This window comes from Nicotiana tomentosiformis, chromosome 12 (genome assembly GCF_000390325.3).
Source record: "Nicotiana tomentosiformis chromosome 12, ASM39032v3, whole genome shotgun sequence".
In the NCBI taxonomy this organism is placed as follows: Eukaryota; Viridiplantae; Streptophyta; class Magnoliopsida; order Solanales; family Solanaceae; genus Nicotiana; species Nicotiana tomentosiformis.
Window position 1 is genome coordinate 63,651,941 of NC_090823.1, and position 72,089 is coordinate 63,724,029.

Here is a 72,089-nt window from a genome sequence, read left to right on the forward strand (position 1 = left end):
GGCCCCAAATCATACATAACAACATCAAAATGATGAATCGCATCTCAAATCAAACTTATTGAACTTTGAGCTTCAAACTTCCACAACTGATGCCGAAACCTATCAAATTACGTCCGATTGACCTCAAATTTTGCATACAAGTACCAAATGACATAACAAAGCTATTTATATTCCCAGAATGACAATCCGAATCTGATATAAAAAAGCCCACTCCCGATTAAACTTTCCAAAAATTCAACTTCTGCCATTTCAAGCCAAATTCCACTACGGACCTCCAAATCACAATTCGGACGCGCTCCTAAATCCAAAATCACCCAACGGACCTACCGGAACCATCAAAACTCCGTTCCAGGTTCAAATTCACAAAAAGTCAAACTTGGTCAACTCTCCCAATTTAAAGCTTCACCAATGAAATCCATTCTTCCAATTCGATTCCGAATAACCTAAAAACTAAAACCGACGATTCACATAAGTCGTAATACATCATACGGAGCTACTCATGCCCATAAACTACTTAGCGAAGTGTAAATGCTCAAAACGACTGGTTGGGTCGTTACATTCTCCCCCACTTAAACATATGTTCATCCTCGAACGTGTCCACAATTGCTCTAAAATTCATCAAACCCCCGTGTAACCTTACCATACACATACCCGGGGGTGATCCCACGTCACCCTATCCCATACTAGTCCGATAACACAACATAACTGAAATTTCTCAATTCAACCTAGCCCACAAGCCTTAGAATCTAATTTCCAGTATCCGAAACTTTCTATAAGATCAGAATCTCGCATCAACACTCTGTATAAATCTGAACAAGCTGTATCAAGCCATATCCATAACCCAAGATGTAATCACATGATATATCACATAACACAGATACTCATAGCAATGATTTCTAATCACAATAGCTGCTCAAGACAACCTAATGCCGGTAATAAACCTCATATCAAAGAAGACTCCATTCTAAAACCTTCGTACTCTACTGATGATGAAAGAAACACGCAGAAACGCGTAACCATTCATAAGATCTACCAGTCATGGAACTCCCTCTCCTTCGACAAGAACTATAGCAATTTTCTAAGTTGACTTTCGATATCATCCTTCCAACCATGTTGTAATTTATTTCGATAGTATCCATTCTAGGTCCAATGACCTCATCTCATCCAACACGATCACTCTAGTGACATGACACACCCATACAATCTAAAGCCACAACTTGTGCAATCCGTGCACCAATAAACAACATTCCAAATGTACTTAATCATGGAAAATGACTTAGGCGAGAGAATTGTCCCTCAATCTCAACAAGTACCACCACAACGCAATGCTAAGAACCTATCACACACCGTAGAACCAAAACACACGAATCTAACACAAGGGATCAAATCTCAACATAACTCCGCTGCAATGCGTGACCCCCATCCAAACACTGATCCATATGAAATACCTCAGCCACCATGCTCAAAATCAATAATCACGCGCAATCCGACATCAAGTACTCAATGTCAATTACCATAACCATAGAGAAGAAGATGACACAATGCCACACAAAACCCGAAAGAACATAACCCATACGCCATCAAGCATGCAATACCCAATTACTCATCTCGCTCAAATTTCGCTATAAAGCCCAAATAGAACCGCACCAGGTGTGCTTATAGCCAACGAATCACAACTCCTCGTAGCATAGAAGAGTAACTTACATATCCTTTCAGAACACGAATAAGATCAATACCAACCGAATGGCACATCCCACAACAATAGTAGTATGGAGCCAACCAATCCGGCTCGGTGTAGAATACACATCTTAATTGGGTCTACTAATGGACCCCCAAATCAACTCCGGGCACCCACAACTAGATAAATAACCCTCCGAAATCCCACAATGACTGAATCATAACACATACAATCATCTGGCTAGCTTCGTCCATGACTTCACAGTCCACAACCATGAAACAATTTGCCCTTGAGAACTCCCAGTCTCCGAATCCATAGAACACACGAATCATCATATCTGATCCCAACTCCACCGCCAGAATGTCTAACACATATCTCATACACGATCATCCCACAAGGAATACTTCTAAAATTCTTTCGTGCCACATAGCAAAATTTGAGTATCAGTAGTCGATCAACCAGGAGAGTGCCGCAATACCAGTAAAGTATCCATAAATCAAAACACATTGCCTCTTCTGAAATGTATACTCTCATCAAGCCATACCGATTAGTAATATCATTTACCTAGTCATCTGAAACTGTCCATGCTGCCTACGAATTTATGCCCTTCCCTTCCAAACTAACCCGTGACCTTGCACATGTAAATCTCAATCCCACATAACACACCTCATCTACCATGCCATACTGTGAAGAGCACAAGAATCTCATAATCAACTCTGAGTCACAAGAAGAATACATACCCGTTCTGTCAGAAACCTTCCATTTGATCTCATCCAGGAGAAAATCACTATACAACACATGCTCCTCACGCAGTACAAAATATACTCCTCGAACCGTGGTGGAAACCATTGAGAACTCTTCGAAGTCCATTTGCACAAAACCAAGCTATCAGAACCGAATCTCTCTAACTCAACCCAGCCACGCACGTCGCCATAACCCAAGAGCATTGCCACGAAACAATTGTGGAGACTAGCCATATCATAAGTACCCAAAGAACCAATTATATCCATTACTGTGCTGATCCAACCTACTACCACACTATCTTATTTCTCCAAGTCCCTTTCAAATTACCTTCAAATTTATACTTCTCCTTGCTGGAACACCACGATCCTTAACCAAAATTCACCACACAAGAAACCCCTAGTATAAAACCACAATGCCCTAAGGCCCATAAGCACTGACTTCTCTTTTAAGCACCCCAAAGCACCACAACCGCGACACCCACTCTAAAGAGACCTTATGTGAACCTAAAAATGTTTCCTTCACCTTCTTGATGCTGAAATGCATAATCCACAATGGTATAAAAATGCCATAAGTCCTGACACCATCCAATGTAACTCTCAGTTTCTAGCCATATACAAATCTTGAAAATTCCAAATTGCTATATATAAATCTTGAATCCATTAGAACGATTCTCGAGAGTCATCCACTCTACTCAAATCTCAATTAAACCAACCAACGGACATAACGACTAGTGCCCCATTAGCACACCAACACCCAAGGGAGTAACCCACACTCTTAAGCAACTGAACAAATTCCTACTCTATGTACACTACATTCTTTACGAATAACCACTCAATTATTTTATGATTCCCATATACCCATAGAGTGTAATACAACCTGTATCCAGAAATTCCTTTACCCGAGTCATCCTCAATCTCGACCTCTGCAAGTCATAACTGATTCACCAGTATACCCCGAACCAAAAACAATACAACACATAACCGTGCAATCAACTCGTCGATAGTAGACTCCCCTACTTTCCTCAAATCCATGGAATAAAACATTTGATTACTTATAATAACCATACCCCATTACTACTATAATACCATAGTGAGATTCCACTAAATCCTTCATCCGCTTATGCAACACAAACCATCTAGTACCTTAAATCATCTGTAAATCTTGCGTTCATCCTCGTGATGGTTAAGCCAACTTCCACAAGTGATCCAAATCAAATTGCAGCATATATCAATCACTGGTAAAAGAGAACTCTCTACCAAACATCATAGGGGTCACACAACCTCAGGACACCTCGCAAGAGATAACCCACCTGCTTTGCCTCAAACTAACATCTCTCTATACCCTTCCGCAGTCACGACTACTACGCAATCACTTAATCTCCTGAGTCTGATCTCTACAATAAGACATGAGAACCTATTTCGTTCCAGCATTAAGCAACAGAAAGGATCCTTCAATGCACTCATACTAAAGACTGTACGTCATATCAAAATGAAAATCAAGCACCCAATGGACCCTCCTTTACATTTCAAGGAAACACTTCTTGTCGTATCCAAATCATCTTAACACATCCCGTAGTCATATCATACTCATCACAAAGCCATTCTACCGCTCATCGAGCCACAAATTCCACTCGTAGGGACATTATCGGACATATGAGTCCAAACATAAAAGTTACAACTGAAGCTACCGAGCTTAAGCTACGGTCTAACCATGGCCTCAAGTCCTCCAGACTGGCCCATCACCAAAATACAGAATAAACATCTCGAACCTCGTTCATAGAATCACAAGCCAGTGATGCACATCTGATACCGAGTGCTCACATAAGCATAAGAATGCGTGGAAGGAATTCAAAGAGTTATGCTTCAAGATGAATCAATGTCGCACGATAAGGAAAGAAAGATGGGAAGTACATCCTAAATGTCTTATAGCCTCTCGAAGATAGGTATGGACGTCATCATACCAATCCGCAAGACTTTAGTAGACACTTGCTCCTGACTTGTGGAACCTATGAACCTAGGGCTCTGATACCAACTTGTTACGACCCAAAATCTACCTAGTCGTGATGGCACCTAACCCAACCCGTCAGGTAAGCCAGTTAACCACTAACCAATTCTAATAACAATTAATAAAACAATTAAGTAAAGAAATATTTGAATATGATACATTCCCCAAAGACTAGTAGTACAAATCATGAGCTTCTAAGAATAGAGTTTACAAAGCTGAAATGAAGTAAATACATCATCTTTTTGAAGAGTACATAAATAGGGTTTTATAGATCTAAAGCTATCATGAACAAGAGGCAGCAACGTCAACAGTCAATATTTACACGCAAGGTGCAGAAGTGTAGTATGAGTACAACCGACCCCATGTACTCAATAAGTAACAAAGCTAACCTTAGGTTGAAAGTAGTGACGAGCTTGTACCAAGGTCAGAGTCCAACTCCAATAACCAACAACAATTCATAACAACATAAAGCAAGTAATAAAAGAAGTATCTCAAAGAATAAATGCTCAGCTAAATCATGATTTCTGAAAATAGTTTTGACTTTCAAGTGTATCAGTGAAAATCCCAAGTCATTTACCGAACTTGAGTAAATTTGAAAATAGTAATTCTTCCCAAAAAAAAAATCCTTTCAACAATAAATAAGATGTTTCATTTTTTTTCTAGATAGCCAGTGGAAAAATGCATCACTATGCCCGTAGGCCAATATGTGTGAGAAGTCATGAATGACATGATACCGTACAATATGAGGAAAATACATCTCTATGCCTGTATGTCATGTGTGCATGTCAATGCAATTTATCTCAGAGATGAACTCATGTACTCGCACTCTCGGAGTACTCAATCTCACTGTCTCACACATTTCACTCATCATGCTTAATCACTCGGTACTGTATATGGCCAATCCGGCCCAGGGAAGATCCATCCCGAAATATACACATCAACTAATCATCAGTCACTCAGTACCGAGTAGGGCCAATCCAGCCCGTGGAGAAGATCCATCTCCAGGTATAAAATGCTTCGGACAAGATTCATGCCCAGGGAAGATACATCCCTCAATAATATCAACCGCGCTCACTGGGGGCATATGCAGACTCCATTGGGGCTCCTTCAGCCCAAGCGCTATCATAAATCAGCATAACCATTGCGGCGTGCAGCCCGATCCCATAAATATCACTCATAATCATGCTCATAAGCTCACTCAGTCATCAATCTCTCTAGTCTCTCTCTCTCACGGGCTCACTGTGTCATGAAACTAGCCCAAAAATGATGATATGATGTATCAATAAATAACAACAGAGATTGAGATATGATATGCAATGAATGACTATGACTGAGTATGACATTGCAATGTAAACAAATAACTCAACAGCAGTAATGACCTCAATGGATCCCAACAGAATAAGCATGTAGCCTAGACATGGCTTCTAATATGAATCACAACTCGATAACTCTAGTATGTAGAGATTTCATGATTACAGATAAGTTCAGGTAACTACACAGTACCATAGAAATAACGGAGTCACTGTTCACACGGTGCACGGCCACACGCCCGTCACCTAACATGTGTGTCACCTGAACACCAAACACATAACATGTATAGTTAGGGTTCATACCCTCAGCTCCAACAAGATGAATCCAAATACCGAGCAAGCTAGGCGATGCTCCAAAAATGCCATCCCAAGCATTTTGACCTCCGAACGGCTCGAAACTAGCCAAAAACAACTCAAGTACATCAAGGATCGCCTCAATCCGAGCTCCATAGCTCCAAAAATGCAAAAATGGATGAAACCCCCGAAATAGAGTACTTTATACTTCTGCCCAGGCATCCTCTTACGCGAATGCGGGAATTTCATTGCGTTCGCGATGAACAAAAATACACTTCCACCAAAAGCACTACGCGTTCACGATACACCCCACGCGAATGCGATGACCACTGATGCAAAGCTTCGCGAATACGACTCACCTTTCGTGATCGCATTGAAGAATTCTCCAACTCCCAGCTGCCAAACCTCAACACTACGCGAACGCATAGCAATGGACGCGGATGTGAAGATAAAAATCTTCAACCCAGTGCGAACGCGACCTCAGAAGTGTGAACGTGAAGAACAAATAGCTCCACTGACCAAACACCTTTCGCGATCGCGGCTACACCTTCGCGATCGCGAAGACCGCCAGAAGCAACAGGTAACAGCAGAAAAACTAGCAAGTCCCATAATACAACACGGACCTACTCTTGTCCTCAAATCACACATAACAATATCAAAACGACAAATCGCACCTCAAATCGAACTTGATGAATTTTGAGCTTCAAACATGCACAACCGATGCCGAAACCTATCAAATCACGTCCGATTGACCTCAAATTTTGCACACAAGTCCCAAATGACATAACAAAACTATTCCAATTCCCGGAATCACAATCCGAATCAAATATCAAAAAGTCCACTCCCGGTCAAACTTTCCAAAAATCCAACTTCCGCCATTTCAATCCAAATTCCATTACAGACCTCCAAATCACAATCCGGATGCGCTCCTAAGTCCAAATTCACCCAACGGATCTACTGGAACCATCAAAATTCCATTCCGGGTTCAAGTTCACAAAAGTCAAATTTGGTCAACTCTCCCAATTTAAAGCTTCAACAGTGAAATCCATTTTTCCAATTCGATTCTAAATAACCTAAAATCCAAAACTGACGATTCACATAAGTCATAATACATTACATGAAGCTACTCATACCCGTAAACTACCGTGGGAAGTGCAAATGCTCAAAATGACCGGTTGGGTCATTTCATGCGCAGAGTCAGAAAGATAATAGTGATTATGACAACAATGCTAATGAGTCTGGAGATGATACACCCTTCCCTGATGAGTGTGATGACAAGGAGGAAGAGAATGCTGAACCTGATTTGACAAGGGAGAATGCTCCACCTCCCGTTAGACCAAGAGTGTACAAGTCCCACGTGTCGTTTCATTCAAGAGAGATTCCCTACCTTGATTATTTCCCAAGTATACAGGTTGTGGATGCCCTCACAAGGGATCTTGACGAAATTCAGAGAGCAATGTGGGATGAATCTTGAGAAACGGTGCTATCAAAGGGCATGCTTTTTGCTGATAAAGCGCGCCTAAGTAGGGCGCTGCGAATGTACAATACAAAAGAGTGTCATGAAATTGTGGTTCATCGTGTACGCACCCTTTTGGGATCGAGGGCATCATAATCTAGGCCCCAATTGACACACATTTCTTGTATTTTATCGCTATCATCAATAAGACCACTTGCTTGATTTCTACAACAATATGGCACTCCGACGTCCAACGTTTGTGGTAGAAACTTAGGTAGTCCCTCCCACTCAAAAACTATTGGGAAAATAGGATAATCATTGTTTCTATGCAATTTTTCATTGTCGAATAAATCCCAGTACTCATCCTCCGTTCCTCCTATGTAGTTAAGATCATCCATTACATGGTGAACAACTAGTGCCTTTTCCAACTCTAGAATCTCCTTCATCAAATGTCGAATAACTTCTGGTTCATCTTTGTGTGTGTTAGTTAGTAAGGTTACAGACAATGCTTGTGGCACAACAAGCCCATGCCAATGACATCGTTTTGAATAAAGGGGAACCCATTGTAGTTTTTCGCCCCAAATTCGCATACCTTCAGGCTTTGTAGAATGCGCTTCGTCCTCAATAATGTGCCTTGCAACTTTGAGATCCGTGTGCATATTAATAGGCTTATTTTCCAAGGGACGCAGAACACCATACCACTTGCATCAACCAAGTCAGTATAGCAACCTAACATATTTTTTTCAAGGTAGGGATCGATAGTGTTAATATGTGTTCCATGGGGATCTAATGAACTACCTTCTTCCTTCTGCCTCTTTTTGAACCACTTATTAAATTTTAGTGGAATTTTTTAAATAGATGTTGTAATGTTTCTTCAAATGGTCTTTGAATACAGATGTCTTGGTTCTATTTAAGAAGTTGTCTTATACCCCAAAGAATCATTATCACGCGAAACATAGCGCGCCATCAAAGGGCGTTATGTGTATTGTCTTGTTGACCTGAAAAACCTGATGTTCTGCAAAAGCTATCTTGTACCCTAAAGAATTATTATCATGCCAAACATAGCACGCCATCAAAGGGCGGTATGTGTATTATCTTGTCGACCTGAAAAGATGTATTGTACCCTAAAAAATCATTATCACGTGAAACATAGCGCGCCACCAAAAGGCGCTATGTGTATTTTCTTGTCGAACTGAAAAGCTGCCGTTCTAGAAAAGTTGTATTGTACCATAAAGAATCATTATCATGCCATACATAGCGTGCCACCAAAGGGCGTTATGTGTATTGTCTTGTCGACTTGAAAAAGCTGATGTTCTACAAAATTTGTCTTGTACCCTGAAGAATCATTATCACATGCTTCATAGCGCGCCACCAAAGGGCATTATGTGTATTGTTTTGTCGACCTGAAAAAGATGATGTTCTGCAAAAGTTGTCTTGTACCCTAAAGAATCATTATCACGCCAAGCATAGCGCACCTCCAAAGGTCATTATGTGTATTGTATTGTCGACCTGAAAAGCTGCCGTTCTGGAAAAGCTGTATTGTACCCTAAAGAATCATTATCACGCGAAACATAGCGTGCCACCAGAGGGCATTATGTGTATTTTCTTGTCGACCTGAAAAGATGCCATTCTGGAAAAGTTGTATTGTACCATAAAAAATCATTATCACGCGATACATAGCGCGCCACCAAAGGGCGTTATGTGTATTGTCTTATCGACCTGAAAAAGTTGATGTTCTGCAAAAGCTGTCTTGTACCTAAAGAATCATTATCACGTGCTTCATAGCGCGCCACCAAAGGGCGTTATGTGTATTGTCTTGTCGACCTGAAAAAGCTGATGTTCTGCAAAAGCTATCTTGTACCCTAAAGAATCATTATCGCGCGAAACATAGAGTGCCACCAAAGGGCGTTATGTGTAGTATTTTGCCTATAAAAGCCTAGCACATTTTAGTTATTATTTGCGCTTAACCAAAACAAATAGAAAAATATTCCATAAAATTTTCATTGTTCTTGCATTAAGAAATGTCTGGATGCAATGACGTACCAAGGTGTTATTGTGGCAAACGTGCGATTTTGAAGCCATGTTGGTTATATAGTAATGTGGGGCGTAGACGCTGGATATGTCAACAACTTGTAAGTTATTATTTTGGAAAAAATGTTTGTTAATATTTTTTATATAACATGTTGACTAATAGTGTTGTGTTATAATCCGCATTGGTAGGACGGAAATCAATGTAGATTTGAAGAATGGTATGATGAACCCATTAACCAGGAATACTACAAATCATGTTTGCAGCATGTTTGGAATATGACCGGTGAATACGAACTCCAAATCTTTAAACTACAACAATAACTTGCGGCAGTGCATGAGAAACTAAAAGAGACAGACGAAGAAAAAATAGGTTGGAAGAGCAATTTAAGTGGTTAAAGCACAGAATAATGGGCGATAGTGACTAAACAAACACATGGATGTGTTGAGTGTAGTATTTTATCTTTATGTTTTACGTATCATGTATTTTCATTAATTGTACCGAATTTAAATTATGTTAAGTTGTTGTTTTTGTTTTTATGTTGTAGTATTTAACTAATAAATAACCCGAGAAATAAAAACACATGCGCAAATAATTTAAAACATAAATAATGTTGCTAATATATAATGAATGTCATATGTACAGATAATTAAAAATGTCAATGTGTCCCATAACATGTATGCTTTAATGCATTGGCTGGCCTGAGGCGCATCCCATCCCGCCCGGCTACACTAACAAGATCATTCTTATTATGTCGCCTCTTTAACGGAAGATGCGCTGCAACGTGATCGTTAGTAAGGCTGGCATGCTCGGTAGAAGGGGTCGTCGGTCCAGCAGTCACCTACAGAATAATAAGATATTTTAGTATATGAAATATATATTACTAATGTATGTGTTAGCTAAATAAATTTTAATGGTCTTACCATGGTCTCGGCGGGCTTCTCAATATAATTATCCATCTCAGCCATGTCAGTATTCACAAAGTGGCCTTTGTGACGGGCGAGGATGATGTCTTTAAAAAAAATAAAAAATGCTTTAGATATTGATGACTAATTAATGAGATAAAAATAAATATAAAAAATAGTAATACAAACAAACCTGCTCCTATGAAAGATCCTCAGCATCCCTCGATGATGACCCATAACTCAGTCAGCGCCCACTATGCACATTTCGTATCGGACAATCATCAGCAACCGTCGATGGCTATGGGGGACCAAGAAAATATTTATCCCACTCCTGTCGCGTATTGGCCGTACCCGCGATCAACAATGGAGCTGACGAGGTCACCTGCGAAGTCCCTGGCATCAGCTAAAGGCTGAATGACTGCATATCATGAGGAGCATCGTCTGGCTCAGGGTGGTCACCCGGCTGATCAACTCCAAAATCCTCAACAGGTGGCTTAATGCCCCCTTGCTGGGGACCACATCCCTGCCAACTACCACGACCTTGTGGGACACCTCTTCCTCTCAGGGCACGCCTGCCACGTCGACTACGTTCAGGATCCACTGCTGGCCCACGGTGGTACTGCTCTGGCGGCTGATAATCAGCCTCGTGTCCTAAGCGCTTGTCATATCGGGCTCGCCTCAATGTCCGGGAAGCCAGATCTGTAACCTAGTGGCTATACTCGTGTAAAGCGGCCGCTCCCTTACCGGTATGCTGCTGTATCTGCAGCCCCAATTGGTAGAACTGATGTAAGCCAATAGCCTCCACAACATGTAAAATATTAATTACGGAATGATTGGTTAACGTTATAAGTAAGTATAACAGATAACATACCAGTGCATCATGCCTCCCGGCGTATATAATGTACGGACCACCGACGCGATGAACGGGATTCCCGACGAAAAGTCGGGTAACTCTGCGGTACCAGCCCATATACTCATGCTCACCATCCGTATGCTCTGGTGGAGGGGTGGTAGAATTAGGTCATGTCAACGGTCCCAAATATCAATATGTGCCTCTAGCCAGGCCATGTATGTCTGGTCAACCTTGGAATGATCATCCCGCTGGTAATGTGTCCTAAGCCAAGTGGGCGGAGTAGGTACAAGCTGAGGTCGACCAAACTGGAGAAGGACTCGCTCAGTGGCATGATGCTCGACAATATCGAGACACATCATCGGGACGTAAGAGCTCCACATAAGTCGGCCGGTCGAACAATAATCGAGCAAACTAGCTATTAGCTCATCGCTATATGGCCTCCAAATGAACTATTAAGTAAAAACAGAAATCATGAGTATACGCAACACAAATAAAGCCAGGCCAAGTAAACTTAAGTATACATGTACCTGCGCACCCGCCAGCAAATGCAATAAATCCCTGCAATAGGGGAGATTATGTCGAGCCTCGACCTCGCGTCCGTAGCCTCGCCTATCAACCCACCTCCTAGCTAAAAGGAGAAACGGTGGAGGTGGTGCATCCGGAGTGATGGGTGGTAGAGGTGGCTGCAATAGCAGAAACCGCTCCCAGGCCCAAACCTAATATATAATTATAATGACCTGACTGATCGTTTTGAGCATTTGATCTTTTTCTCGATAATTTCAGGGCTCGAGTATCTGCGCATGATGTATTATGATTTGCATAAATCGTCGGTGTTGGTTTCCAAGTTATCCAGAATCGATTTGGAAGAATGAACTTCAACATTTAAGCTCTAAGTTGGAAGCGTTGACCAAGTTTGACCTTTTAGCATTGGATCTCGGAATGGAGTTTTGATAGTTCTGTTAGCTCTATTGGGTGATTTGGGACTTAGGAGCGTGTCCGGATAATAATTTCGAGGTCCGTAGTCGAATTAGTCTTGAAATGGCGGAAGTTGGATTTTTTTGAGAAGTTTCACCGGGAGTAGACTTTTTGATATCGGGGTCGGATTCCGATTCTGGAAGTTGGAGTAGGTCCGTAATATCAAATGGGACGTGTGTGCAAAATTTGAGGTCAATTGGACGTGTTTTGATAGGTCATCGGTTGTAGAAGTTGAAGTTTCAAAGTTCATTAATTTTTACTTGAGGTGCAACTCGTCGTTTCAAGATTTTTATGTGTGATTTGAATCCTTGTGTAGGTTTGTTTAGTCATATAGAACTTGTCTGCAAAATTTGGCGCCATTTGGTGTTGATTTAATATGGTTCGGATGCTCGGTTGCGATTCTAGAGGTTCTTGAAGTTTACTTTGATCTTCATGCGTTTTGGCATCCGATTCATGATTCTAGAGGTTATTTTGATGTTTTGATCGCTCGAGCGAGTTTGTGTTATGTTTTTAGACTTGTGTGTGTTTGGTTTGGAGCCTCGGGGGCTCGGGTGAGTTTCGGATTAGCTTCAGAGTGTTTTGGTAAGAACCTTGAGTGCTGTTTTGGTTTCATCGCATTTGCGATGTTTTGGTCGCAAATGCAACTACCAAATTTGCGAGGTAGTGTTCGCATTTGCTAACCTGGGTTGCTGGGGACTAAATCGCATTTGCAATGAAGTTATCGCTTTTGCGAAGCCTGAAGAGTTTCACATTTGCGAACTCTGTATCGCATTTGCGAACTCTGTATCGCATTTAGGATGAAGGCGTGGTCTGTCAGGGGTCGCATTTGCGATGTTTTGTCCGCGAACCCCTTTTCACAAATGCGACATCTGCAGCCTGCTAAATGCTGAGAATTTCGAGACTTAGTTTAATTTTGTTATATTTTGAACCCTAGCTTCGATGGGAGGCGATTTTGTGAAGGGCTTTTCATACCAAATCATTGGGTAAGTACCTCTTATCAATTCCCAAATACATTTCATGATTTTACATTAGATTTAATATCAAATTCATAAGAATCTAGGGAAACATTTGGGGATTTTGTCAAAACTTTGAAAAATGAAAATTTAGTATTTGAGAGTCGAATACGACTCAGATTTGGAAACATCGTATATGGACTCGTGAGGCTATGGGTAGTCAAGACCTACCCTTGGACCCGGGTTTTGACCGGGCAGGCCTGGGGGTTGATTTTTATTGACGTTTTAGAAATTGTATAAAAATCACAGCTTTATTAATTGAAATTGTTTTCCCTTACGTTGTGTGATGTATTTAAGTTGTCTTTGGCTAGATTGAGCCGTGTGGAGGTGAATTTATTAAGGAAAAGCTAATTTGAGTATTGAGTTAGCCGATTTGAGGTAAGTGTCTTGCCTAACTTTGTTGAAAATATTTTTCCTACGATGTGAAATTGTTTGCTACATGCGGGGGTGATACATATATGAGGTGACGAGCATATATGCATGTTCCAGGGGTAACCATGCTCGGAGGTAAATTATGTTATATATTGTGTCTTTTAGAATCACGTAACCTTCTTGCCTCATGCCTTACTTGACTCCTAGATACTAAGAACATAGTATTAAATATTAGAAACTAAGACTTGGCTTATTATAACTTGATCCAATTTTATGGAATTCTTATAATACATTGGTGTGTTTAATTCGGTCATCAATATGCTTAATCATTAATACATTGCTACGACCGATATTCTAGAGATATAGATTCTATACTTGTGTTGTAGATCATTTGTGAGATTTGTTGGAATAGTTGAATATTAAGGTTCTTGCGGGTTTTTTGAACTATTGTTGGCTTGGAAATTTGTGGTTGGGATTCATTTGGAATATTCATTTAAACACTCTCCTTGATGTTACTTATGCTTCCTGCCTTGTTTGTCATTGATATACATATGCTTGGTAAGGACGAGTGTAAAGCATGCAGGGTGATGTCGTGTCTTTGTTTATACATTATCATCTGAGGGAGAGTGTAAAGCACGAAGGGTGATGTTGTGCCATATTATTGAGAGTAAAACCACGAAGGATGATGTCATGCCATATTATTGAGAGTAAAGCACAAAGGGTGATGTCGTGCCATATTATTGAGAGTAAAAGAACGAATGGTGATGTCGTGCCATATTATTGAGAGTAAAAGCACGAAGGGTGATGCCGTGCCATATCATTTGTGAGTAAACGCACAAAGGGTGATGTCGTGCCATGTTATGTGACTGTAAAGCATGAAGGGTGATGTCATGCCATTTTATTTATATTATCATGCTTTAAATTATCATGAGTTCATATCACGATGGGTGTTTCCATGCAGGTGAGGACGAGGGACATGCATTATGTTGTGATATCTTTCCTTTGTGTGTACGTTCATGCCGTTACATTGAGCTGTTATTATTGTATTTATGGTTCTTATGTGACTTGCCGTTAATGCCCTGTTCTTGTTCTTTATCTTATTTGTTATTGTGTCACTCATGCCTTCTACTTGCTAAACTTGCAAATACCATGCCTACTTCCTACTGCCATAATTGTATCTTTGTCGTATCTATTTTGGTTGCACTTAGTACATTCCTTCTACCGTGTTAGTTAATCATGCTTCTACTTGTTAACGCATAAAGATCATGTGTTCCCCTCTTATTCGTTATATTTGTATTTATGCCTCCACCATGCTAGTTAGTTGAAGTTACATTCCTTTTCCTGATTGTTGTCATCACCTCTATGTTTTCTGCCTACTCTATTACTGATGCCCTTATGTACATTCTCGTTCATTATTGCTACTTGCGTATTTCCTACTTTGTCATTACTGTTATCGGCATTTCTGCCATCTGGTTGGTACTGTTGTATGCATTTTTGGTGAGGATGAGATAATTGCACGAAGGTGTTGCCGTGCAATTGACTTAATATTAGAGTATATTCCTCACGTTATGAAAGTTATGGGGTGACTATTGTGGTATATTGGTTTCGCTCTAAGGAAAAGATTGGTTGAGATATTGGAAACTGTTGAATTGTGATCTCTTCTAGTACTCTGTTATTGTTTTGTACACTCGTTTCGTGTACTCTATCCTGTTATACTATAGTATAGTTCTATCGCTATATTTCAGTACAGATTTTACTAGTGAGCATATGTTTACTAAAAATCCTTGTCAATACTTCGACGAGGTTAGACAGTACATGGGGTCGGTTGTACTCATACTACACTTCTGCACCTTGCATGCAGGCATTTGGAGCGGAGCTACTGGTGATGTCGGGAGCTGACCCTGAAGATGTTCGTGCATTCCGGATATAGCTTCCACTTGTCCTTGGTGGCTTTAGATTTTGTTAATCTGTTTATGTAGCTTTCAAACATATCGTGTAATTATTTGTATCAGCTTTGTAAATTCTATGTCTTAGAAGCTCATGATTTGTACTACCAGTTCTTGTGTTAATTTGTAAATGTCCATATAATTCTTCACTATTTTTCCTATAATTTCATTTGGATTGTATTGTCTGTCAGTTGTCTTACCTAGCGTGTCGAGTTAGGTGCCATCATGACTAGTGATTTTGGTCGTGACAAGTTGGTATCAAAGCACTAGGTTCATAGGTTCTACGAGTCATAAGCAAGTGTCTAGTAGAGTCTTGCAGATCGGTATGATGACGTCAATACCTATCTTTGAGAGGCTGTAGGACATTTAGGATAAACTTCCCATCTTTCTTTCCTTATTGTGCGACATTGATTCAGCTTAAAGTATAACTCTTTGAATTCCCTCCACGCATTTGTATGCGCATGTGAGCGCTCGGTATCGACTGTGCATCGACGACTTATGACTTCATGGATAAGGTGGAAGATGTGATTTCTGTGTGCTGATGATGGGTCAGTCTGGAGAACTTGAGGCCGGGTTTTGACTACAGCTTGATCACGGGAATTTCAGTTATATGTGCATGTGTCTTTGGGCTTATACGTTCGGTAGTGTCCCCATGAGTGGAATTTGTGGTCGGCGAGTGGTTGGATGACTAAATGATGAGTAGGATCTGACTGCGAGCTGTGTTCAGATGACCTGAATGTGAAGAGAAGAGTTTGCTTTAGGCATAAAAAGGATTGATAGGTGCTTGGTTTCTATCTTGATGTGGGTGTAGTCCCGAGTTATGAGTGTGTTGGAAGGTTTTCCATGTTTTTTAATTGTGGGGAGAATTTGATTCTCATGCCTTATTGATGAGTTCAGACTCAGGAAGATTAAGTGGTGGCATAGTAGTTGTGGCTAGAATATAAGATTTACATTGGATGGTGTCGAGGCTCACGGTATTTCTTTATCATTGTGGATTATGCATTTAAGTATCAGGAAGACTAAGTGGTGGAGGAAACGGCTTTAGATTCACAGAAGGTCTCTTCAGAGTGGGTGTCTCGGTTATGGTACTTTGGGCTGGTAAGAGGGAATACAGCAGCTTATGGGCCTTAGGGCAGTGTGGTTTTTATGCTAGAATCTCTTAAGGCTAGCTTTGGGTAAGGATCATGGTGTTCTCGTAAGGAGGGGTATTAATATGAGAGTAATATGGAAGGAACTCAAAGGAAACAGGGCAGTTTGATAGTAAATTGGATCAACACGGTAAGGGTATGATCGGTTCTTTGGGTACTTATGATGTGGTGGGTCTCCACAGGTGTTTTGTGGCAATGCTCATAGATTTTGGACAACTGCATGGCTTGATTGAGTTGGAGGGATTCGGTTCTGATAGCTTGATTATGTGAAAATGGATTCCAAGGAGTTCTCAGTGATTTCTATCACGGCTCGAGGTGGATGTTTCCTACTGGTGTGAGGAACATGTTGCATATTGGGATTTCCTCCTGGATGAGATCAAATAGAAGGTTTCTGACCGATCGGGATTGAGTTTTACACATGCAAGGCCACGATTCAGTTTTGAAGGGAAGGTCATGAATTCTTAAACAACACGGATGGTTTCAGATGTCTAGATAGATGCTATTACTACTTGATATTGCATGAGAAGGGTATGCATTTCAGAAGACTTATTGTGTTTTGACTTACGGATGCATCATTGTATTGCGGTGCTCGCCTGGTTAGTCGACTGCTGCGATTTAGATTTTGTTATGTGACACGGAAGAATTATAGAAGTATTCCTCGTGGAGTGATCATATTCGAGAGATGTGTTAGACATTTGGGTGGTGGAGTTAGGATCATGTATGGTGATTCCTGTGTTTTATAAATTTGGAGACTGGGAGTTCTCATAAACAGATTGTTTCGTGGTTGGGGACTGTGAAATACGGCCAAAGCTAGCTAGATGATAGTGTGTATTATGGTTATGTCATTTTGGACTTTTAGAGGGCTATTTGTCCATTCGGGGATGATCAGAATTGATTTGGGGGCCCATTGGTAGGCCCAATGAGGATGTGTATTCTGTATCGGATAAGATTTTCTTTCTCCTACGCAGCTGTTACCATAGGTGTATCGTAGGGCGAAATAGATGCTATTCGCGCCTTGTTCTATATTATGTGTTCCTCTCTTATGCTATGGCAGTTTGTGAGGGTTACATGGTTGTTCTCACGCATATTGTAATTCAATTTAGGCCTCATGGCACTATGGGTGAGATGGCCTTTGTGATGTTGATTTACTTATTGCACCATTGATGTGCTTGTCCTTCTCAGTATTGTTTGTTCCTAATAATTTTCCCACATTTATATTTTGTGCACTCTATTGTGCTTGATGTTGATGCACATGTGATCAATGATCCCGAGTATTATGGCTCGATGGGTACCCTGCGTGGATTGATATGAGGGATCGGTTTGCATGCCGCAGCGGTACTGTGATGAAGTGTAACTCCTGATGCTTACTTCGTGTAGTTTTGCTTTCACCTTGTTAAAAATAGTTAATAGGAAAATGCTAAAATTTCCCTTCCTACTTAACTTGTTTAGTAGTCTTCTTATTTAGCTCTCTTACTGTTACCTGTCATGTCTGAATTATTATTTGTTAGTGTTCGGGACCGTGTTGTGTGGGGCTCCATATATTATTGTTGATACTTATCGGTGGGGCTGCTTGTATTGGCTGAGATGAGGTTTCTAGACTTGAGAATGGCACTATTGTATTGGGATGAGAGAGGTTTGGAAGAATAATACTAAATACTGCTGAGTATTTGGGCAATGGCCCTGGTCGGACAAGTGAGTTTCTTAGCTTATTAATCAAATGAGTAGTTAAGAGGTTATGCATGTTTCTTTCATCATTGGCAGGGTATGAAGGTTTTGAATGAGGCTCAAATCGATATGAGGTTTGCTACCTGTACCAGATTTGTTTTTGGACAGTAATAGTGGTCAACAATTCCTGGTGTGAGTGTCTGAGTGATGGGGTGTACCGTGTGATTTCATCTTGGGGTTATGGTTATGACCCAATACAACTTGTTCAAATTTATACAGTGTGTAGATGTGAGATTCGGGTCTTATAATGAATTCGGGATGTTAGAGATTGGGTTCTAAGGTTTAAGGACGAAGGTTGAAGTAAGGATCTCTAGTTATGTTGAGTTGGCAGGCTTATATGGAGCAGGGTGGCGTGGGATCACCCCCGGGTATCTGCAGAGTAAGGTTACACCGTGATTTGATAGCTTTGGAACGACTCCTAGCACGTTCGAGGACGATATGTTTAAGTGGTGGAGGATGTAACGACCCGACTGGTCGTTTTGAGCATTTGCACTTTTTCTCGGTAGTTTGAGGGCTCGAGTATCTCCGCATGATATATTATGCTTTACGTAAATCGTCGGTGTTTATTTCCAAGTTATCCGGAATCGATTTGGAAGAATGAACTTCAAGATTTAAGCTCTAAGTTGGAAGAGTTAACCAAGTTTGACCTTTTAGCATTGGATCTCGGAATGGAGTTTCATTAGTTCAGTTAGCTCCGTTGGGTGATTTTGGACTTAGGAGCGCGTCCGGATTGTAATTTGGAGGTCCGTATTTGAATTAGTCTTGAAATGGCGGAAGTTAGATTTTCTTGGGAAGTTTGACCGGGAGTGGACTTTTTAATATCGGGATCGGATTCCGTTTCTGGACGTTGGAGTAGGTCCGTAATGTCAAATGTGATGTGTGTGCAAAATTCAAGGTCAATTAGACGTGTTTTGATAGGTTTCGGCATCGGTTGTAGAAGTTGAAGTTTCAAAGTTCAATGATTTTTACTTGAGGTGCGACTCATCGTTTCGAGGTTTTTATCATTTTGACTCATAATTGGAGTTGAGTTGATATGATTCGGACGCTCGGTTGTGATTCTAGAAGTTCTTGAAGTTTACTTTGATCTTCATGCATTTTGGCATCAGATTCGTGATTCTAGAGGTTATTTTGATGATTTGATCACTCGAGCGAGTTCGTGTTATGTTTTTAGACTTGTGTGGGTGTTTGGTTTGGAGCCTCGCGGGCTCGGGTGAGTTTTGGATTAGATTCAGAGTGTTTTGGTAATAACCTTGAGTGCTGCTTTGGTTTCATCGCATTTGCGATGTTTTGGTTGGAAATGCAACTACCGCATTTACAAGGTAGTGTTCGCATTTGCGAACTTGGGCTGCTGGGGACTGGATCGCATTTGCGATGAAGTTATCACTTTTGTGAAGCATGAAGAGTTTTGCATTGGCGAACTCTATATCGCATTTGCGATGAAGGCCTGGTCTGTCAGGGGTCGCATTTGCAATGTTTTGTCTGCATTTGTGGAGGTCGCATTTGCAATCCAATACGACATCTACAGCCTGCTAAATATTGAGAATTCCGAGACTTAGCTTCATTTTGTTATATGTTGAACCCTAGCTTCAATGGGAGGCGATTTTGTGAATGGATTTTCATACCAAATCATTGGGTAAGTACCTCTAATTATTTCTCAACTACATTTCATGATTTTACATAAGATTTATTATCAAATTCATGAGAATCGAGGGAAAAATTTGGGGATTTTGTCAAAACATTGAAAAATAAAAATTTAGGATTTGAGAGTTGAATAGGACTCAGATTTGGAAATAAAATACGTATTTGGACTCATGAGGCTACGGATAGTCAAGACCTACCCTTGGACCCGGGTTTTGACCGGGCAGGCCCGGGGGTTTATTTTTGTTGACTTTTTAGAAATTGTATAAAAATCATTGCTTTATTAATTGAAATTTTTTTCCCTTGCATTGTGTGATGTATTTAAATCGTCTTTGGCTAGATTGAGCCTAGCAGATGTGAATTTGTAAAGAAAAAGCTAAATTGAGTATTGAGTTAGCCGAATTGAGGTAAGTGTCTTGCCTAACTTTGTTGAGGAAAAATTTCCTACTATTTGACATTGTTTGCTACATGCGGGGGTGATACATATATGAGGTGGCAAGCATATATGTATGTGCCAGGGTTAACCATGCTCGGGGGTAAATTATATTCAAATTGTGTCTTGTAGAATCACGTGACCTTCTTGCATCATGCCTTACTTGACTCCTAGATACTAAGAACATAGTATTAAATGTTAGAAACTAAGACTTAGCTTATTATAACTTGATCAAATTTGATGGAACTCTAAGAATACATTAGTGTGTTTAATTCGGTCATCAATATGCATAATCATTAATACATTGCTACGGCCGATATTCTTGAGATACTAGATTCTATACTTGTGTTGTAGATAATTTGTGAGATTTGTTGGAATACTTGAATAATAAGGTTCTTGCGGGTTTATTGAACTATTGTTGGCTTGGAAAGTTGTGATTGGGATTCATTTGGAATATTTGTTTAAACACTCTCCCTGATGTTATTTATGCTTCCTGCCTTGTTTGTCATTGATACACATATGCTTGGTAAGGAAGAGTGTAAAGCACGAAGAGTGATGCCGTGTCTTTGTTTATACATTATCATGTGAGGGAGAGTGTAAAGCATGAAGGGTGATGTCGTGCCATATTATTGAGAGTAAAAGAATGAAGGGTGATGCCGTGCCATATTATTGAGAGTAAAGCATGAAGGGTGATGCCGTGCCATATTATTGAGAGTAAAAGCACGAAGGGTTATGCCGTGCCATATCATTTGTGTAACGACCCGGCCGGTCGGTTAGTTGGTTCGAGTCCGTAAGGAAGTTGGAGTGAAATGAGACACTTAGTCTTATAATTGAAAATTTTAAGTTAGAAAAGTGGACCGGATATGGACCTATGTGTAAACGACCTCGGATTTGAATTTTGATGATTCCAATAGCTCCGTATGGTGATTTTGGGCTTAGGAGCGTGTCCGAAATATTATTTGGAAGTCCGTAGAGGAAATAGACTTGAAATGCCGAAAGTTTTATTTTTGAGAAGTTTGACCGGGGGTTGACTTGTTGATATCGGGGTCGGAATCCGATTCTGAAAATTAGAATACCGCTATTATGTCATTTAGGACTTGTGTGCAAAATTTGAGGTAAATCGGACGTGATTTCATAGGTTCCGGCTTGAATTGGGGCGGAATTCATGGTTTTAGGCTTGAATTGGGGTGTAATTCATCGTTTTAGCAGCTGTTTGATGTGATTTGAGGATTCGACTAAGTTCGTATGATGTTTTAGGACTTGTTGGTATATTTGGTTAAGGTCCCGAGGGCCTCGGGTGAGTTACGGATGGTTAACGGATCAAAAATTGAACTACAACAGCTGCTGCAATTTCCTTCTGTTGGAAATTTCTTCTGTCAGAAATCGAACCCAGAAATCGATCAGATCGAGCCCAGGGTCGAGGGCCACGATCGAATCCATGATCGAGCCCAGAGTCGAGGGCCACGATAGAAGCCATGATCGAGCCTAGAGTCGAGGGCCATGATCGAGCCAATGGTCGAGGGTCACGGTTGAAGGCCGGGTCGAAGACATGATCGACGGCCTAGGATCAAGAACCAGGATCGAGGACCAAGATCGAGGGCTAGGATCGAGGACTAGGATCGAGGACCTCGATCGAAGGCCAAGATCGAGGCAGAACCGAGGTTGTCTAGACAGAATTATAAAAACAGGGACTTCGTCCCATTTGCCATTTTTGACAAATTAGAGATTGAGGAGAGGCGATTTTTGATATATTTTCAAGGAAAACTTGAGGTAAGTCCCTTGTGATCATTTCTACTCCATAATATTGAATTATCATCGGATAATCCGACTAGATTACATGATTTTGAGGTGTAAATCGGAGATTGGAACTTAGAAATTTGGAAATAAGATTTGTAGATTTGAGGGTCGAGTTGAAGTCGGATTTTGGTAAAATTGATATGGGTAGACTCGTGGTTGAATGAGCTTTCTAGTTTTGTAAAATTTGTCGAATTTTGAGACGTGGGCTCGGGGGCCCGGGTTTGAGCCAATTTCGGGTTTTGGTCTAATTTTATAGTTTTTCTTGAGGAATTTATTCCATTAGCATGTATTGATGGTATTGTACTGATTGTGAATAGATTTGGAGCATTTGGAGGCCGAGTCCAGAGGCAAGAGCATTGTGGGGTAGATATTTGACCGGTTTGAGGTAAGTAATGATTGTAAATCTAGTCCTGAGGGTATGAAACCCCGGATTTCGTATCATTCTACTATTTTGAAGTGACGTACATGCTAGATGACGGGCGTGTGAGCGTGCACTGTTGGGTATTTGCGACTTGGTCCGTCCCGTAGCAATTGTAAAGTTGCATACTTTGTTGAAACTATTGATACTTATATGTTTTAGAAAGATGTTTTTTGTAAATTGGGTTGAATGCCATGTTTGAGCCTTGCGCCAATGCTGTTTGGACCCTTAGGGGCTGTTTCTTACCATCCTCTCATTGTTTTCGATTGGAAATCTATACTCAGTCATGTTTATACTTGTTTTCCGAATAACTCAGTTTTTATTACTCTATTTTGATGCATATAAATGTTTTGGGCCGAATGCCCTGTTTTACTGAAATGCCCTAGTGGCTTGAGATATTTATGACTGAGTGAGGCCGAGGGCCTGATTGGTAAGGATGATTGTGGATCGGGGCTGCCTGCCTGCAGCATACTTATGACTGAGTGAGGGCGAGGGCCTGATTGGTGAGGATGAGTGTAGATCGGGGCTGCCCGCCTGCGGCATACTTTATTATTATCGCACGTGAGTTGTCCGTGCAGATTATAGCGCTTGGGCTGAAGGAGCCCCTCCGGAGTCTGTACACACCCCCAGTGAGCGTAGGTACCTACTGAGTGCGAGTGCCGAGTGCCGAGTGCTGAGTGAATGGGAGGCAAGAGTGATTGTGAGGTATGCCCCAGTGGCAAGAGTGATTGTGAGGTATGCCCGATTGGCAAGAGTGATTGTGAGGTATGCTCGAGTGGCACGAGTGACTGTGAGGTTTGCCCTAGGGGCTGTATATGAGTGATGTTTTGCCCGAGGGACTGTTTATGATTTCATCATTTTTGCTCACCTTTGCATTGAGCCTTTGTTTGAAAAACTGTTGGAAAAATATCTTTAAATGATTTTTACTGGAACTGGGTTTAAACTAGATAATTTGATTCAAATCCTGATTTTTAAAAGCATGTGGTATTTTACTGAGATTTACGGATATGAACGTTATATGCTTTATTGCTCGTCACTACTGCTCATTCTTTATTTATTGTTGTTACTTATTGAGTTGGCGTACTCACATTACTCCCTGCACCTTGTATGCAGATTCAGGTGTAGCTGGACACGGTAGCGGTTATTGAGTGTTCTGGTTGCAGATTTTCTTGAAGATAGCAAGGTAGCTGTCTGGCGATCACAGCCCCTGCTCTTCTCCCTCTTATCTTCCTCTAGTTGTATTTAGCTATTTTTCGGGATGAGTTAGCCTTGATATTGTTAGCCATATTGTAGTATATGCTCATGACTAGTGACACCCCGATGTCGGGCTTTTCTTTTCCGCACTTCTATTTTTCTTTGATTTAAACTCTTTAAATGGAGGTTTTATGTTAAATAACCTTGAAATTATCTTTGAAATGAAAATATCGGTTTGTTTTGGAAATGAGTCGGCTTGTCTAGTTCCACGATATGCGCCATCATGACAGGGGTTAGTTTTGGGTCATGACAGATTGGTATCAGAGCCTAGGTTACATAGGTCTCACGAGTCATGAGCGGGTTTAGTAGAGTCTTGCGGATCGGTACGGAGACGTCTGTACTTATCTTCAGGAGGCTGCAGAACCTTTAGGAAACTTCACATTCTTGGATTCTTGTCGTGCAAATTTGTTGATTCTAGTAATTAAACATCTATTATTTCATTCTTTCACAGATGGTGAGGACTCGTGCTACCGGTCAGGAGGGCCATCCACCAGTATCACCAGCCAGGGCCACGGTAGAAGTCGTGGTAGGGGTAGAGGTGCAGCCCGTACAGTAGTTGGGGCAGTACCTACAGATCCACCGGTTGTCCCAGATCAGGACCAAGTTCCAGTTGTTGATGTACCAGCTCAGGCACCACCTGTGCCTACTGTGATTCCAGGCCTTCAAGAGGCCCTAGCTCAGATTCTGATAGCGTGTACTGGCCTTACTCAGGTGGTCTCTATTTTGACGGCCGCAACCACTTCTCAGGCCAGGGGAGGCACTCAGACTCCTGTCGCTCGCATACCCGAGTAGGTTATTTAGGGACTTCAGACACCGGAGGCACCACCAGCCAAGCCGGTTGCTATTGCTCAGGATTATGTGGTTTCTGCTATGCCTGAGGATGTTCAGCATAGGTTGGAAAGGTTTGGGAGACTCCAGCCACCACCTTTTAGTGGCACATAGAGAGAGGATGCTCAGGACTTTTTGGACAGGTGTCAGAGGATACTCCGTACTGCTGGTATTTTGGAGACTTGTGGGGTTTCATTCACTACCTTTCAAATTTCTGGGGCTGCACTCAGATGGTGGGAGACTTACAAGAGGCGTAGGCCTATTGGCGCAGCACCCTTTACTTGGCAGCAGTTCTCCATGGTCTTTTTGGAGAAGTTCGTGCCTCGATCTCGCAGAGAGGAGCTGCGCAGACAGTTTGTGCGGCTCCGCCAGGGTGATATGTCTGTGACGCAGTATGAGATGCGGTTCTCTGAATTGGCCCGTCATGCTATCTGGTTGGTTCCCACGGACAGAGAGAGGATCATGAGGTTTATTGATGGCCTCACTTATCAGCTACAGTTGCTCATGATCAGGGAGCGGGTTTTGGGTGCTACCTTTGATGAGGTTGTCGACATTGCTTGCCAGATTGAGATCGTTCGCGGTGAGGAGAGGGTTGAGCGGGAGGCCAAGAGGCCTCGTGGTTAGGGTGGATTCAGCGGTGCTCCTTTTGGGGGTCAGTTCCTACACGGTAGACGTTGTTATTTCAGACAGGCTCAGTCAGCTCAGCCATTTCATCGGGGTGCATTATCTGGCCATGGTTCTCATAGTTCTCATCAGGGCCAGTCATCACTTGGTACCCTTCCAGGTTAGAGTTCGTCCCGTGCTCCACCTGTTCAGGGCTCTTCCATGCTAGGTTCTTCTACCATTCATCCCAGTGCTAGGGGTTCCCTTCAGTTTCCGCCGCTAGCACTAGGGAGTTATTTTGAGTGTGGGGAGCTTGGGCATGTGTGGAGGCAGTGTCCTCTTCGTCATGGAAGTCTATCTCAGCAGAGGAGTCAGCCTCCGACTACAGCACCAGCTACCTCACCACCCGCCCAGTCAGCTCGGGGTGGAGGTCAGTCAGCTAGGGGTCGCCTTAGAGGGGGAGGCAGATCAGGGGGTGGTCAGGCCCGTTTCTATGCTCTCCCTGCCAGACCAGATGCTATTGCTTCAGATGCTGTGATTACAAGTATTGTCTCAGTTTGCCACAGAGATGCCTCAGTATTATTTGACCCTGGTTCCACATATTCATATTTTTCCTCGTATTTTGCCCATTTTCTGGATATGCCCCGTGAGTCCTTAGTTTCATCTGTACATGTATCTACTCCTGTGGGCGATACTATTATTGTTGACCGTGTATATCGATCATGTGTGGTGACTATTGGGGGTCTGGAGACACGAGTAGATCTATTGTTGCTCAGTATGGTGGACTTTGATATGATATTGGGTATGGATTGGTTATCTCCATGTCATGCTGTTCTAGATTGTCACACTAAGACGGTGACGTTGGCTATACCGGGAATTCCGAGGGTTGAGTGGAGCGGTTCTGTAGATTATGTACCAAGTAGGGTGATTTCATATTTGAAGGCTCAGCGCATGGTTGAGAAGGGTTGCCTATCTTATTTGGCTTATCCAAAACTTAATAAACCCCCCAAACGTGGCAGCCCAAGGAGTCTTTGATTAAAGTGACTCTTAATTCACATTTCAAGGTGGCAAAGTTAGTGAGCTTAGTGGCTTAGTCATTCCAAAGTAGTGGGGCTCACAAACCATGATCTTTAAAGCTTTACAAAGAGATATGAATCCTACAATAGGATCCTACAATATGAAATGAGTTAGATTGGTGGGATTCTCAAATATGATTTCGTACGAATCCTTTACAAAGTGAGATAGATTGGCAAAGTGATTTTGCTTCTTTAATACATAATCTCCAAGTAACGAGCCTTCAGCAAAAGAATTTATCCGAAGTTATACTACGAGGCTTCTTAGAAAATAGCACCGGAATTTTGCGATTCTAGAGGAGTACGGTGCAATCTTTCTCAAGAATATCATACGGATTTTTCCCTACTTCAATCCACCATTACGTGTTTTATCACAAAAGATGTGTGTTAGAGGAATTGTCAAGAGAATCGCTTCAGGTATGTTAAGGCTATCCCTTCTTTCCTTTTGGCATGATCCATACAGTACAAACGAAACGAGTAAACGCACAATTTTTATAAAGGACTCTATTCATAGAAGTAATAGGGGTGTCTATATTCTTAATTCCCCACGTGAATTATTATTTTATCTTCTGTTCATGGGTCTCAGAAAAATACATAGTTGACAAAGTTTATCCAAAAGGAATATATTATTTTATGACATTCCGAGAAATCTTATTAACGTATTTCTTATGCATTTCATGCATTTATACATATATATTGACCCATGACCAGATGTTGTTATATACGCGTATATTATATGTATTTGGGATATGGGAAAAGGTTACGGCATTATATACGCACCACCACCTGATCAGCTGGTATACGTTGATGATTTGCCCACAGTGGCTGAGATGATATGATGGGGTGCCCTCAGAGGCTTGATGATGTTATGAATGCATATACCTATGCATGGTATGACATTTATACGCATACACATGACATTATAAATATGAAATGATTCATAGAGCTATTCAGACTTACATGTTGAGTTTTTTACTCCATATTTCTCTATGTCTTTTATTTACTAATTTTCATTCCTTACATATCAAGTATATTATTTGTACTGACGCCCCTTCTGGCCCACTTACCCATGATGAAGTAATAAGAAAGATACGTTACGTTGGTACTCGGTTGAGTAAGGTACCGGATGCCCGTCGCGGCCCATCGATTTGGGTCGTGAAAATAATATACTTCATACATCTAACACTTGTACTCTAGAGTTCTAATTGTTCTTTTTTAATACTTTACATAGCTTTTCATCCACTTGACAACTAGAAGTTCTCCAAAAGTAGAAAAGATATAGTTTAAAATTAGTTAGCACTTACCATATTATTTGTCCCATCTTATTTCTATTTTGCATGTGAAAATATTATTTAGCGAGACAATGTGTTCATGTCAATAGCATGCATAACAAAAGATTGATAGATAATAACTATCTACCTTTTTTGCGGAACCTTGGTTCCATAATGAAATTTTAAAAGAAAATGTGGATTTAGACATAAGCTTGATTTTCCATTTTGGTCGTCTTTGCGACCGAAAGACTAATAATATATGGAAAGCTGTTTACCGAAAAAATCGTACAATATTAGATTTGTGGATGGTTCTAAGGATATGCGATAAAATTTGATATAAATCACGTAGATAAATGGAAATTTGTGTATTGTTGACTGTAAGAATAAAAATAATAAGCAAAAGAAATGAATAAGTAAAACAAACACAAGGGGATTACTATCAATATAAGAAGTGATCTTTTTTTTTTGTTCAGCACCGTCTAGCTTACAAGGATTCCCCTTTTATAGAAGAGGGTTATTACCAAAAAATAATAAAATAAAATATGTAGTGGAAGACCCATGATGACTTGTCTCTTCCTTGATTCCCGCCAAGATTCTCTTCTTGGTGTGGTTGCAACGGCTCTTGTCTGTGAGCTCGATACTAGCTCGAACTCGTTACTGGGTCGGGCTCTTTGGTCTTGGATCGAGTTCGACCTTCGAGATGGGCGTCGCACATTTCCGACCTCGAAGCAGTGCCTTGCGGATTGATTCGGTCACAGGCTCGATAGGATTATCGAGCCGCCTCCTCGAGCGACCTTCGGGCTAGAGGTTCGTTAGTACCGACCTCAGAGCTCACTCCCAAAATCTCATTCCGATTTCTTAACACTCGAACTCAATCGAACGTAGGAAGGCCAACATCTATTTCGACCGTATACAGATAGTCCCCTCATTTCTCGGAAAAGGATGTGGCGAGAAACGATATGATTTCCCAGCAGCTCGATCAGATATACACTGATGTTTTTATCAATCCCGACCATGACGTACGTAATGCTCGATCATCTTATGTGTCTTTATAGTCCCCGACTTTATCAAGGATACCCGAATTTTTTCTTCCCCGGTGGGAATTGCCAGTTACCTTCGGTCTTTTGTGACCGGAGAAGATCAATCAGTGATGAATGCGGAGGGGCTTCCTGTCTTTTCAATGAGGCCCAACATGCTTTGAATCGGATAACTTCTGATGGCGTTTTTGCCACTTCTGTACAAAACTTTTGTAAACACAAATCTTTCTTCTACTTTTTTTTAAGAGAAATAGCCTTTCAAACTAAATAGACAGTTTGAATTTAAATCTTTGTTGCCTTCGGGACTCGTGGGTAGTCCCATTTACTTTATCGGGCTCGAGCGTCCTTAAGCTTAAATATTCAAGTGTTTGTTTTAATTCAAAGAAATGAGTAGTTTTGCTCGAAATAATGTAGCCCGTAGGCGTAATAGTCAAGCGAGTGATGGCTCGAACTCAAAATAAAGGTAGCCCGTAGGCTTAACAGTCAAGTGAATGATTCGAACTTGATGCAATGTAGCCCGCAGGTGTAATAGTCAAAGTAGCCCGTAGGCTTAATGGTCGAGTGAGTAATGGCTCGAACTCGAAATAAAGGTAGCCTATAGGCTTGGCAGTCAAATGAATGATTCGAACTCCATGCAATGTAGCCCATAGGCGTAATAGTCAAAGTAGCCCGTAGGCTTAATGGTCGAGTGAGTGATTGCTCGAACTCGAAATAAAGGTGGCCCGTAGGCTTGGAAATCGAGCAAATGATTCGAACTCGACGCAATGTAGCCCGTAGGCGTAATAGTCAAAGTAGCCCGTAGGCTTAATGGTTGAGTGAGTGATTGCTCGAACTCGAAATAAAGGTGGCCTGTAGGCTTGGCAATCGAGCAAATGATTCAAACTCGATGCAATGTAGCCCGTAGGCGTAATAGTCAGAGTAGCCCGTAGGCTTAATGGGTGAGTGAGTGATTGCTCAAACTCGAAATAAATGTAGCCCGTAGGCTTGGCAATCGAGTGAATGATTCGAACTCGATACAATGTAGCCCGTAGGCGTAATAGTCAAAGTAGCCCGTAGGCTTAATGGTCGAGTGAGTGATTGCTCGAACTCGAAATAAAGGTGGCCCGTAGGCTTGGCAATCGAGCGAATGATTCGAACTCGATGCAATATAGCCCGTAGGCATAATAGTCAAAGTAGCCCGTAGGCTTAATGGTCGAGTGAGTGATTGCTCGAACTCGAAATAAAGGTGGCTCGTAGGATTGGCAATCGAGCGAATGATTCAAACTCGATGCAATGTAGCCCATAGGCGTAATAGTCAAAGTAGCCCGTAGGCTTAATGGTCGAGTGAGTGATTGCTCGAACTCGAAATAAAGGTGGCCCGTAGGCTTGGTAATCGAGTGAATGATTCGAACTCGATGTAATGTAGCCTGTAGGCATAATAGTCAAAGTAGCCCGTAGGCTTAATGGTCGAGTGAGTGATTGCTTGAACTCGAAATAAAGGTGGCCCGTAGGCTTGGCAATCTAGTGAATGATTCGAACTCGATCCTGTTTGCATAATAAATCTTGAACATAGAATATCGGTAAGGAGGAGAGCTTTCTATGAAGGTCATTATACATGGGTTCATGTTTTGCGTCAGGGCTCGGGCCAACTATATAAGCATGTTTTGTTTTGACCGTTTGGCCCTTACAACGTTTCCCGTTGAGACACTGTTTGTCATGAAATAACGAAGTAACTTCCTTTGCACCGAACTTGATAATCATCACAGATGCGTTCAATGATAAAGCCCCCCTGTGTACGAGGTTGATTTTAAAGAGGCCTCGGATACTCAGCAGTAGTATCATTTCCGCTATATGGCTGGTATCGATCTCTGGTCGACTTTTGCTTTTTCGTAATGGTCCTAGAAGTCAACTGGTCATCTTCGACTCTTATTTTGGATTGATATCGATTGTGCACATCGGTCCAAGTAATAGCTGGGTACTCGATCAGATTTTACTTCAGTCGCCGTGAAGCCCTCGAGCTCCACTCATTTAGACCTTGAGTGAAAGCTTGAATAACCTAATCGTCTGTGACTGGTGGCAGATCCATTCGTTTCATTTGAAAACGAGCTACGAACTCCCTTAGCATCTCGTTATCTTTTTGCATTACCTTGAATAGGTCCGACTTTCTGGTTTCGACTTTTATGGCTCCGAGATGAGTTTTTACGAAGCAATCTGCAAGCATAGCAAAAGAATCAATGGAGTTAGATTGTAAATTATGATACCATATCATTGCCCCTTTTGAAAGGGTTTCACCGAATTTTTTTAATAATACAGATTCGATCTTATCATCTTCCATATCATTGCCCTTGATGGCACACGTGTAAGAATTGATGTGTTGGTTGGGGTCGGTCGTTCCGTTATATTTGGGTATTTCGGGCATACGGAATTTTTTGGGGATTGGTTTTGGGGCTGCACTCGAGGGAAAAGGCTTTTGGATGAATTTTTTCGAATCTAGCCCGTTTATCATTGTTGGAGCCCCCGGGATCTGGTCGACCCTGGAATTATATGTTTCTACTTTTTTATCATTGGCTTCGACTCGTTTTGTGAGTTCCTCGAGCAATTTAGTAATTTCGGGAGCTGTCCCCGATTCTTGCTCATTTGGCTTCTCTATGGTTGGTTCCGTTCTGTGGGTGACTTCTCGAAGCGGATTGGGCTCCGGCTTGCTTTGTACCTGAGTTTGGCTCTGCAACTGAGCTATCGCTATTTGCTGGGCTTGCAACATCTTGAAGATCATCTGTAAGATGACTCTGATCTCCTCCATGTTATGGGTGTCTCGAGCTACGGATCCAGTACCACCCTGAATGCTCATTTCCGGTTCGGAACGCTGATTCGCCTCTAGAGCTATTTGTGAATTGACATCCAATGATACTTTGGCTCGAATTTTGGGTGCTTCGATTCGAGCCTCAGCGCCTTCATCGAGTGGCCTTCCGGCCCCGGGTGCCAAGTTATTGGTTTCATCTTGAAGGCCGGCTTCGTGGTCGATAGGTAAAGTCATTGCTGATTTGAAGTTGCAAATTGGCGTGTACTTTAGGTTCATATCAAACAATCACTGCTACCCTTAGCCCCACGGTGGACGCCAAACTGTTTATCCGAAAAATCAGACAACGTTAGATTTGTGGATGGTTCTAAGGATATGCGATACAATTTGATATAAATCGCGTAGATAAATGGAAATATGTGTATTGTTGACTGTAAGAACGAAAATAATAAGCAAAAAGAATGAATAAGTAAAACAAGCACAAGGGGATTACTATAAATATAAGAAGTGATCTTTTTTTTTGTTCAGCCCCGTCTAGCATACAAGGATTTTTCTTTTATAGAAGAGGGTCATTACCAAAAAATAATAAAATAAAACATGTAGTGGAAGACCCATGATGACTTGTCTCTTCCTTGATTCCCGCCAAGATTCTCTTCTTGGTGTGGTTGTAATGGCTCTTGTCTGTGAGCTCGATACTAGCTCGAACTCGTTACTGGGTCGGGCCCTTCGGTCTTGGATCGAGTTCGACCTTCGAGATGGGCATCGCACATTTCCGATCTCGAAGCAGTGCCTTGCGGATCGATTCGGTCACATGCTCGATAAGATTATCGAGCCGCCTCCTCGAGCGACCTTCGGGCTCGAGGTTCGTTAGTACCGACCTCAGAGCTCACTCCCGAAATCTCATTCCGATTTCTTAACACTCGAACTCGATCGAACGTAGGAAGGCCGACATCTATTTCGATCGTATACACAAGCCAAAAACATGAAATTGATCAGTTAGACCTTTAAAATGCTCCTAGTATAAGAGCATATGATTCCATTTCTACTATTGCAACTTCCATTGGGTTATGGTGATAGTTACATTTATAACGGTTGTGATTGTGAAAGCCAAAATAATAGTGAAAACAATTTATAGTAATTCAACATTACTACGTGTTTTCTTAAAGGGAACCACGCTATGGTGGTTGCATAAACTTTCAAGTAAATGCAATACAATTAAACCTCTTTCAAATATATTTAGTCAGACCTTGCTAGTATTTTAGTTGAACAATTTGCTCAAAGGGTGTCAGTGGTGTCAACTTTCTTTCAAATGTAATTTAGTTAAATTCCATTAGTATCTTTTTCAAGTGCACCTATTTTTATGGAACTTTGCTGATCGGGTCTATTGAAAAAATGCCCCTTGAAGTTTTTGGTACATCATACTCAGCAATAAAAAGTTGGATTGACGCAAGGATTATGATAAAATGATCTTGTATCCGCTCTCCTTCAACTTTTTTTTTTTTCATTTTGCTAAGTTGTCTTGCTATCTTATATTTGGTGTCCTTTTGAAGGATTAGAGCATCATTAAATATTAATTGACTTTTTAGACTTTATTGTGAAGGTACAATTATGAGCAAATATTAGGATATAATTAGTGACCTTAATTAAGGTAAAGGATTTTTTTAGTTATATCCACTTGAAATAAGGACTTCAAAATGTATCATAACCTAAAATTATGGAATATGACCAAGAGGCCACGAGTGTAACATTAATGATATCTTATAGCATCTATTAATTATAGAGTTGTTTTAGCTATTACATGTGTGAGATATACATATTGACAACTTAATATGTGGATCACAAACTTAGTCATGTAACAGGATTCTCTTCTTCGGACGTTATGCAAACCATACATCTCCAAAATAAATATAATCATATTCATAGAGCTGATTAAGATATTACAGTAGATTAATGTGGGCACAACTTTACACAAACATGAACGATAATGCATTTTGGCCAACCATCAATGAAATGTGCTAGTGAAGACTAACAAGGAAGCTCGTTAGTGTCAACTATTGAACTTGTATGTCGAAGATAATGGTGTAATTGTACTAAACCGCTTCTTTAAAGGACAATTGAAAAGAACATAGTGAATACATAATCCTTGTAGCATGTGATATAATGTGTCATAGTAATAATTCCTCATACGTACAGAAATTGATTTCATACAATTGGAGACATATCGGAGACGTGTGTGCTATCATGCATTGATATTCGGCCATTTGATGTGTCAATCATCCATTTGAAGTCCAAATGTCATCATATGTACAATACGAGGGAATGTACCACAAGTAAGCGCAGACAATGGCCATATGTGACGTGCCACTGAAAATATTTATGAGAGTCGAGGATAATGCCTTCTCAACGTCTGTTGACATAAGTTTTCCCTTAGTGTATTGTTACTTATGGGAATTATTATGCAGGTAATGCGTTTCATTCTATATCAATATTGTCACGACCCAAAATCCGACTAGTCGTGATGGCACCTAACCCAACCCACTAGGTAAGCCAATTAACCACTAACCAATTCCAGTAATAGTTAATAAAGCAATTAAGTAAAGAAATATCTGAATCTAATGCATTCCCCATGAACAGGTAGTACAAATCATGAGTTTCTAAGAATAGAGTTTATAAAGTGAAAATGAAATAAATACATAGTCTGTTTGAATAGTACATAAACAGAGTTTTACAGATCTAAAGCTACCACGAATAAGAGGCAGCTACAGCCGAGACACAAGTACATCTTCAATCTAGCTCCCATCGATCACAATAACATCAACAGCCAACATTCTACACCCAAGGTGCAGAAGTGTAGTATGAGTACAACCGACCCCATGTACTCAATAAATAACAAACATAACCTTAGGTTGAAAGTAGTGACGAGCTTGTACCAAGGTCGAGTCCCAACTTCAATAACTAATAGTAGTTCATAACAACATAAAATAAGTAATACCAGATGTAACTCAACAATCAAATGCTCAACAAAAACATGATTTCTGAAAATAGTTCTGCCTTTCAAGTACTTCAATGAAAACCCAAATCTTTTACCAGAGTTACCAAAAATATGAATAGGTTTAAAAATAATAATTTTTCCCGAAATCGTTTCTATAATAAATAAGATGTTTTTATTTTCTTTCCAGATAACCAGTGTAAAACAAATGTATCACTCTCTCACACTATGCTGAGCACACTCAATCACTCAGCACTGTTTCATGTAATTGCAATGTATCTCAGAGATGAATCATGTACTCATCCTCTCAGAGTACTCAATCTCATTGTCTCGCACTCTCTCACACTATGCTCAGCACACTCAATCACTCAGCACTGTACAATACCCGCTGCGGCGTGTAGCCCAATCCATATTTATAGTCGACTGCACTCACTGGGGGTGTGCAGACTCTGGAGGGGCTCCTTAAGCCCAAGCGCTATATTGCTGCGGCATGCAACCCAATCCAATATTATTGCGGAGTGCAACCCGATCCCATAATATATATATATATAGCCCGAAGGCTCGTTGCGGCGTGGAACCCGATCCATATAAAATATAATCAATATAATATGTTGTGGCGTGCATCCCGATCCCAAAATGGCAATATAGCATGCTGCAGCGTGCAGCCCAATCCCAAAATATCAATCTCACTTAGGCCCTCGGCCTCACTCAGTCATCACTCTCCAGTCTCACTCACGGGCTCACAATGCTATGAAACTAGCCCGACAACAATGATATAATGTATCAATAAATAACTGAGACTACGATATGATATGAATGTATGAATATGACTGAGTACGAAATATCAATAAAATCAGTGAAATAACAGCAAGAAACGACCACTATGGGTCCTAGCAGTATCGTCATAAAGCCTAAACATGGTATCTAGCATGATTGATAGTTCAATTACTTTATCACATGGTAAAAACACTGATATCAACAAAGTAGGTGCACGCCCATACGCCCGTCACCTAGCATGTGCGTCACCTTAACACCAATCACATAACACGTATTTAGGGTTTTCATACTCTCAACTCCAAGATTAGAAGAGTTACTTACCTCGAACAAGCCAATACCCATGCCGAGCAAGCCAAGCGATGCTCCAACATTGCCATCACGCGCGTTCCGACCTCCGAACATCTCAAAACTAACCAAAAACAACTCAAATATATCAAACAATGCTAAAGGAACCAATCCCGATTGAAAAAGATCAAATCTTGAATCAAAAACCCAAAATTGGCCAAAAACCCAACCCAGGCCCGCACCTCGGAACTCGACAAAATTTATAAAATTCAACAACCCATTCAACTATCAGTCCAACCATACTAGTTTCACTTAATTCCGACTCCAATTTGATGTGCAAGACTCAAAAATTCATATTATGAAAATTTAGGCCAAGACCCCCAATTTTGCTCTTTATAATTCATCAACCAAATGCTAAAATCGAAGATAGATTCATGAAACATAACCAAAATCGAGTAGGGAACACTTACCCCAATTTATATGGAGAACACTGCTTTAAGAATCGCCTCAATCCGAGCTCCGTAGCTCCCAAAAATGTAAAAATGGCCGAAAATCTCGAAATAGAGTACTTTATACTTCTGCCCAGGCATCCTCCTACGCGAACGCGGTAGAAGCCTAGCATTCGCGAAGCACAAATCCACACTGCCTCACTTTCCACTACGCGTTCACGACAAAACCCTCGCGAACGTGATGAAACACACTACCAGACTTCTGTGATCGCGGACAACTCCCTGCGAACGCGATGAAGAATCCATATAGACTGACCAACCCCCGATCAACACTATGCAAACGCATAGCCATGGTCGCGGATGCGAAGACTACAATTTTCAATCAAGTGCGAAGGCGACCTCATAACCGCGAACGCGAAGAACAAATAGATGAACTGACCAAACACCTTTCGCGATCGTGGCCAAGCCTTCATGATCGCGAAGAACGTTAGAAGAAACAGGTAACAGCAAAAAACTAGCAATGCAAAAACCATTTGAAATGATCTAAACTATATCAGAAATGCACCTGAGCCCCTCGGGACCCCGTCCAAATGTACCAACAAATCCCATAACATAATACGTACCTACTCTAGGCCTCAAATCACATATAACAACATCAAAATGATGAATCGCACCTCAAATCAAAATCTATAAACTTTGAAACTTCAGACTTCCACAACTGATGTCGAAACCTAACAAATCACGTCCGATTTACCTCAAATTTTGCAAACAAATCACGTTCGACATTACGGACCTGGTCCAACTTCCAGAATCGGAATCCGATCCCGATATCAAAAAGTCCACTCCCGCTCAAACCTTTCAAAATTCCAACTTTTGCCATTTCAAGCCAAATTCTACTGTGGACCTCCAAATCACAATCCGGACGTGCTCCTAAGTCGACAATCACCCAACGGACCTACCAGAATCATCAAAACTCCGATCCGGATTCAAATTCATCAAAAGTCAAACTTGGTCAACTCTTTCAAATTTAAAGCTCCCTAGTTGAGAATCATTCCTCCAAATCAGTCCCGAATAACCTGAAAACCAAACCGACAATTCACATAAGTCAAAATACATCATACGGAACTACTCACGCTTGTAAACTACTTAGCGAAGTACAAATGCTCAAAATGACTGGCCGGGTCATTACAAATATTTTACACTTCACTTTCATATTCTTAATCATATTTGCACGACCCAATACGTGACTGGAGGGGACGCTAAGTGCCTTTATCCTCTCATCCCTTCGATGAAGCATGGGTTTTGCTTTTTGAGCTTTTTTTAGTGCAAGCATCTTCAAGGTAGAATGTGTATTATTGTGGTTTGTAGTGGCATCCAGGTATGCAGTGGCTGAAACGATATATAAAAAAATGAGATAAAGGGGTAAACGTTTGACAACATTGTTATTTGAGTGAAGTTTCCATAGGAGTTGAATCTTAAAGCAAGAAAGGCTTCAAGAATGATAGTCTTCGACACGCGCTTTAGACGTGCTTCGCACAAAGATGATCTTCGAAGGTAAGAATAATTAGGATCAGAATATTTAATAGGCCAAGTGTTGTATCTCCGAGTGACTGTCTATGTAGAGCGCATGTTGGCAATGACAATACTTCACCTGTGTTATTCACTCAATCATGTAAACAATTAATATTTTTTGTATTTTCAATTAAGTGTAACATTCTGACATCATAATTTTGTGGATTCCACGAAGGTCGTAAGATAGCCAAAGTTTAGGCGTGTGAAAGGAGAGGAGCAAAGGATGCCTTGGCACAAGGCATGTCAAGGCATGGGCACGAGCACGCACATGGTCAAGGCATATGCAGGAAGCAAGACGCCAAGAAAAAGGATTGGGGGCTTACCTGGTGCCTAACTCGTAAGGATGGCATGACGCGTGTGAATGGTAGACGAGCATCTGAGCTTTGCGGGGCATGGAAGAACATTATAGCCTATGAGTACTTGAGTCTTGGTGATTTGTAAGAGTTGTGGGAGCATAATGAGCATGTGAATATTGCCAAATACAACAAATATAATATATTTTACTATGGAACGTTGTAGAGCATTTTAGAAGGATCTAGAGGTTGATGGAGCATAATGTGTCTAAAATACTTCAGGTTATGTTGGCCAAAGGTCTACTAACAAAGTTGAACAAGCCAGCAAGTTGCAGGAGATTTTAGAAAAGCCTAGGAGGAGTATAAAGTAGGGTTTTGAGTTCGGTAATGATAGATTTTAAGTAGTTTCTTTATAGAACTTTTAAGTGCTCTTAAACTCTTCGAGTGAGCCTATAAACGGCAAGTCACTTTTACAACCTTGTGAGTGCTTATAGATTTGTGTGATAAATCGGGTGGGCATTCCCCATTATTCCCCAATCTTGTTGCTAGTTTTTCTTTTGAATCGTAAGTGTTGTTGGCTAGTTAAACACCATAACTGTTCTAATGGTGCTTTCTATCGCTCTTAAGGCATACTTGGATGCTTGTTGAGGCTTTTATAAAGGTCAAGGCACCACTATGGAAGGTTGAACTTTGCATCTATGAATAGGATAGTAGGGCTAAGTGTTGAGAAGCAAGTAAATGATTAGGTCGGCAACAAAGTGATATCGGAGCATACATACTGGGATATAAAATGTGAAGCCAGGGGTTCAACTAGAGTAGATCCGCATTCTTGTGGGAGTATGCATAGGTACTGATGGATTATCATGCACTCATGGTGAGAAACTTTGGCAAGTCAGAAAGAGCGTGTTAGTGTGGTGCATGGACGGGAGAACGTGTTCATCGAGAAAATAATGAATAAGCGGCTCGAGTCGAGCAAGAAAGAGAGAGGTTATTTCCATGAGGAGCGAGAGATGGACAACAATTAATAGATGAGGCGGCGGAGCTGCCAGCACATGATACTCCCAACAAGTTGCCTTGTTGGCGGTAGGTGACTTAGCTGTCAAGAAATGCTAGAGACAGTAGAAAGTGTCGTATTCATGCCCGAGTCACACGCATTGGTGGGGATTGATAGCCTCGAAGGTTAAGTATAAAGAAGATACTCACCATGAATGGGGGTCGCAATGAGCGCATGCATGCCTTAGAGGCTAAGATGATCAGGGGTGGATGCACCGTGGCTTGGGATAGCGCTTCGTTAGAAAAGTTAATGCAAAGACAAAATATCGAATATAACTACCAAACATTGAATAAAAAAAAAATTTGGGTCGGCTATATGCGCCCCCGCTGATCATGTTAACCTCATATAATCTCATGTTAGGCTAGCATTAGAAATGCATAACTCATTGTGTGAAAGTAACATGACATGCATCTCAACTAAGAGGTTTCGCTTATGTAAATTCTTTTTTCACTAATTCCTATTTTCTTGCCAAGTCATCGCAAATCTTCAAAATAATTTCTTTAAAGTTAACTTTAGGTCTTACCTCATCCTTTTTTAACACCTTCAATGATCGTGATTTTACATCTACGAATCGATACATTTGGCGATCAACGCAGGACATGATCAAACCATCTTAAGCGATATTTTTCATTTTATTTTCGATGTGCATTACTTGAACCTTCTCGTGAATGTGTTTATTAATTTTTGTACAATCTTGTATGGCCTCACATCCATTTTAGCATCTGCAACTGAGCAACACTCCAATGTGTCAAGTATAAAGTATTACTGGTCTTATAACAGTTTATATAAAACTAATGTTTCACTTTGGGTGAGTATTTTTTCACATAATACTACGATAATACTCTGTTACAACCATTAAGTTTTTATTAATAATTAATATATTCATCTATCATTTTATTCTTTTGGTGCAGTGAGCCTGGATAGAGGAACCATAATCCTATATAATGTCACCATAATCTTGTGTTGACTAAATTTGCAATGCATATATTCAATATTACTTCTACTTATTTTAAAGTTGTTACGTTCTAATGTTCTTTTCCTCACTTCTAGTTCTTGGTGGACAACCTTCCTACTTTCATAAATTAGCACAATATTATTGGCAAATAGCATATAATGTGGGACATTATTAATATGTTTGGTTAACTCGTCCATAACATGGGTAAATAAGTACGAGCTCAATGTTAATTTTTGGTGTAAACTCAGTTTCCCAAGCTACCTTTGTACCTCCTATTACTGTTTTTATGCTAGAGACGACTTCGTTATATATGTCTTTTTCCCCCCTTATATTTAATATAAGTTTTTTTTTTTGGTACACACCAAAGGTCCTTTCAAGGTTCTCTATTATATGATTTTCTATATTAATGAACACCATGTGCAAATCATTCTTTCTTTTGCTCATTCATAACTTGCATCATTCTCTTTAGAAAATATATAGTCTCTGCTGTAGAACCACCTATATAAATCCAAATTTGTTCTTTGTGCTATATCTATGTTTTATTACTTTTTCCTAGAGTTTTATTGTATTACTCATAAGTTTAATACTACGTTAGTTAAAACTTTGAATGTCTCTTTTATTTTTATATAAGTTGGAATTAGTTATTCTTTCTTTCTCGTCGGGCAACACACACCACTTCTCAGTATAACATTGAATTGTATGGTAATATTACGACCCAAAGTCTCTCCAAGGTCGTAACGGCAACCAGACAACCCATTAGGTGAACCAACAAATAATTCATAAATTCAAATCTCATAACACCATAACTAAGTCTAAATAGAGATAATAACACAGTACAAATCTAAAGTTGTCAATGCAAGTGTATAAATAACCAAACTACCCGAGCCCGAAAACTTGTGTCATGACGTCATGAGCTCTAATGGTATCATAAAAGACAAATATCTAAATAATACATAACTATCTGACACAAATAAAATAGTAATTTAGAATGTGACTTCTTGCACTGTTATCGAATAAACAGGTTTACCTCGAGTCTTCAAGCCTACAATTAAACGGTCTCCTAGGTTTCACTAGTGTCAGGCTCAATATCTGCACAAAAATCTACGGAAATGGAATATGAGTACAACCAACATATTACTAAGTAAATATCATGATAAATCCCACGAAGCAGTGGCGAAATATTGTCAAGAAGATACAGTTCATAAGTATACACAATAACATAAGAAAAGCATAGAAGCAGTGTATAAAATATGCATAGTTTGAGCATGAGATAAAATACATGTTTTCATCAATTATCTAGTCTAATGCACATGACAATGCATCTAAATATAACATACACAAGGATGTGCAAAAGTATCATCTTTGCGACTGCATTACAAAGAGCCAAATATCAAGGGCGTTTTATAAACGCTCAATCTTTACAGTTATCTTGTACTAGAACAAGTTTCCAACAATACCTGCACATATATCCAAAATCCACAAACCAAAAAGTATGGACAACTCTCATGCATCTCATAATAAGGGCATGAACTACTCACGTGCTATAATTACATCGAGGTTTGGACTTAATATGAAAGTATAAATGATTATATCTATTCCGACATACATATCTATATAATATTAAACTAGCATGTGAAGGACGCCTATAACATTATACTAGCATGGAGAAAATGTTAAATAGTCATGCAACTAGTAAAGAATTTAAAAAACGTAAAGCATGTAATGAGTATAAGCATATCAAACTACCCCAACATGAATAAAGCTGGTACACGCATGTGCGCTCGTCATCTCACATATGCATTACCTCAAACACGTAGAACATATTAAACAAGTTCACTTAGGAAAAATTCCCTCAAGATGAAGTTAATCAAGATACTTACTTTAATCTGAGCAAGAGTCAACCTTCAAATATCGCTTTACCTTGCTCCAAAGCCTCCAAATGTTTATTTTCTCCCCAAAAGTGCTAAACGATGTCAAATATAGTCGTATGACTCATTTCCATAAGAAAAGATTCAATCTTGGTCAAAGGCGATATAAGTACGGGTCCGCGTGGTCAAACCTCAAAACAAATGTCAAATGCGGTTACTTATAACCTCTCGAGTTCAAATATAATTAGATTTTCAATTCGAGTCCAAATCGGTATTCGAATTCGAAAAAGTACTTCATTTTCTTTAAGTTAAAACCCAAATATTTACCTTTTGATTTTATGATTTAGGTGTTAAAATTCATAGATACTCATAATACATCATTAAAATTATGTGTGGATTATTTACCCTCAAGATGCATGTGAAAATTAGTGACGGGTTCCCAGAAATTCAACTGTCACGACCCAAAATTCCCAACGTCGGGACCGTGATGGCGTCTAACATTCCACTTGCTAGGCAAGCCGACGTTAGAGAATTATTAAGCCAATCCTTATTCAATTCAGTAAATAACAGCAAATAAACTAAAATAAAATACAGCGAGTGCGGAATAATATAATAACTTCATTAATTACTACTACCCGGATCTAGAGTCACAATTTACGAACTTCTAGGATTTAATACAAGTACGAGTCTGAAAGAAATACAACTGTTAGAACGAAAGAAACAACAAAGAAAAACAAAGAAAAGATAGACGGGGACTTCAAGGTCTGCGAACGCCAACAGATCTACCCTGAGTCTCCGATGAACTAGTCCGAGCTGCTACGCCTCTCGATCAGCTGGGACCAATATCAAAATCTGCACAGAAAGTGCAAAGTGCAGTATCAGTACAACCGACCCCATGTACTGTAAGTGTCGAGTCTAACCTCGACGAAGTAGTGACGAGGCTATGACAAGACACCTACATAACAAACCTGTGCAATTTAACAGTATATGTATAAATAATAGCTAAACATGTATTATTGGGAGGGGGAACATGCTGAGGGGAATACGAGATAGAGAACTACAGCAGAATGGTAACTTGAATAACCAATATACTATGAACCAATAAGAACAAGTAAATACAATTAAGGAAAAACGTACGATATCACCCTTCGTGCTTGTACTATCAACCTCACCATAAAATCAATTGAAACGGAATGGCATCACCCTTCGTGCATTAACTCTCAAAACATAGCACGACATCACCCTTCGTGCATTAACACTCACAATATGGCACGGCATCACCCTTCGTGTACTTACACTCACAATATGGCACAGCATCACCCTTCGTGCATTAACAATCATAATATGGCACGGCATCACCCTTCGTGCATTAACACTCTCCCTTACCATAATGCAATGAACAAATAATAACAGGGAGATAGAATAACAAGTACAAGCCTTACTTCAACATTTGGTTCCACAATATCAACCTCAACTTCGGAATCAATACCCAATTATCACCAGAAGATCCATAAACATGATAAGAATGATCAATTTAACAATACTAGTCTAAACATGGATAACATGAACAAAGGAAGCTATAATTGCAAGAAACCAAGCCTCACCCATATAAGTACTCGCCACCTCACATATACGTTGTTCCCCAACATTTAAACATATAGCAAATAGACAAAACAAATCTTATTCCCTCAAGTCATGGTTAACCACGACACTTACCTCGCTCCGAAGACCAAACTCAAAGCTCAACCACGATTTTTCCTTTAGAATCCACCTCCAAACCACTCATATCTAACCACAAATGACTTAATAATATCAATTATTGCTAAAAGAATCAATTACAATGCATAAATTTAGATTTCCCAAACTTTCTCCCAAAAAGTCAAAAATTGACCTCGGGCCCGCTTGGTTAAAATCCGAGGTTCGAACCAAAATCCATTTATCGATTCACCCCCGAGCCCGATTATATAATTAGTTTCGGAATCCGAACCCAAATTAAGGTCTAAATCCCCAATTTGCAAACCCCCCCCCCCCAATTCTTCCTAAATCCCTAGTTTTATACCATGAACGAATAAAGATTAGGGCTAGGAATTTAATGGGTGATGATAGAAATGGAAGAAAATAAGTTAAAGAGTATAAACATATGAATTGGTATTGAGTTTTCCCTTCAAAATCGCACCTAGGCCGAGCTCTGATTGAGAGTTTGTGAAAAATGGGTAAAATCCCGTTTTTGAAATGTTTTAAGGTCTGGACGCCAGACCTTCTTCGCATTCGTGAAGGGCCTGCCGCGTTAGCGATGTGCAGCAGCCCAAATGGCTTTCACGTTCGCGAGTTCCTCTTGGCATTCGCGAAGGTTGTTCCCCCCTGGCCTCCACTTTCGCGAGCCAGTGCTTGCGTTCGCATAGAATAACGAGTGTCCCCTCCCCCAGGTCTCTCAAGCTTCGCGTTCGCGAGAAGCTGGTCGCATACTCGAAAGGTAAGGCCCCCACTGCTTCAAGTTCGTGACCCATCTACCACGTTCGCGATAAAGAAAATCTTTCCCAACCCAGTTCACTCTTCACGTTCGCGAGAGTACCTTCGCGAACACGAAGAAGAACACACCAGATATCAGCTGAATCAAAACATCTGATTTTATTTCTAAGTCCAGTTCACCCCGTAGCCTATCCGAAACTCACCCGAGCCCTCGGGGCTCCGATCCAAACATGGACACAAGTCCTAAAACATTGTACGAACTCGCTCGCACGATCAAAACACCAAAATAATGCCTAGAACTACGAATCGGACACCAAATCAAATGAAATTTTCAAGAAAATATTAAAACTTCTATTTTCACAACAGAACGTCCAAATCACGTCAAACTAACTTCGTTTCTTACCACATTTCACAGACAAGTCATAAATATAATAATGGACCTACACCGGGCTCCGAAACCAAAATATGGACCCGGTATCAACAAGACCAAACATAAGTCAATTCTAAACATCATTGAGCTTTCAAACTTTTGATATTTCATCAAAATTCCATATCTCGAGTTGGGGACCTCGAAATTCGATTCTGGGCATACGCCCCGGTCCTAAATTACAATACGGACCTACCAGGACCGTCCAAACATGAATCCGGGTTCGTTTAATGAAACTGTTGACCGAAGTCAACTCAAATTAATTTTTAAGACAGAAATTCTTTTTTTTCCTCAGTTTTTAACCTAAAAGCTTTTCGGAAGAGCACCTGGACTGTGCACGTAAATCTAAGAAGGACAAAAAGAGGTTTTTGAGACCTTGAAACACAGAATTTGGTTCTAAAATATAAGATGACATATCGGGTCATCACATTCTCCACCTCTAAAATAACCGTTCATCCTCGAACGGACATAGAAAAATACCTGAGCTAGTGAAAAGATGTGGATATCTACTCCGCATATTTGACTCAGACTCCCAAGTAGCTGCCTCAATCAGCTGACCTCTCCACTGCACTCGAACTGAAGGGTAACTCTTAGAACTCAGTTATCGAACCTGCCGAGCTAAAATAGCCACCGGCTCCTCCTCATAAGTCAAATCCTTGTCCAACTGGACAGAGCTGAAATCTAACACGTGGGACGGATCGCTGTGATACATCCGGAGCATGGACACATTTAACACCAGATGAGCTGTTGATAATCCCGGTGGCAATGCAAGCCTGTAAGCCACCTCTCCCACTCTCTCCAGAATCTAAAATGGTCTGATATACCTAGGGCTCAATTTGCCATCATAATTTTGTGGATTCCACGAAGGTCGTAAGATAGCCAAAGTTTAGGCGTGTGAAAGGAGAGGAGCAAAGGATGCCTTGGCACAAGGCATGTCAAGGCATGGGCACGGGCACACAGGAGGTCAAGGCATATGCAGGAAGCAAGACGCCAAGAAAAGGGGTTGGGGGCTTACCTGGTGCCTAACTCGTAAGGATGGCAAGACGCATGTGAATGGTAGACGGGCATCTGAGCTTTGCGGAGCATGGAAGAACATTGTAGCCTATGATTACTAGAGTCTTGGTGATTAATAACAGTTGAGGGAGCATAATGAGCATGTGAATAATGCCCAATACAATAAATATAATATATTTTACTATGGAACGTTGTAGAGCATTTTAGAAGGATCTAGAGATTGATGGAGCATAATGTGTATAAAAGACTTCAGGTTATGTTGGACAAAGGTCTACTAACAAAGTTGAACAAGCCAGCAAGTTGCAGAAGATTTTAGAAAAACCTAGGAGGAGTATAAAGTAGGGTTTTGAGTTCGGTGATGATAAACTTTAAGTAGTTTCTTTCTGTAACTTTTAAGTGCTCTTAAACTCTTCGAGTGAGCCTATAAACGGCAAGTCACTTTTACAACCTTGTGAGTGCTTATAGCTTTGTGTGATAAATCGGGTGGGCATCCCCCTTCATTCCCCAATCTTGTTGCTGGTTTTTCTTTTGAATCGTAAGTGTTGTTGGCTAGTTAAACACCATAATTGTTCTAATGGTGCTTTCTGTCACTCCTAAGGCATACTTGGATGCTTGTTGAGGCTTTTACAAAGGTCAAGGCACCACTATGGAAGGTTAAACTTTGCATCTATGAATAGGATAGTAGGGCTAAGTGTTGAGAAGCAAGTAAATGATTAGGTCGGCGACAAAGTGATATCGGAGCATACTTACTGGGTTATAAAATGTGAAGCCAAGGGTTAAACTAGAGTAGATCCGCATTGTTGTGGGAGTATGCATAGGTACTGATGGAGTATCATGCACTCATGGTAAGAAATTTTGGCAAGTAAGAAAGAGCGTGTTAGTGTGGTGCATGGGCGCGAGAATGTGTTCATCGAGAAAATAAAGAATGAACGGCTCGAGTCGAGCAAGAAAGAGAGAGGTTGTTTCCATGAGGAGAGAGAGATTGGCAATAATTTATAGATGAGGCGGCGGAGCCACCACCACATGATACTCCCAACAAGTTGCCTTGTTGGAGGTAGGTGAATTAGCTGCCAATAAAGGCTAGAGAGAGTAGAAAGTGTCGTATTCATGCTTGAGTCACACGCATTGCTGGGGATTGATAGCCTCGAAGGTTAAGTATAAAGGAGATGCTCACCATGAATAAGGGTCGCAATGAGCGCATGCATGCCTTAGAGGCTAAGATGATTAGGGGTGGATGCACCGTGGCTTGGGATAACGCTTCGTTAGAAAATTTAATGCAAAGACAAAATATCGAATACAACTACCAAACCTTGAATAAAAAAAACTTGGGTCGGCTATATGCGCCCCCGCTGATCATGTTAACCTCATATAATCTCATGTTAGGCTAACATTAGGCAAAATAAATAAAAGGTACTAGAACCTTTTTTGTATTTTGTACATATGTATAAATCTTTAAAGACTTACAACTAGTTGAAATGCATATCTCATAGTGTAAAAGTAACATAACATGCATCTCAACTAAGAGGTTTTGCTTATGTAAATTCTTTTTTCACTATGTCCTATTTTCTTGCCAAGTCATCGCAAATCTTCAAAATAATTTCTTTAAAATTAACTTTAGGTCTTACCTCATCATTTTTTATCACCTTCAATGATCGTGATTTTATATCTACGAATTGATACATTTGGCGATCAACGCATGACACGTTTTTTACTCCATATTCTTAAGCGATATTTTTTATTTTATTTTCGATGTGCATTACTTTAACCTTCTCGTGAATGTGTTCATTTTTTTTGTACAATATTGTATGGCCTCACATCCATTTTAGCATTTGCAACTGAGCAACACTCCAATGTGTCAAATATAAAATATTACTGGTCTTATAATAGTTGTATATAAAACTAACGTTTCACTCTGGGTGAGCATTTTATCACATAATACTACGATAATACTCTGTTACAACCATTCAGTTTTTATTAAAAAGTAATATATTCATCTATCATTTCATTCTTTTGGTGCAGTGAGCCTAGATAGATGTAACGACCCTACCGGTTATTTTGAGTATTATAGTCCTGTTTCCCAATTTACTGCTCAATTTATGCTTTACAGTTGATATATGGCTTATCGGGATAATTTAAGTTCGAAAAGTTGACATGATGTTGCCTTATGTGTAAACGACCCCGAATTTAATTTTGATGATTCCGTTAGCTCCGTTGGGTGATTTTGGACTTAGGAGTATGTACGGATTGTGATTTGGAGGTCCTAGTGGAATTAGGCTTGAAATGGAGAAAGTTGAATTTTGAGAAGTTTGACCGGGGGGTTGACTTTTTGATATTGGGGTCAGAATCAGATTCTGGAAATTTAAATAGGTCCGTTATGTCATTTATGATTTGTGTACAAAATTTGAGGTCAATCGGACGTGATTTGATAGGTTTCGGCATTGAATGTAGAAGTTAAAATTTTTTAGTTTTATTAAGCTTGAATTGGGGTATGATTCATGGTTCTAGCATTGTTTGATATAATTTGAAGTTTCAACTAAGTTTATATGATATTTTAGGACTTGTTGGTATGATTTGACGGGTCCCAAGGGGCTTGGTTAAATTTTTGGATCATTATTGAGAGACTAGTAAAGTTAAAAAATTTGGGAGTTTGACCATGGTCAATATCGGGTCAAGACGATCTCTTTTCAGTATTTTGAGTATGCGAGCAGGTCTGTAGCATGTTTAATGATTAAAATTCATATATGGTTTGTGTCCGGGAGGTTCCAGATGTGTTTTAGGGTGGTTTCAGATCATTTCGGAGAAGTTTGAGTATGCTGGTTTCTGGTGAGGTACTGTTCATTCGCAATTGCGAACCATTAATCGCAATTGCAAAAATAATGTTCACTCGCAATTGCAAAAAATTGGTTGCAATTGCGAACACTGTTCATGGGAGGTACTGTTCATTTGTAAATGCGAAGTTTTTGTCCGCAAATGCGAACCTGGACAAAATGTTTAAGATCTGAAAATGGGACTTCGTCCCAGATTTTATTTTTGACGAATGGGAGCTCGGGAAGAGGCGAGTTTTGGGAGATTTTCAAGAAAACTAACGGGGTAAGTGTTCTTAACTAAAATTTGGTTAAACTACCGAAATCCATTGCTATTTTTATCCCTAAATCAGTAAATTGGGTTGAAAATGGTAGAAAGTTTCATAGATTTTAACTGAGGATTTGGAGATCGAGTTGATGTCGGAATTTGGTAAAATTTATATGGTTAGACTTGTTGTTGGACGAGCGTTCATGTTTTATTGCTTTTGTTGGATTCCGAGATGTGGGCCCCACGAACGATTTTTGAGCTAAATTTCAGATTTTACTGAAAAATTAGTATTTTTTTATGGAATTAAATAAATTTTATTGACTAAATCTAATTATATGTGGCTAGATTCGAGGCGTTTGGAAGCCAATTCACGAGGTAAAGGCATAGTAGAGTAGAGAATTACACTGTTTGAGGTAAGTAACAGTTCTAAATTTTGCCGTGAGGGTATGAGACCCCAGATTTTTATATTATGTGATCGGTTTTGAGGTGACACACATGCCAGGTGACGGGCGTGTGGGCGTGCACCGTAGGAATTATAACTTCGTGAAATTCTATGGAACTGTGTAGTTGAATAATCTATTGTTATCTGTACATTCTCCATGTTGTAGAGACATTGAACCACAAATCATGTTTAGATTATGTGTTGGCACTGTTAGGACCCATATAGGTCGTGCACATGTTGAATTATCTGCTAAATTGTTATTTTATACTCAGCCATAATTTACTTATTTATTTTATCTCAGTCTCTATTGATTATTATTGATGTATCATACTATTATTGTTTGGGCTGAATTGCATGATCATTGAGAGCCCGAGAAATTGGAGAGATTTATGACTGAGTGAGGCAGAGGGCCTGATTGTGAGATATTATACTATAGCACGTGAGTTGTCCGTGCGGATCCAGATATTATACTATAGCACATGAGTTGTCCGTACAGCACGTGAGTTATTCGTGCGGATCCAAATATTGATACTATAGCATGTGAGTTGTCCGTGTAGCACGTGAGTTATCTGTGCGGATCCAGATATTGATACTATAGCCCGTGAGTTGTCCGTGCAGCACGTGAGTTGTCCGTACGGCTTATAGCGCTTGGGCTGTAGGAGCCTCTCCGGAGTCTGTACACACCCCTAGTGAGCGCAGGTACCTACTGAGTGCGAGTGATGAGTGTTGAGTGACTGTGGTCCTGAGAGGATGCATGTGATTTCATTATTGCTGCACTTCAGTTGTCTTATATCACTGTTTGAAAATTTCTGAGAGATATTATCTTATGTTTCAGTTGAACTTGACATGAAATTACTGTTTGAGCTTAAATGTTGAACTTGAAAGCATGCCTACATTATTATGTTGGAAATTATTATAATTGGACTCAACTATGAAGCTCGTCACTACTTTCAGTTCCTTATTTATTATTGTTACATGCTGAGTTGGTTGTACTCATACTACATCCTGCACCTCGTGTGCAGATCCAGGTATCTCCGGACATGGCGGTTGCTAGTTTTTTAGAGTTTTATCTGTTGGAGATTATCGAGGTAGCTGCTTGGCGTTCGCAGACCTTGACTTTCTTTCCTTTCAGTTTCTGTATTGTTTTATATTTTCATATAGTGTTTTTAGTAATCACACTTTGTTATCATTTAGATGCTCACATACTCAGTTACACCGAGTTTTGGGAGTATTTATATTTGTACTTCTGAGATTTCTTTAGCTGAAATTAAATATTATGTTTTCAAATTTAAAAAATATAGTATTTTATTGAGATTGTCGGCTTGCCTAGTATTGAGATAGAAGCCATCACGACATGTAAGATTTTGGATCGTGACAATAGAGAAACCATAATCTTATATAATATCACCATAATCTTGTGCTGACTAAATATGCAATGCATATATTCAATATTACTTCTACTTATTTTAAAGTTGTTATGTTCTAATGTGGTTTTTCTCACTTCTAGTTTTTGGTGGACACCTTTCCTACATTCATAAATTAGCACAATATTATTGGCAAATAGCATATAATGTGGGACATTATTGATGTTTGATTAACTCATTCATAACTTGGGTAAATAAGTACGAACTCAATGTCAATCTTTGGTGTAAACTCAATTTCCCAAGCTACCTTTGTACCTCCTATTACTGTTTTCATGCTAGTGACGACTTCGTTATATATGTCTTTTTCCCTCCTTATATTTAATATAAGTTTATTTCTTTTTTGGTACACACCAAAGGTCCTTTCAAGGTTCTCTATTATATGATTTTCTATGTTAATGAACACTATGTGCAAATTTTTTTTCTTTTTCTCATTCATAACTTGCATCATTCTCTTTAGAAAATATATAGTCTATATAAATCCAAATTTGTTCTTTATGCTAAATCTATGTTTTATTACTTTTTCCTAATGTTCTATTGTATTACTCATAAGTTTAATGCCACGTTAATTCAAACTTTGAATCTCTCTTTTATTTTTATATAAGTTGGAATTAGATATTCTTTGTTTCTCGTCGGGCAACTCGCACCACTTCTCAGTATAACATTAAATAGTATGGTAATATCACGATTCAAAGTCTCTCCAAGGTCGTAATGGCAACTAGACGACCCATTATGTGAACCAACAAACAATTCACAAATTCAAATCTCATAACACCATAACTAAGTCTAAATAGAGATAATAACACAATACAAGTCTAAAGTTGTCAATGCAAGTGTAGAAATAACCAAACTACTCGAACCCGGAAACTTGTGTCATGATGTCATGAGCTCTAACAGTATCAAAAAATATAAATATCTAAATAATACATCACTATCTGACACAAATAAAATAATAATTTAGAAAGTGACTTCTTGCACTGTTGTCGAATAAACAGCTTTACCTCGAGTCTCCAAGCCTACAATTATACGGTCTCCTAGATTTCACTAGTGTCAGGCTCAGTATATGCACACAAATCTACAGAAATGAAATATGAGTACAACCAACATGTTACTAAGTAAATATCATGATAAATCCCATGAAATAGTAGCGAAATACTGTCAAGAAGATACAATTCATAAGTATACACAATAACATAAGAAAAGCATAGAAGCAGTGTATAAAATATGCATAGTTTGAGCATGAGATAAAATACATGTTTTTATCAATTATCTAGTCTAATGCACATGCCAATGCATCTAAATATAACATATATAAGGATGTGCAAAAGTATCATCTTTACGACTGCATTACAAAGAGCCAAATATCAAGGGCGTTTTATAAATGCTCAATCTTTACAGTTATGTTCTACTAGACCAAGTTTCCAACAATACCTGCACCTATATCCAAAATTCACAAACCAAAAAGTATGGACAACTCGCATGCATCTCATAAGAAGGGCATGAATACTCACGTGCTATAATTACATTGAGGTTTGGACCTAATATAAAAGTATAAATGATTGTATGTATTCCGATATACATATCTATATAATATTAAACTAGCATGTGAAGGATGCCTATAACATTATACTAGCATGGAGAAGATGCTTAAGTAGTCATGCAACTAGTAAAGAATTTAAAAAATGTAAAGCATGTAAAGAGTATAAGCATATCAAACTACCCCAACATGAATAAAGCTGGTACATGCATATACGCTCGTCATCTCACATATGCATTACCTGAAACACGTAGAATATATTAAACAAGTTCACTTAGGAACAATTCCCTCAAGATGGAGTCAACCAAGATACTTACTTTAATCTGGGCAAGAGTCAACCTTCAAATATCGCTTTACCTTGCTCCGAAGCCTCCAAATGTTTATAATCTCGCCAAAAGTGCTAAACGATGTCAAATATAGTCGTATGACTCATTTACATAAGAAAAGATTTAATCTTGATCAGAGTCGATATAAGTCAACAAAAGTCAATTCCGGGTCTACGTGGTCAAACCTCAAAACAAATGTCAAATGCGATTACTTATAACCTCTCGAGTTCAAATATAATTAGATTTTCAATTTGAGTCCAAATCGGTATTCGAGTTCGAAAAAGTACTTCATTTTCTTTAAGTTAAAATCCATATATTTACCTTTTGATTTCATGATTTAGGTGTTAAAATTCATAGATACTCATAATACATAATTAAAATCATATGTGGATTACTTACCCTCAAGATGCAGGTAAAAATTAGTGACGGGTTCCCAGAAATCCAACAATAGTAAAATGAGTTCAAAATTTCAAAATTAGACGTTAAATACCCTTTAAGCTAAAATGCAAATCGCAATTGTAATCAGCCCTCATCGTGAAACATAGTAGCCAGTTACCCTGCGCAAACCGTGATGGGGAGCCATGTGATTGCAAAGGCCAAATGGCCTGGCTCCAGGTTTGCGTAATTGCGAGCTAGACCATGATACCACAATCCCAATTGTTCGTTCTTCCCGATAGCAACCCATGGTGCATCTGATCGCTATGCAAAAAATTGAACCAGCAAATATTATATTTTCCAACTTGCTTTCGAATTCATTGCAATACCTCTGTGGCCCTCAAGTCATAATTCGTGCATGCGTAAACGTCCAAAAATACTATACAGATCTAACTTAGATCTCGAAACGCACAACGAAGCTCATTTTTTTCAAATAGAGGACTTATGTCAACTTTTTGAACTTTAAAGTTTCAATTAGCATGCAAGTATACTAAAATGATCCCGAGCCTTTTCGGGAGACGAATTACCCGTACCCGCAATTCTCAAATTACTACACCTACAGAAAATCCTAAATTAAGGAACGGAATGCTAAAACTCAAAATGGTCAATTGGGTTGTTACAAGTTAGCCACCATATTCCAACCTCTTCAAGACACTTCCACCTTTATAGAGATACCATCTGAACATCATACTTTTCTAATTTTATTATATCCTGATGGAATCTTCTGCCTCTTTGACTTAGTTTTGAGTGTAGTTGAAGTCTCTATTATGCACAAATTTTTGAAAAACTAATAAGTCATTCTCATGGTTCGAACTATCGAATAAATAGATAAAATGAAAATGTTTGACACATATAGCTCCTTAGGTCTCTTAGTTAAGCTCCATTATTTTCTAAGAGAGGGCATGGATTCAAACCCTTGTAGTTGCATGCATGTTGTGTTTAAGATTTTGTGCCTTACCTGCTAAAAAGTATGTATGTTGGTAGATTTGAACCATTGACCTCTTATATAGTTAGGGTAAACTAAACTAAAAATAGTAGTTTCTATGGGTGTTGTCCATTGTAGGTTTTCTTCCTATTTGATTCTTTTCATCTTCCACTACTAGAAATTCACTATTTTTCTACCGACGCTCTTATTTGAATTTCGTTGGAAATTAGAAAATTCCATACTTGTCAGGAACATTTCGATGTATTCACCATGAAACTCCAAATGGATTTCCGACGGAGTTTCATAAATTAAGCTCGATAAGAAATGGTGAAGAATTGACTAAATTTCTAATGGAATCCATCGAAAAACTAAATTAATATAAGTTCTATTTATTTTTCAAAAAGGGTCATATTTACCCCCTCTGCTATCGAAAATAAGCTATATTCACCCTCAATGGGGGGGGGGGGGGGAGTTAAATGTCTTTGTCCCAACTTAAAAAAGACTTGTTGTCGTAAAAGTGAAGCGCCCAATTTCTAATTAGTATGCACGCGACCCATACTAATAACTTACCGATTTAAAAAAAAAAATTGAACCCATTCCACCACTTCTTCACGTTTTTTACTCCATGTTCGTTACCTTCCTCCCTCCTCTATAATACCAGCAACGCCATTATTCCAGCATGAACCAACACATATTTTCCAATATTTACCTTCAGAGCAAACTCCATTACATTACTGTAACGATCCAGCCGATCGTTTTGAGTGTATTATCCCCGATCCCCTATTTATAACTTCTCCCAGATCTATTTCTGCTATTGTGACTTACCGGGAGGTTTTATTTTGGTTTTTGAACTGTTTTGGGATACTTAGTCCATAAATGGAGGTTTAAGTCTCAGAATTTTGGTCATAGTCGGAAGTGTATGAAGACGACTCCGGAATCGAATTCTGTCAGTTCCGTTAGCTCTGTTGGGTGATTTTGGACTTAGGAGCATATCTGGACTGTGAATTTGAGGTCTGTAGCTAATTTGGGCTTGAAATGGTAAAAGTTGAATTTTTGGAAAGTTTGACCGGGGGGTTTACTTTTTAACATCGGGGTTGGATTCCAATTTTGAAAGTTGGAGTAGGTCCGTAATGCTGAATATGACTTATTTGTAAAATTTGAGGTTAATCAGATGTGGTTTGGTAGGTTTCAGCGTCGTTTGTAGAATTTGAAAGTTTAGAAGTTCTTTAGGCTTAAATATGGGTGTAATTAGTGTTTTGATATTATTTTGAGTGATTTGAAGGCTCGACTAAGTTCGTATGATGTTTTGGGATGTGTTGGTATGTTTGGTTAAGGTTCCGGGGGCCTCGGGTGAGTTTTGGGTGGTTAACAGATCATTTTTGGAATTGGCTTGATAGCTGAAGTCTAGTTATATCAGGTTCTGGTTTCCTTGTACGAGATCGCAGGGATTCATTCGCCATCGCGTAAGCTTATTCGGTGCAAAGGTAAGTTTGTTCTACGCGATCGCAGAGTTAGGAATGCGATCGCGTATGTGTGCGAAGTTGTGCTTCGCGAACGCGTGGCTAAGGTCACGTTCGCGTAGAAGGATTTGAGTAGGAGGGGAGGTGCGGCCAATGCACTACGCGATCGCATGAGGCAGTATGCGATCGCATAGGTATGAGAGGCAGTGATCCGCGATCGCGTGGGTGATTTCGCGATTGCGTAAGGTAAAAATCTTGGGGCAGCGAAGTTGTTCTTCGCGATCGTGAGGCTATTTCTGCGATCGCGATTAAGGAAATGTCTGGGCAGTATTAAAGTTTTTAAAAATGGGGGGTTTTGCCATTTTATCGAAAACTTGAGTTGGGAGCACGATGGGTGATTCTTGATGGGATTTTCATTGAGTTGATTGGGGTAAGTGATTCTTACTTGATTTTGCTTAAATCCCATGATTTCATCTTTAATTTTATCATCTAACTAGTGAATTTGCCGCGCTCTGCGCGGTCATAAAATAAATAATTGAGATTTAAAAATTTCCTTTATAATTTTAATTCTATAAGTTGAATAGGTAGAACATATTTATATTTTTAACAGTTAGCTCAGTTTTACAAAAAATAATTTGAAGTCAACAAAAAGAATGATATTAAAACTACAATGATATATGCTTAATAACTTCATATATCGTAAAAAAAAATTGTGGTAAAAAAAACAATAATTAGTAATAAAAACACATTGTATATGATTTAACTTTTTCGTCATTCATAATTAGTAAAATTGTGTTGTCATTAGCAATTTTTTTTCTTTTGTAAATTAAGTAATCTATAAACCGCAATAGAAATTTCTATATTCATTGTGACATTACACTTCTCCATTGAAGTAGTAGATTTCTCCAACAAAAAATCTCTTTTACTTCTTCATTACTAAAAGGGAAAAAAGGAAATTATATTTTATTTACTTTATTCACTGTTTACACGCATGAGATGTGATTTGTCTCTATATATGGAGGATTTAAAGACATTTATGATAGAAGATATATGATCAAGGCAATCCTAGATTCCTAGTGTTCAACTTCACTCACTGTCTCTACATTTCAAGTAATGGTTGGGAATAGTTATCTTTGTTATCTATTTTTCCTGAAAACTTAATGCTTTTTCAGTCAAAGGGCGATTTAACTACTTCTATTATTCTTAGATTTTTTTTAAAAAGGAAGAGAAAAAACTTTTCAAGAAAGTCATTTCTCTTATATCAGTTACCTACTCTAAATTAAACACGATTGTCTGATCCTTAGTCTTCACCAAGCGGGATTCTTCAAATAAGGGGAGGTAAAAAGAACAAAGCTAATAAGGAAAAAAAAAAGAGAAAATATATGCGTGTTCTTTGGCCATAGGAATATATATGTAAAATCTACACTCTACACCTTTTCCTTTTTGAAAATTTCTTATATTTACCATAAAGAAAAGAGAATAGAAAATAAACCCACAAAACAAAATAAGAAAAAGGGAAAAATTTAAAAGTTGAATAAAAACGAAGAAGATAAAAATCGAAAAGTTTAAGATTAGGTAAAAATAGAAAAAGAAATGTACGTACTTTCTTCTTGTCTTTTTCCCTTTCATTTCTCGTTCTTTTCTTTTCCCCTTGGATTTATCGGTTCTTTCATTTCTTTTCTTCTTTCTCTCCCCCTAATTAACATGCTAATTCCTCCATCCCTAAGAAAAATTTCCTCCAAATTTGTCTTTATAATAAAATAATAAATCTGTTGCACTATTCTATACAAATACACGCATTCATTCAATATACATCTCCATTTTCCCTTCTTCTTCTTCTCTATTCTCGTCCTATTCATAATGAATGATGTTAACAATAACTTCACCCTTCTCTGTATCAAGTCTTTCATAATAATACATCTTGCATGATTCAAATGATTATCTTAAACTCAGTATCAATAAATGAGTTAGCAGGCTTTGCTCTGTCTCTTCCGTTAAAAGACACAACATCTTTTTACTCCATATATCAAAAGTCATGCCTCTTAATCCTCTTCTTTCTTTTTCTACTAAACTCACGCCTTCGACGATAGTATCTACTCCCTCCGTTTCCATTTTTTGTTTGATGATTTTACTGCCTATTTATGTTCCTTCTCGTTTTTCAAATTTGAAGTAAAACGGAGTTTGAATGGCATAAAATGCCCAAGTAATTAGCGATTGGTGCATAAGTTTAAAACTTTACACCGGTTGTAAAACTTAGGGAAGAGGTGAGAAGCCTGTAGGAAAAAGATCTTACCACTTAGAAATGTTATAGGTGTTAACAAAAAGTGAGATATAATTAAACCTGACCAAAAAAATATGTAGAAGAAGATTTGGAGGCTGGGAAGAAAGGAATAAAGATAATCTATAATTAAAGGCAGTCATAAAAGTGAGTAAAGGTAGAAAGTAAATGCATATGTTTCAAGGAAGGAAATCGAAACAAAGAAGGAGGTTGGGAAAAAAGGAGAAGTTTCAACAAAAAGTTGTAATGATACATAATAATGAGGAAAGAGAGGCGACGTAATAGGTGCAAAATAAGAAAATTAATGCACCGTTTCAGGAAATTAATCTTTTAGATTTATTAATTGAATTTATTGTGTGAAAAGAGAATAAAAATCCCTAAAATTATAAGAAAATAGATAAATATATTTCCTCATCAATAAGAGATGACACATCACTTTCTAAGGGCCCTGCTTTATATTTATATATAGATTTGTGATTTGGGGTGAGAAATTGGGGAAAAAGAAAGAGAACTCTTGAGTTGGAATTTTGAGGTTTTGAATGGCATTTTGTTATCGGATTTGAGTAAATTTGGTATGGTTAGACTCGTGAGTGAATCTGCTTTTAGGTTTTTTTGACTTTTGTCAGATTTCGAGACGTGGGCCCGGGATCCGGGTTCGAAATATTTGGCTATAATTTAGTACTTTTCTTGTGCAATTGATCCCTTTAGCCTATATTGATTGTATTGTTCTACTTGTGGCTAGATTCGGGACCTTTGGTGACTAATTTATGAGGCAAAGGCATTTCGGTGTAGAGATTTGCTGGGTTTGAGGTAAGTAACAGTCTTAAATCTGGTTTTGAGGGTATGAAACCCCGAGAATTGGTATAATGTAATATTTGGAGGTGACGCACATGCTAGGTGATAGGCGTGCGAGTGAGGACCGTGAGGGATTGTGACATGGTCTGTCCCGTGAGACTGTAAAGTCGAATAGCCATTGTTATTACTTGTTTTTCCTTGTCTTTGAGCAATTGACTGCCTTTCATGTTAGAAATTATGCTTAGGCCATATGATATCACTGTTGGGACCCGCAACGATCGTATACTTGTCGAATTGACTGCTAATTGTTGTCTTATACTCAGCTACAGTCTTATTGTATGTTATATCTTTGTTTCCTCTCATTTCTTTTTGATACTTGTTGTATTCTCTGTTTGGGATAGTTATTATGATATTCTGTGAGCCCGAGGGGCTAGAGAGGTTAGTGACTGAGATAGGGCCTGAGTGCCGAGCTGCGAGCTGTGAGGTATATGGATTGGGTTACACACCGCATCAAGCCTTTTGGCTATATATATATATATATATATATATATATATATATATATATATATATATATATATATATATATATATATATATTGGACCGGGTTGCACGTCGCAACAATATTGGATCGGTTTGCACGCTGCAATAATATTTTGATCGGGTTGCATGCCGCAACAATATTGAATAGAGTTGCATGCCGCAACAATATTGGATCGAGTTACGTGCCGTAGCAATATAGCGCTTGGGCTGAAGGAGACCCTCCAGAGTCTGCACACCCTGAGTGAGCGTAGGTACTTATTGAGAGTGTGTATTGAGGGCTGAGAGCCGAGAGTATGAGCTGTTAAGATGAGTTGAGTGGCTGCTGCCTTGAGAGGCTGTACTTGATTTTATTTATTGTTGCACTTAGTTATTATCTGTTGTTGTGGTGAAATTTCTGGAAGATTCATATCTGTTTTACTTGAGCTCGAACTGATTTGACTTACACCGCCGGAATTGAAAGCATGTTCACTCTCTACTGAAACCTTTTGAAATGAACTGTATTTTTTTATAGCTCATTACTGCTTCTCAGTTCCTTATTTAATTATGTTACTTGCTGAGTTGGTTGTACTCATGCTAAACCCTGCACTTCATGTGCAGATCCAAGTGTGTATGGCTCTGGCGGTCGCTGAGTTCGTGCGTGGGCTGATTATTGGAGACTTACGAGGTAGCTGCCGGCGTTCGTAGTCCTTGTTTCTCCTTTCTTGTTATCTTTTCTCTCTTGTATTGGCATTTGGCTCTGACTGTATTAGACTCTATTTCTAGATTGGTTGTTAGATGCTCGTGACTTAGTGACACCCCGATGTCGGACTATTTTTCCGTATTTATATTTTAATTGGGTTTTACCCCATTTTATGAAAAACTCCGGCTATTTTAAATGTATTAATTCATTCTGTTAAATTTTGAAAGTGTTTTGGAAAGGTCGGCTTGCCTAGTACCATGATAGGCACCATCACAACGGGTTAGGTTTTGGGTCGTGACAAGTTGGTATCAGAGCCTAGGTTACGTAGCTCTCACGAGTCATGAGCAGGTTTAGTAGAGTCTTGCGGATCAGTACGGAGACATCTGTACTTATTTTTGAGAGGTTGTCAAACCCGTAGGAAACTTCACATTCTTGACTTCTTATCATGTGAATCTGTTGATTATAGTAACTAAACATCTGTTGTTTCAATCTCTCACAGATGGTGAGGACTCGTACTACCGGGTAGGATGGACACCCACGGATACCACCATCCAGGGCCGTGAGAGGCCAAGGTCGCGGTAGGGACATAGGTGCAGCCCACACAGCAGCTGGGGCAGTACCTGCAGATCCACCAGTTGCCCCAGATCAGGATCAGATTCCCGTTGTTGATGCACCAGCTCAGGCCCCACCCGTGCCTATTGTGATTCCAGGCCTTTAGGAAGCCTTAGCTCAGATTCTGACCGCATGTACTGGTCTTGGTTAGGCGGTCTCTGTTCCAGCCGTAGCAGCCACTTCTCAGGCCGGGGGAGGTGCTTAGACTCCCGTTGCTCACACACTAGAGCAGGTGGTACAGGGATTCCAGATACCGGGGGCACCACCGGCCCAACCGGTTGCAACTGCTCAGGACTATGTGGTTCCTCCTATACCTGAGGATGAGCAGTGTAGATTGGAGAGGTTTGGGAGACTCCAGCCTCCATCTTTCAGTGGTGCAGAGGAAGAGGATGCGTAGGGTTTCTTGGACAGGTGTCAGAGGGAAATCCATATAACATGTATTGTGGAAACCAGTAGGATCTCGTTCACTACCTTTCAGTTCTCTGGGGCTTCATTTAGTTGGTAGGACGCTAATGAGAGGCGTAGGCCGGTCGGCGCAGTGCCCTTTACCTGGTAGTAGTTCTCCATTATCTTTCTGGAGAAGTTCGTGCCTCAGTCCCATGGAGAGGATCTGCGTAGACAGTTTGAGCAGCTTTGTCAGGGTGATATGTCTATGACGCAGTATGAGATGCGATTCAAGAAGTTGGCCCATCATGCTATCTGGTTGGTTCCCACAGACAGGGAGAGGATCGGGAGGTTTATAGATGGCCTCACTTATTAGCTGCGATTGCTTATGACTCGAGAGAGAGTGTCAGGTGCTAGTTCTGATGAGGTTGTTGACATTGCTCGTCAGATTGAGATGGTTCGTAGTCAGGAGAGGGTTGAGAGGGAGGCCAAGAGGCCTAGTGGACAGGGAGGATTTAGTGGTGCTCCTTCTTGGGGTCAGTTCCAGCACGGTAGAGGTTGTCCTTTCAGACATGCTCAAACGGCTCGTCCAGGTCACCATGGTGCATCATCTAGCCATGGTTCTCACAGTTATCAGTAGGGTCGTTCATCTCTCGGTGCCCTCCCAGCGTAGAGCTCGTCCTGTGCTCCATCAGGTCAGGGTTCGCCTATGCCAGGTCCTTCTGCTAGTTATCTCGTTGCTCGGGGCTCCCTTCAGTCCCCTGCACCAGCACCGGGGAGTTGTTATGCGTGTGGGGAGTTTGGTCACATAAGGAGAGAGTGTCCCCGTATAGTGGGAGGCCCAGCTCCGCAGAGAAGCCAGTCTATGTCATCAGCACCAGCCCCTCCATAACCCGCTCACCTAGTCCGGGGTGGGGCCCAGTCAGCTAGGGGTCGCCCGAGAGGGGGAGGCCGATCAGGGGGCGGCCAGGCCCGTTTCTATGCTCTTCCTTCCATACCAGATGCTATTGCTTTGGATGCTGTGATTATAGGTATTGTCTCAGTTTTCCATAGAGATGCCTCTGTATTATTTGACCCTAGTTCCACTTATTCATATGTGTCCTCGTATTTCTCTCATTATATGGATATGCCCCGTCAGTCTCTACTTTCATCTATTCATGTATCCACTCATGTGGGCGATACTATTATTGTGGACCACGTATATTGGTCATGTGTGGTGACCATTAGGGGTCTGGAGACCAGAGTGGATCTTTTGCTGCTCAGTATGGTTGATTTCGATGTGATATTGGGTATGGATTGGTTGTTCGCATGTCATGATGTTCTAGATTGTCACGCTAAGACTGTGACGTTGGCGATGCCGAGTTTTCCGAGAGTTGAGCGGAGCGGTTCTATAGACTAGGTTCATAGTATAGTGATTTCATACATGAAGGCTCAACGGATGGTTGAGAAGAGTTGTCTATCTTATCTAGCCTTTGTGAGGGTTGTTAGTGCAGAGGCCCCTGCTATTGATTTTGTTCCGGTGGTGCGAGATTTTTCGGATGTGTTTCCTACAGATCTGCCGGGCATGCCGCCCGACAAGGATATTGATTTCGGTATTGACTTGGTTTCGGGCACTTAGCCCATTTCTATTCCACCATACTGTATGGCACCAGGTGAGTTGAAGGAATTGAAGGAGCAGCTTAAGGAACTCCTTGATAAGGGGTTTATTTAGCCTAGTGTGAGGACCCATAAAACTTTTAACCAAAAACTCGGGGTTTCGTGGTGCCAAGTTAGATTCCTGCAATATTATAGTAGAAATTCTTCGTGGCTCGCAAGCTCCCTGCGGTTCAGACTTTTTGGATTGAACAGATTCTTACAGACTGAGAGGAAAATGTTTCGCAGAAAAATGTATTTTTGCGGCCCATTATGCGGCCGCATAATCACTCTACGGACCGCATAATGGCCGCAGAGTGAAGCAGTAAGTTTTGCCAACTTAAGGTCAGTTTTGCGGTCGATTATGCGACCGCATAATCGATATACGAACCGCATATCGATCGCATAACCCCTCTTGGGTTTTTGCAGAGGGAGTTCTGCAGTGCATTATGCGACTGCAGAACGAGTATGCAGACCGCATACTGGTCGCATACCTGGGCCGTAAGTTCAGGCCCCTGAGGGCCATTTCTGCGGTCACTTTGCGGACCGCATAGCCATTATGCGGTCGCATCTGCGACCGCAGACCTGTGTTGGGTTACCATTTTTCTTAATTTAAAACCCAACCCATATTCCGTTAAAACACCCATTTAGTCCATTTTGAAGCTCATTTCTCATATTTCTAGTGTGAGAGAGAGAGGGTTCTAGAGGGAGGGCCTAAATTTCATCAATCAATCTTCAACCATCACTCAAAGCTTGGAAATACTCAAGTAGAGCACCCAATTTCTTCATCCAAAAAGGTAAGATTTCATCACCACATCTCTTAATTTAAAACATAGCGATAATGGGGTACTAGGGTAATACTTCATGGGTATAAAAGTGGTTCATCTTGCATGCATGTGATAAAGAGTGGGAAAAATAAAAATTGAACTAGAACCATGAACATTTTCCTAATTTTGGGTTCAATTTATATATTGCAAAAATAGATTGAGGTTGCTAAGGGTTCCAGATAGTTGTAGTGTCTAAAGAAGCGCTATTGAGGTATGTATGGCTAACTCTCTTCTTCTTAGAATTGAACTCCTGGTGTCCGAATAATTGGTGTGAGTTCCAACTTGATTATACTAGAATTGTTTGCCTTAGTGTGTTTGATTGAAAGATTCATGTTCCCTAATTATTTTAGATGGTACTTATCGACATAAATGATGATGTTATTAGAACAAATAAAAAGGGAAAGGCTTGAATTGTAAAATGTGCTCAAGTGCTGAGAACTACTTAATAAATGAGGTTGTTTGTGCCATTTAATGAAGATGGGAAAGAAATGTGAATTGAGTGGACAGTTGATAGAGGTTATGTCTCAAGTGAGATGGCTTAGCCGGTCGAGCCGAGATCGGACGCCATGCTGTACACATGGTGGCATTTGTATTGGAATTATTGAATTACATTGTGGATATGGATATGTCTCACTTGAGATGGCTTAGCCGGTCGGGCCGAGACCGGACTCCGTGTAAAATCATGGTGGCATTGTGGGTTGTGGCTTTGGCACTAAAGATTATAAATCTAAAAAGATGGAAAGATTGAATTGGAAACTATGTGACCCTTACTTGGTGTTTTCTTTGTATTTCTAGGAAACTCTTATTGATTATTATGACTGCCTTCTCTTTGTTTCACTATTCATTCTGCTAAGACTGGTGTTTGTCTTACATACTAGTACTATTTGACAGTACTAACGTTCCTTTTGCCGGCGGCGCTACATCTTTGAATGGATGTAGGTGGTTCCATCGCACATAGTGTCGATCGTAGATAGGTGGTGCTCTTCTTCTCTCCTCACAGCAGTCTTGGTGAGCCCCATTTCTCCCAGGGGTCATGTAGTCCTTCTTTTATATAGGTTTTCATATTTTGAGGTATAGCCGGGGCCTTGTTGCCGGCATTGTCATGTTGTTTTTTTGTACTCTTAGAGGCTCCGTAGACATTTATGTGGGTCATGTATGTAGGTTGGGGTGGTCTTTGGATCTAGTTGTATTTTGGGAACTCAACTATGGCATAATGTATATAAGGAAAAATGAACTAGTAACGTTTATATATTTATATAACTGATCCCCCCTATTTTACAAATGGTGATGCGATCCCTCTTTAGATTATGAATGAGTCGGGTAGGAAAGGTTTAATAGGCTTGCTCGACCGAGTTCACTCGGTTGAGCGCCGGTCGCGCTCCCCGCGGTTGGGACGTGACACCTAGCGTGTCACCTTGCACCAGTTCTATTTGTGATGAAGAAGGATGGTACTATGAGAATGTGCATTCATTACAGACAGTTGAACAAGTTCACAATCAAGAATAAGTATCCTTTACCGCGTATTGATGATTTGTTTGACCAGCTTTAGGGAGCGATGGTGTTCTCCAAGATTGATTTGAGGTCAGGGTATCACCAGCTGAAGATTCGAGACTCAGACATTCTTAACACAACTTTCAGGACCCGATATGTCAATTATGAATTCCTTGTGATGTCTTTTGGGCTGACTAACTCCCCAACAATCTTCATGCATCTGATGAACAGTGTGTTTCAGCCGTATTTGGACTCGTTCGTCATTATATTCATTGATGATATCCTGTGTACTCTCGTAGCCAGGAGGAGCATGCCCAATATCTGAGGATTATGTTACAGCGATTGAGGGGGGAGAAGCTTTATGCAAAGATCTCCAAGTGTGAGTTTTGGCTCAGTTCAGTGGCCTTCTTGGGACAAGTGGTGTCCAGTGAGGGTATTCAGGTGGATCCGAAGAAGATAGAGGCAGTGCAGAGTTGGCCCAGACCGTCCTCAGCCTCGGAGATTAAGAGCTTTCTTGGTTTGGCGGGCTATTATCATCATTTTCCGGAGGGTTTTTCATCTATTGCATCGCCCTTGACCAGATTGACCCAAAAGGGTGCCCCATTCAGGTGGTCGGATGACTGCGAGGAGAGCTTCCAGAAGCTCAAGACTACCTTGACCATGACTCCAGTTCTAGTTCTGCCATCAGCTTCTGGTTCCTACACAGTGTATTGTGATGCCTCACGAATCAGTATTGGGTGTGTTATGATGCAGGAGGGTAGAGTGATTGCTTATGCTTCGCGCCAGTTGAAGACCCATGAGAAGAACTATCCTGTCCACGACCTTGAGTTAGCAGCTATTATTCACGCCTTGAAGATTTGGCGGCACTATTTGTACGGGGTCCATTGAGAGATTTACAGTGATCATCGGAGTTTGCAGCATTTGTTCAAACAGAAGGATCTTAACTTGCATCAATGGAGGTGGTTGGAGCTATGATATCACCATTTTGTATCATCCTGGGAAGGCCAATGCGGTGGCCGATGCCTTGAGTCGTCGGGTGGAGAGTTTGGGGAGTTTAGCATATCTTCCAGTAGCAAAGAGACCCTTGGCATTGGATGTTTAGGCCTTAGCTAGCCAGCTTGTCAGATTGGATATTTCGGAGCCGAGTCGAGTATTGGCCTATGTGGTTTGTAGGTTTTCTCTTTATGATAGTATCAGGGAGCGTCAGTATGATGACCCCCATCTGCTTGTCCTCCAGTACAGGGTTCGGTGAGGTGATGCTAGAGATGTGACTATTGGTGATGATGGCGCGTTGAGGATGCAAGGCCAGATATGTATGCCCAATGTGGATGGGCTTCGGGAGTTGATTCTTGAGGAGGCCCACAGCTCACGGTATTCCGTTCATCTGGGTGCCGCGAAGATGTACTAGGATGTGAGGCAGCACTATTGGTGGAGGAGGATGAAGAAGGATATAGTTGAGTTTGTGGCTCGGTGTCTCAAATGTCATTAGGTTAAGTATGAGCATCAGAGAGCGGGTGGCTTGATTCAGAGGTTAGAGAACCCAGATTGTAAGTGGGAGAAGATCACCATGAATTTCGTAGTTGGGCTCCCACGGACTTCGAGGAAATTCGATGCTATTTATGTAATTGTGGATCGGCTGATCAAATCTGCGCACTTCATTCCAGTTGATACTACTTATTCTTCAGAGCAGTTGGCTGTGATTTACATCCGAGAGATTGTTCGCCTTCATGGTGTCCCAGTTTCCATCATTTTAGATAGAGGCACATAGTTTACATCACATTTTTGGAGGGCCGTTTAGCGGGCGTTGGGTACTCAGGTTGAGTTGAGTACAACCTTTCACCCTCAGACGGACGGACAGTCCAAGCGCACTATCCAGATATTAGAGGACATGTTATGCGCTTGTGTTATTGATTTTGGAGGTTCATGGGACCGGCTTCTGCCGTTCACGGAGTTTGCATACAATAACAGTGATCAGTCGAGCATTCAGATGGCTCCGTACGAGGCATTATATGGGAGGCGATGTAGATCTCCGGTGGGATGGTTTGAGCCGGGTGAGGCTAGGCTCTTGGGTACAATCTTGGTCCGGGATACATTAGACAAGGTGAAATTGATGCAGGAACGGCTTCGCACGGCGCAGTCTAGTCAGAAGAGCTATGCTGACAGGAAGGTCTGTGATGTGTCTTTCATGGTCTGGGAGAAAGTTCTGTTGAAGGTATCACCCATGAAGGGTGTTATGAGGTTTGAGAAGAGGGGCAAGTTGAGCCCTCGGTTCATTGGGCCTTTTGAGGTACTTCAGGGGATAGGGGAGGTGGCTTACAAGCTTGCCTTGCCACCTAGCTTGTCGAATTTGCATCCAGTATTTCATGTTTCTATGCTGCGGAAGTATATCGGCGATCCGTCCCATGTTTTGGATTTCAGCAAGGTTGAGTTGGATGGTGATATGGCTTACGATGTGGAGCCGATGGCCATTTTGGAGCGGCAGGTTAGGAAGTTGAGGTCCAAGGATATAACTTCAGTGAAGGTGCAGTGGAGAGGTCAGCCCGTGGAGGAGGCCACTTGGGAGACCGAGCGGAATATGCAGAGCAGATATCCACACCTATTTGAGACTCCAGGTACGTTCTAGACTCGTTCGAGGATGAACGATTGTTTTAAGAGTGGAGGGGGGGATGTAACGACCCAGCCGGTCCCCTATTTACTGCTTCTCCCATATATATTTCTGCTATTGTGACTTGCCGGGAGGTTTCTTTTTTATTTTTGGAGTGTTTTGGGACACTTAGTCCCTAAATGGGGGTTTAAGTCTTAGGATTTTGATCGTAGTCGGAAGTGTGTGAAGATGACTACGGAATGGAGTTCCGTCGGTTCCATTAGCTCCGTTGGGTAATTTTGGACTTATGAGCGTGTCCGGACTGTGAATTTGAGGTCTGTTGCTAATTTAGGCTTGAAATGGGGAAAGTTGAATTTTTGGGAAGTTTGACCGGGGGGGTGACTTTTTTATTTCGGGGTCAGATTCCGATTCTGAAAGTTGGAGTAGGTCCGTAATGTTGAATATGACTTGTGTGCAAAATTTGATGTCAATCGGACGTGGTTTGGTAGGTTTTGATGTCGTTTGTGGAATTTGAAAGTTTAGAAGTTCTTTAGGCTTGAATCTGGGTGTAATTGGTGTTTTGATGTTTTTTTGAGTGATTCGAAGGCTTGACTAAGATCGTATGATATTTTGGGATGTGTTCGTATGTTTGGTTGAGGTCTCGGGAGCCTCGGGTGAGTTTCGGTTGGTTAACGGATCATTTTTGGACTTGGCTTGATAGCTGAAGTCTGGTTGCAGCAGGTTCTGGTTTCCTTGTACGCAATCACAGGGATTCATTCGCGATCACGTAAGCTTATTCAGGGCAGAGGTGAGTTTGTTCTACTCGATCGCAGAGATAGGAATGTGATCGCGTATGTATGCGAAGTTGTGCTTCGCGAACGCGTGGCTAAGGTCGCTTTCGAGTAGAAGGATGTTAGCAGGAGGGGAGGTGTGGCCAATGCTCTACGTGATCGCGTGGGGCAAGATGCGATCGTGTAGCTTTGAGAGGCAGTGATCCGCGATCGCGTGGGTGATTTCACGATCGCGTGGGTGATTCCGCGATCGCATAGGGTAAAAATCCTGGGGCAGCGAAGTTGTTCTTCGCGATCGCGAGGCTATTTCCGCGATCGCGAGGCTATTTCCGTGATCGCGATTAAGGAAATGTCTGGGTAGTATTAAAGTTTCCAAAATTGGGGTTTTTGCCATTTTATCAAAAACTTGAGTTGGGAGCACGGAATTGGGCGATTCCTGAAGGGATTTTCGTGGAGTTGATTGGGGTAAGTGATTCTTATTTGGTTTTGGTTAAATCCCATGATTTCATCTTTAATTTTATCATCTAAATTGTGATTTGGGGTGAGAAATTGGGGAAAAAGAGGGAGAACTCTTGAGTTGGGATTTTGAGATTTTTAATGGGACTTTGTTATCAGATTTGAATAAATTTTATGGTGAGACTCGTGAGTGAATGGGCTTTCGGGTTTTGTAACTTTTCTCGGATTTCGAGACGTGGGCTCGGGAGACGGGTTCGGGCCAATTTCGAATTTTTGGCTATAATTTAGTACTTTTCTTGTAGAATTGATCCCTTTAGCCTATATTGATTGTATTGTTCTACTTGTGGCTAGATTTGGGATGTTTGGAGACCGATTTGTGAGGAAAAGGCATTTCGGAGTAGAGATTTGTTCGGTTTGAGGTAAGTAACAGTCTTAAATCTGGTTTTGAGGGTATGAAACCCCGAGAATTGGTATAATGTGATATTTGGAGGTGACGCACATGCTAGGTGATGGGCGTGCGAGCGTGCACCGTGAGGGATTGTGACTTGGTCCATCGCGTGAGACTGTAAAGTCGAATAGCCATTGTTATTACTTATTTTTTCTTGTCTTTGAGCAATTATCTGCCTTTCATGTTAGAAACCATGCTTAGGCCATATGATATCACTATTGGGACCCGCAGTGGTCGTATACTTGTTGAATTGACTGCTAATTATTGTCTTGTACTCAGTCACAGTCTTATTATACGTTATATCTATGTTTCCTCTAATTTCTTGTTGATACTTGTTGTATTCGCTGTTTGGGCTGGTTATTATGATATTCTGTGAACCCGAGGGGCTGGAGAGGTTAGTGGCTGAGATAGGGCCTGAGTGTCGAGCTGCGAGTTTTGAGGTATATGGATCGGGTTGCACGCCGCAACAAGCCTTCGGGCTATATATATATATATATATATATATATATATATATATATATATATATATATATATATATATATAGGGTTGCACGCCGCAATAATATTTGGATCGAGTTGCACGCCGCAACAATATTGGATCGGGTTGCATGCCACAATAAAATTGGATCGGGCTGCGCGCCGCAGCAATATAGCGCTTGGGCTGAAAGAGCCCCTCCGGAGTCTGCACACCCCAATAGCGCAGGTACCTATAGAGAGTGTGTATTGAGGGCTGAGAGCCGAGAGTTTGAGTTGTTGAGATGATTTGAGTGGCTGCTGCCTTGAGAGGCTGTACTTGATTTTATTTATTGTTGCACTTAGTTGTTATCTGTTATTGTGGTGAAATTTATGGAAGATTCATATCTGTTTTACTTGAGCTCGAACTGATTTGACTTACACCACCAAAATTGAAAGCATGTTCACTCTCTACTGAAAACTTTTGAAATTAACTGTATTTTTTTATAGCTCGTTACTGCTCCTCAGTTCCTTATATAATTATGTTACTTGCTGAGTTAGTTGTACTCACGCTACACCCTGCACTTTATGTGCAGATCTAGGTGTGTGCGGTTCTGGCGGTCGTTGAGTTCATGCGCAGGCTGATTATCAGACACTTACAAGGTAGTTGCCGGTGTTCGCAGACTTTGTTTCTCCTTTCTTATTATATTTTCTCTCTTATATTTGCATTTGGAACTGACTGTAGTAAACTCTTTTTCTGAATTGGTTGTTAGATGCTCGTGACTTAGTGACACCCCGATGTCGGGCTATTTTTCCGCACTTATATTTTAATAGGGTTTACCCCATTTTATGAAAAACTCCAGTTATTTTAAATGTCTTAATTCATTCTGTTAAATTTTGAAAGTGTTTTGGAAAGGTCGGCTTGCCTAGTACCACGATAGGCGCCATCACGACGGGTTAGATTTTGGGTCGTGATAGTTACTTTCTTTCTCTCTAAAGAATCAATACAAACTTTCTTACTTCTTTTCTTTTTCTTTCTCATTCCCTTCATTTTCTTTTCTCTGTCAAAATCCCATAACTTAGCTCCAAAATTTAGAGACAACTGCTAAATTGGTGATGAATTTTGATGGTTGGCCACCCTTTACTGCTAATCTAATTCCTTCCTTTCTATGGACCTCTAATTAGAAAAAAACAATGAGCTCAAATAAACGTAAAAGGAAAGGGAAAAATGAAGGGTTTTATGGAAGGTAGAATATTATGATAATTTATGGTAGTGGAGTTGACTTTTTGATATCGGGGTTGGAATCTAGTTCTGAAAAATTTTATAGGTATGTTATGTCATTTATGACTTGTGTGCAAAATTTAAGGTCAATCGGACTTGATTTGATAGGTTTTGGTGTCGAATGTAGAAGTTGAAATTTCATAGTTTCATTAAACTTGAATTGGGGTGCGATTCGTGGTTTTGATGTTGTTTAATGTGATTTGAGGCCTCGAGCAGGTTTGTGTTATGTATTGGGATAGGTTGATACGATTGGACAGGTCCCGGGGGCCTCGGGTTTGATTTGGGGTGGTTTCGGACCAAGTTTGGGTGTTTTGATGCTGCTGGTTGCTGGTTCTAGTGTTGTTCTTCGTGTTTGCGAGGAGCCTCTCGCATTCACGAAGAAGAATTTTGCTGTTGGGACTTTGTTTTTCGCGTTCGCGAAGAAGGAATTGTTGTTGTCTGTCATCTGACTTTGGAGGCTCATATTTCGCAATCTATAAAGAATTTGGAGATGATCCAAAAATGAAAGTTGTAGCCCTTTGTGTCTAGTTTTTATAAAGGTAAACCATTTGTCATTTGGAATCGTGTACAAAATGTTATGGTGAATACACTATAGGCTATCTAGGAAGAGTTTGGAAATCTCTGTTGCACAGGGCTGACTTTGGAAGCTTATATCTCGCAATATATAAGGAATTGGGAGATGATCAACAAATGAAAGTTAGAGTCTAGTTTTCAGAAAGTTAAACCATTCATCATTTACAGTTTTGTACAAAAAGTTATGACCATTATATAAGAGGTTGTCTGAGAAGAGTTTGAAAATGGTTGTTGGAGAATTTGTTCATCGCGAACGGGAGGGGAGGGTCGCGAATGCGAAGAACAAACCCCTGGGCAGCAGAATAAAGTCCAAATCCGTCTCATTATTCCATTTTTTTTATCAAGGAAGCTCGGGTGAGGCAATTTTCGAGAGTTTTTCAAGGAAAACATTGGGGGTAAGAATTCCTAACTTGATTTTGGTTAAATTACATGAATCTATTGTTGTTTTTATCACTAAATTAGTGAATTGGGTTGAAAATGGTAGAAATCCTCAAGACTTTAATTTAAGATTTGAAGGGCGATCCGTTATCGAAATTTGATAATTTTGGTATGGTTTAATTCGTATCGGAATGGGTGTTCGAATTTCATAAAAATTTTGTCGGGTTCTAAGGGGCAGGACCCGCGCTGACTTTTTAGAATAAAACTTTAAGTTGGTGTTTTATTATCCAGAATTATTTCCGATGAATTTTAATGAGGTTATATGATTAATTTTGATAGATTTGAGTTGTCCGGAGGTCAATTCGAGCAAGAAGGCTATTTTGGAATATCAGCCTAACTTCAAAAAGGTAAGTATCTTACCTAACCTTGAGTGGGGGAATTACTCTTTAGGCATCGAGTCTTATGTGCCATTTGTAAAATATGAAAAGCTGTGTACGCGAGGTGACGAGTACGTACTCGGGCTTATATGTGCAAA